The sequence below is a fragment of the Xenopus laevis genome, chromosome 7S, assembly GCF_017654675.1.
Source record: "Xenopus laevis strain J_2021 chromosome 7S, Xenopus_laevis_v10.1, whole genome shotgun sequence".
In the NCBI taxonomy this organism is placed as follows: Eukaryota; Metazoa; Chordata; class Amphibia; order Anura; family Pipidae; genus Xenopus; species Xenopus laevis.
This window is the reverse complement of record NC_054384.1, coordinates 10,127,776-10,197,456: the sequence shown is the minus strand read 5'-3', so window position 1 is coordinate 10,197,456 and position 69,681 is coordinate 10,127,776. Positions and strand designations below refer to the sequence as shown.

The 69,681-nt window shown below is 41.3% G+C and overlaps 4 protein-coding genes across 6 annotated transcripts; all 4 read left to right on the top strand.

Moving 5' to 3' along the window:
* The first annotated feature begins 10,109 nt into the window (after positions 1-10,109).
* On the top strand, positions 10,110-19,271 carry LOC121396373 (deleted in malignant brain tumors 1 protein-like). Its single transcript, XM_041571236.1, has 11 exons — positions 10,110-10,142; positions 10,814-10,852; positions 10,986-11,024; positions 11,513-11,573; positions 13,995-14,033; positions 15,142-15,171; positions 15,528-15,551; positions 17,026-17,340; positions 17,832-17,858; positions 18,050-18,116; positions 19,103-19,271. Exons 1-11 carry the CDS (start codon positions 10,110-10,112, stop codon positions 19,269-19,271), a joined length of 843 nt encoding a protein of 280 aa, XP_041427170.1.
* A 40-nt stretch (positions 19,272-19,311) lies between these two features.
* On the top strand, positions 19,312-30,795 carry LOC121396201 (deleted in malignant brain tumors 1 protein-like). Its single transcript, XM_041570870.1, has 5 exons — positions 19,312-19,624; positions 21,352-21,378; positions 26,890-27,042; positions 27,989-28,142; positions 30,414-30,795. Exons 1-5 carry the CDS (start codon positions 19,315-19,317, stop codon positions 30,790-30,792), a joined length of 1,023 nt encoding a protein of 340 aa, XP_041426804.1. The 5' UTR covers positions 19,312-19,314; the 3' UTR covers positions 30,793-30,795.
* A 1,285-nt stretch (positions 30,796-32,080) lies between these two features.
* cuzd1.2.S (CUB and zona pellucida-like domains 1, gene 2 S homeolog) lies at positions 32,081-34,524 on the top strand. The gene is made up of 2 exons (XM_018227333.2): positions 32,081-32,482; positions 33,768-34,524. The coding sequence occupies exons 1-2, from the start codon at positions 32,263-32,265 to the stop codon at positions 34,031-34,033; spliced, it is 486 nt and encodes a 161-aa protein (XP_018082822.2). The 5' UTR covers positions 32,081-32,262; the 3' UTR covers positions 34,034-34,524.
* Positions 34,525-48,820: 14,296 nt separating this feature from the next.
* Positions 48,821-63,786, top strand: gabarapl1.S (GABA(A) receptor-associated protein like 1 S homeolog). Of its 3 annotated transcripts, NM_001092084.1 has the most exon segments (5): positions 55,100-55,250; positions 60,212-60,290; positions 60,383-60,501; positions 61,257-62,438; positions 62,493-63,786. In NM_001092084.1, coding segments are annotated over 4 exon segments (354 nt in total). In that variant the 5' UTR covers positions 55,100-55,160; the 3' UTR covers positions 61,323-62,438; positions 62,493-63,786.
* The last annotated feature ends 5,895 nt before the right edge of the window (positions 63,787-69,681 follow it).

Below are 69,681 nucleotides of genomic sequence, written 5' to 3'. Positions count from 1 at the left end.
ATATAAATGTCACATGATCTAAGGTAATATTCAGGGTGACTATTGGCCACAACATTTTAAAAGCTTGGGTTGTGGACAGGACCCTACCAATGGGAGTGGGCAGGCAGGACTGCTATAGGGGCCCAGGGAATTTTAGGCATTGGGAGTGATAGAAATGTTATTTTTCTTTTGTAATAGGAGGTGCAGTTTAGATCCCTTCTTCTCCTGGGCAGCTGAAACAATACCTGGGCCCCAGTGGCACTTACTCCCTGGTTACATTAGCAGGGGGACTCATTTAAAAACAACTGCTGTCCTATAGTTCCAGGGATTAAAAAGATATTATAAACAGCCCATAGCATTTATCATGAAAATTCATTTTGGCTAGATTTTTAATAAAATATCAATTGTCTTCTCCTGTTAGTTGGAGTAAATAGTGCAGACCAGGAAACTTAGAAAAATTTTATCTACTTGATCTCACCTTTTAGGTTCATCTGTGGAATAAGGAGAAGGTATTTAGTCGGATTCTGCTCCCCAGCTGAACATGGTACACTTAGGGGCACATTTACTAAGCTCGAGTGAAGGATTCAAAGTAAAAAAACTTTGAATTTCGAAGAAGTTTTTTTTTTGGTTACTTCGACCATCGAATAGGCTACTGCGACCTTCGACTACGACTTTGATTCAAAGTTTCGAACTATAAATCATTCGACTATTTGACCATTCGATAGTTGAAGTACTGTCTCTTTAAAAAAAACTTTGACTACCTACTTCGGTAGTTTAAACCTACCGAGGTACAATGTTAGCCTATGGGGACCTTCCCCATTAGGTTTTTTGATCGAAGGAAAATCCTTCGATCTAAAGATTTTTCCTTCGATTGTTCGATCGTAGGATTTGCGGTAAATCCTACGAATTCGATATTTATTAACCCTCGATATTTGACCCTTAGTAAATGTGCCCTAACTCTTTCCAGTGCAGTGTCCTACAAAGGATTCTCTTTCCTGCTATTTGAAGCCACAGAGATTGGGGGAGGGGCGAGATTTTCATATGGGACTACTGTTATCAAAGATTCATCAGATACAGGACTGGTCCCATTGCCATTTTGGAGTCAGGAAGGAATTTCCCCCCCTCTGAGGCAAATTGGAGAGGCTTAAGATGGGTTTTTTGCCTTCCTCTGGATCAACTAGTAGTTAGGCAGGTTAAAATAGAGTTTAAAGGTTGAACTTGATAGACGTGTGTCTTTTTTCGACCTAACTTACTATGTAGTTATTTATTAATCAATCAATAAGTTTTTGCTACAGGATTACTCACTGATATAACTAGAGCTTTCTGCACCTCTGCAATCCATAAATTCTGGGGTATGTGATCTACTTTGCAAAAATATATGACTTCACTTGGATCACTCTTATCTCTCTACCCTCCAGGGTCTTCCAGAAGCCTTTCAGTCTGGTGTTGGTTCTGTTTTACCATGGCTACACTTTAGATGACACTTCTTCAGAGCTCTGAAGAAGTGCCGTTTGCTCTGGGCACGAAACGCGTAGGCTTAACTGCACTTTGATTGCCACTGTTTGTCACATTGTTTGCTTGAATAAAGCCTTATTTGATGAAGTTCATACGTTCCCTATTTTCTCCGGCTGAGCGCCTGCAGTGATTGAGCTCATCTTGTTCCGTGTGAATTGGGATTGCTTGTGCCCGTGGAGTTCTCTCGGGATGCCGCTGGAGGGGAGACGTGCTTCCTAGACGCCGAGTGGGTGAGCTCCGCTTATTATCCTCATATACCTACTTTGTCCACTTTAGATGAGCAGGACAATGCTGAGTTTGGCAGCAGCTCCCATGGAGGGGTGATTATGTGGGTATCCCTTGGAATCTTACTTTAGGTTGGACATCATTTATAATGCACAAGGTGGGGAGCAATGGGAGTGGAGGGTGTTGAATGCAAAGCTACTTTTGCACCTTGCAGTAAATATGTATTTGGGAGAGGGAGTCTAACAATACAGACCAGTCATAGGTAGATCCAACTATTCAACCTGAAGGCTAGATAACCAGGTTTGTGATAACCAGTGAAGCCTCTGATCCTTATTATATCATCCTCACCAGCAATCTGTAACGCAATCACCAGTCAATGTGGGTTCATATTGGGCCCACGGGGGTTAGCAATAAAGTCTCTGGCAAAAGAGACATTCCCTGCAGTGTTGTAGAACTCAGAATTAACACTAATTCCCTAAATTTATATATTTATCTCTGACCTTTGAAAGCAGAGCCTCTCAAGAACCTTTAGGCGGGCGCCAACAGAAAATGTTACTGGGAGGCACCTATAGTGTAGCCAAACGAATACAATCACAACTTGTATACACCTTTTAATGAATAATAGAAGGCTTAGCATTTTCTCAAGGAATAATATTGTGTGTTATAGAGAAGTTAATAAATCATTGTGTTGGTGCCAGGAGAAAGACTGCTCCAAATTAATCCACTTTGCACCTGAATTGCTTTGCTGTTAAATAAAAACTGCAGCTTTTTATTTGCTCATATTAATCCTTATCAGTGTTGTTTCCAAGTGAGGCATTTATAAATATGATTGTTGTTCATTTACAATCTGAAGGTTCTTCTCTAGTACAGATAACCACATGGTGCCTGTTTTAGAGGGGTTCCTTCTCTATACCCCTATAATGGGGTGTTTGATGTAAGATGAATGAATAGGCACCAGAAACTCACGTGGACATGGAACACTAACTGTAATTGTGTTGAGCATTAATGGGACTCAATGGCAATGAATGAGAAGATCTTTTTCAATCTGGCCAACCAGATAGTAGGTCAGATTGGACTGATTCCCATTATTAGGACCCCCCCCAGACAATACAGTCCATACCTAAGGACTTTCAAACTATACATATAGGCATGATCCCCACCATATATTAGAGAGGAGGTGAAAGTCTTGGCAAATAATCGGTAGAACTAGAAACTGTAATTAGTAGTTGAGTCAGCAGGCAATATAGACTTGTGTATGGTCTATTGACTCCTTCGGGTGAGATACTGACCTTAAAGGAGAACTAAACCCTAAAAATGAATAGGGCTAAAATGGCATGTTTTATATAGTGAACTTATTGCACGAGGCTTAAGTCTCAGCTTGTCAATAGCAGCAATGATCCAGGACTTCAAACTTGTCACAGGGGGTCACCATCTTGGAAAGTGTCTGTGACACTCACATGCTCAGTGGGCTCTGATTGGCTGTTGAGAAGCTAAGCTTAGGGCTCGTCACTAATTATCCAGCAGAAAATGAGCTTCCCTGGCTGTAATATAAGCTGATGCTACAAGTTTGCTGATTATTAAATTCTGATGCTAATTGCACTGGTTTCTGTGCTGCCATGTAGTAATTATCTGTATTAATTACTAATCAGCCTTATATTGTGACATTTCTATTCTATGTGTACTGTATATTGTGAGTGGGTCCCTAAGCTCAGTAAGTGACAGCAGCACAGAGCATGTGCAGTGAATCAGCAGAAAAGAAGATGGGGAGCTACTGGGGCATCTTTGGAGACATGGATCTTTACTGCTAAAGGGCGGTGGTTGTCTTGGGCTGGTACAGAAGCTCAAGACATAGGGGCCCATTCACCAAGCTCGATTGAAGGATTCGAAGTAGAAAAACTTCGAATTTCGAAGTGTTTTTTTGGCTACTTCGACCATCGAATGGGCTACTTCGACCTTCGACTACGACTTCGACTTCGAATCGAAGGATTCAAACTAAAAAATCATTCGACTATTCGACCATTCGATAGTCGAAGTACTGTCTCTTTAAGAAAAAACTTCGACCCCCTAGTTCGCCACCTAAAAGCTACCGAACCCAATGTTAGCCTATGGGGAAGGTCCCCATAGGCTTGCCTAACTTTTTTCGTTCGATTCGAAGGATTTAATCCAAAGATCAAACGATTATTCCTTCGATCATTCAATCGAAGTATTTGCACAAAATCCTTCAACTTCGATATTCGAAGTCGAAGGATTTTCATTCCCAGTCGAATATCGAGGGTTAATTAGCCCTCGATATTCGACCCTTGATGAATTTGCCCCATAATGTACAACATTTCTAGCTACTACTTTAGTTAGGCTTTAGTTCTCCTTTAAGAAGTCTATGAGGCACTGCTGAAAAACCACAGGTTGTACATTTCTATGAAATAGTGCATTTAAAATGAATGTGCCATCCTTATTTAAATATTAGCACCATTGGCACTAAGGTTTTAGAGACATTTTCATGAAACAGACAGTGTCTTATCAGCAGTTGTTCTTGAGGGGCCTTTTACTGCTACATGTTGAGTCTGTGGTCTTGGTTTGGATCTCCTACCACAAAAGCCAATGCATTTTTTGTTGGACAAGAACCTTAACAAAAATCTCAATGCTACACCTTGAGAAAGATCCCACCTCTTTGCCTTTAGAACTGCCAGATGAATTGTAAATATACAGAGTAAAGTAAAGAGTTGGAGACCCTCATCTGCCTCTGCTTTGTGTCTGCTTAGAGATCCGACAAGGAAGAAATGTTATGTAGATGCTTCTAAACCAGGGCACTGGGCAAAGTGATCCCCTCAACCCCCCCATGTAAAATGTCACCCACTTCCGTCCAACAGAGGCAGATTCATTAAGGTTCAATTAGTAAATTCGAATTTTCTTATTTTTTTGGGGGGGTCAAAACTGGCAAATTCAATTTAAAAGCACCAACTCAATTGTGAATTTGAATGTGAAATTTATCACACATCGAAACAGTTTTACTTTGAATATTTGCCGCCTAAAACCTGCTAAATTCGTTTACAAGCCAATGGCAGAGGTCCATTGAATCATTTGAAGATGTTAATAGCCTTTCTGACAGAGTTTGTTTCCTAAAAAAAACTCGAATCGAATTCCATTCTAATTTGTTCTTGAGTTTTTGGTTCAGTAACATTTGTTCGAATTTTAGACGTTCGAGTTTTTTCTTCAATGGGAGAACGTTCGAGTTTTGAGTGCATTTGAGTCTATTAGAGTAAAGAAAAAATTCACATAACTTCGAAATTTGACCTTTGATGAATCTGCCCCTATGTGTAAGGGTCAGGCAACACTCGGCGTTTTGGGGAGATTTGGTCGCCTGGCGACTAATCGCCTAGTTTTTGCGGCGACCAATCTCCCCAAACCCATTCCCTCACTCTGCGCCAACTAAAATGAAAAAAAAACGACGACGCTAGTCAATTCTTTTTCCGAAGTCACCCGAAGATTGGTCGTTGCAAAAACCAGGCGATTAGTCTACAGGCGACCAAATCTCCCCAAAACGCCCAGTGTGGCCTGACCCTAAAGCGTCTCTTTTTCATGAGAGAAGATCTTATCAAATCCTGTTTGCCCAGGCCCCATACAGCGGAGTAACAAACAAGGGCCTCAAGCAAAGAGTGGGCTGGGATCCAATATAAACCAGGTGGTGGACGATGAAGTGTCACACTCAACTCCTCGGACTGAGTGAAGGGGGTATAAAATCAGAACAAGGACCCTTGGTTGGAATGGTCCTCTCTTTCCCTATCCAATGAGTTTCTGGTTCCCAAAAACATACAGCAATGGATGACAGTTTGATTAGAAGGGTTCAGCTCAAAAATATGTGTTTTCACAAGTAAGTGTTTGACTGCTGCACCAATATTTAATGAAACAGTGCTCAGCCCTCATAGACATCTGATCCTTCTTGCAGCAGCTTAATAAAACAACGTCATGCAAATCATATTGCTCATTGGCTGCAAGGTGCCAGCTTCCTGATTCCATGAAGGTTATCAAGGGGAAAGACCTTTATAAAGAGCGAGAGTCCGTTCCAACTTATATTCAAGAGCCAACATGGTGCCAACCAGGATCCAAACCCTCTGTATTCTGATTTTGTTTCTCTCTGAAACAGGTGAGTAGTCCCACTAACTGAACATCTCAACTGCAATTTAACTACTCGCAACATTATAAAATATATCTATCTACTTGGTTCTCATGTAGAGGTTTGAGGAACCCAAACCATTAAACATCAGAAATGCTCTGTAACCCTTGTTATTAAAAGAACCGTGCATAGTCTAAATCAGGCTTCTCCAACAAAGTCCCTCTAGGGAGTTCTAGTACAGGAATGGGACCTGTTATCCAGAATGCTCAGGACCTGGGCTTTTCCAGATAATGGACCTTTCTGTAATTTGGATCTTCATACCTTAAGTCTACTAGAAAATCCTGTAAACATTAAATAAACCCAATAGGCTGGTTTTGCTTCCAATAAAGATTAATTATATCTTAGTTCGGATCAAGTACAAGCTACTGTTTTATTATTACAAAGATAAAGGAAATCATTTTTAAAAATTTGGATTATTTGGATAAAATGGAGTCTTTTTGTTATTCAGAGCTTTCTTGATAATGAGTTTCTGGATAACGAATCCCATGCCTGTACCTCAAGGTCAATATTGTGATGGCAACAGCTACATTTCTATCTATTTAAATGCAGTTATGGAATTTTTATTATAATGTGATGCGTGTTTATTTAATGGAAACTTCTATGACACTGGGCAGGTCATATGAGTCACAAGGAACAGTTACACCAAAAAATGAAAGTGTTTTAAAGGAAAGACAATATAATGTACAAGGACCCTGCACTGACACAACTGGTGTGTTTACTTTAGAAAAACAACTATAGTTTATATAAACAAGTTGCTGTGTAGCCATGGGGGCAGCCATTCAAGCACAGGATACACAGTAGACAACAGATAAGTACTACTATAGTTTATATAAACAAGTTGCTGTGTAGCCATGGGGGCAGCCATTCAAGCACAGGATACACAGTAGATAACAGATAAGTACTACTATAGTTTATATAAACAAGCTGCTGTGTAGCCATGGGGGCAGCCATTCAAGCACAGGATACACAGTAGATAACAGATAAGTACTACTATAGTTTATATAAACAAGCTGCTGTGTAGCCATGGGGGCAGCCATTCAAGCACAGGATACACAGTAGATAACAGATAAGTACTACTATAGTTTATATAAACAAGGTGCTGTGTAGCCATGGGGGCAGCCATTCAAGCACAGGATACACAGTAGATAACAGATAAGTACAGTGGCGGAACTACTGGGGGAGCAGGGGGTGTGAGCGGGCCAGGGCCCGCACCCCCTCAGGGCCCCCCGGCAGTCCGCGCGCCACTTTGTGCCACATATTCCCGGCCAGTTCCGGGTGTACGGAGGGGGGCGGGGGGCCCGGCTGCCCGTCCTGCGCCAGGGCCCGCCCCCCCTCTAGTTACGTTACTGGATAAGTACTACTATAGTTTATATAAACAAGCTGCTGTGTAGCCATGGGGGCAGCCATTCAAGCACAGGATACACAGTAGATAACAGATAAGTACTACTATAGTTTATATAAACAAACTGCTGTGTAGCCATTCAAGCACAGGATACACAGTAGATAACAGACACGTACTACTATAGTTTATATAAACAAGCTGCTGTGTAGCCATGGGAGCAGCCAATCAAGCACAGGATACACAGTAGATAACAGATAAGTACTACTATAGTTTATATAAACAAGCTGCTGTGTAGCCATGGGGATAGCCATTCAAGCACAGGATAAACAGTAGATAACAGATAAGTACTATTATAGTTTATATAAACAAGCTGCTGTGTAGCCATGGGAGCAGCCAATCAAGCACAGGATACACAGTAGATAACAGATAAGTACTACTATAGTTTATATAAACAAGCTGCTGTGTAGCCATGGGAGCAGCCAATCAAGCACAGATAATTTCTGAAGAATCCCATTGTATACTACATAGCTTATCTGTTATCTGCTGTGTATCCTGTGCCTTTTTCTCCCTTTTTAGCTTGAATGGCTGCCCCCATGGCTACACAGCAGTTTGTTTCTCTCCACTTCAGTCTCTTTCTCCCACTAAACCTTGCTCCTCTCCCACCTCTCCACCACTCCCCTTCTTCATTTGCCTTTACTATTCAGTTTGTTTCTCAGTGATTGCTCGCTGAGATAACAGGGCACCCAACACACTAGAACTGATTATTACTTCATGCTTATTTAAAAATTGGATTTAGAAACAAATATTTAATATCTTGAGAACTCCCCCTCCAAACTAGTGACCTTTTATTAATGTACAATTGGCTCATTCTACACTTTCATTAAATCCTCAGATTTCAGGAGGATTGTTGCTGGACAGTTCCCATGGATTAGATTAAGAGCAACCTCCCTCTTGGGGCCCATGCTGGTACTGCACCAAAGCAACGTTGTAACTAGTATCACACACACACAACTAGTATTACACACACACACGCGCATACAACTAGTATTAGTACAAATTCGAAGTTCTGACGCACACCATCCAATGGAGATTCAAAAATAGAAATCACATACCTGGGTGCTACCCTAGAAAAGCTGCATGATCTAGAATCCGTAGAAAAAGGTGCACACCAGGATTTTTCAATAAAACTTCAAATTTATTAAATTAAAAAATATAAAATTATTTAATAAATTTGAAGTTTTATTGAAAAATCCTGGTGTGCACCTTTTTCTACGGATTCTACAACTAGTATTACACACACATACACTTTTTTATCATTCCCCCTACTGTTTCTCCACTACAGCTCACCTAATGTTACATACATAGACAGTCTAGCAGTGTACATTACACATGTAGCCGCCTCGGCTGTGAGATAATAAATCACATTCTGATGACTGCCACAAGTGCTGAATGACCATAAGGTGTTAAAGGGGTTGTCCATCTTTAAATGAACTTAGAATTCTGTAGAGCGTGATATTCCGAGACAGTTTGCATTTGGTTTTCATTTTTTATTATTTGTGGTTTTTGAGTTATTTAGCTTTCTATTCAGCAGCTCTCCAGTTTGCAATGTCAGCAGTCTGGTTGCTGGGGTCCAAATTACCCTAGCAACTAGCTCTGATTAGAATTAGAGACTGGACTACGAATAGGGGAAGGTCTGAATATAAGACGAGTCATACAAAGTAGCAATAACCAGGCCCGGATTTGTGGCGGGGCCACTAAGGCCCGGACCTAGGGCGGCAGAATATTAGGGGCAGCAGAATATTAGGGGTGGCATGCTGCCCAGCCGCTTCTCGGGGAGCACAAATCGCACCGGTGGGGGGTATGCGGATGGGCGCTAGGACTGTGCGGCCGGGTCCACTAAATCCAGCGCTGGCAATAATAATGAATTAATAGCCTTACAGAGCATTTGTTTTTTTAGATGGGGGTCAGTGACCCCCATTTGAAAGCTGGAAAATAATCAGAAAAAGGCATATAACTAAAAAACTATAAAAAGGGAAAAAAAAATATTTTAAAAGGCAAATAATTCAAAAACTATAAAAAAGAAATGCATTAATGTATTAAAAACTCTAATACCTATAAGGGACACTTTCCTTAAAGGAGAACTAAACTCTATAAATTAATATTGCTAAAAACGCCATATTTTATATGCTGAACTTATTGCACCAGCGTAAAGTTTCAGCTTGTCAATAGCAGCAATGATCCAGGACTTCAAACTTGTCACAGGGGGTCACCATCTTGGAAAGTGTCTGTGACACTCACATGCTCAGTGGGCTCTGATTGGCTGTTGAGAAGCTAAGCTTAGGGCTCGTCACTAATTATCCAGCAGAAAATGAGCTTCCCCTGTAATATTAGCTGATGCTACAGGTTTGCTGATTATTAAATTCTGATGCTAATTGCACTGGTTTCTGTGCTGCCATGTAGTAATTATGTGTATTAATTACTAATCAGCCTTATATTGTGACATTTCTATTCTATGTGTACTGTATATTGTGAGTGGGTCCCTAAGCTCAGTAAGTGACAGCAGCACAGAGCATGTGCAGTGAATCAGCAGAAAAGAAGATGGGGAGCTACTGGGGCATCTTTGGAGACACAGATCTTTACTGCAAAAGGGATGTGGTTGCCTTGGGCTGGTCCTGAAGCACAAAACATCATGTACAACATTTCTAGCTACTTCTTTAGTTAAGCTTTAGTTCTCCTTTAAAGGTAGATTCCAAGGGCTCATTTTTAAATGCGTGTAAAATTGCACCATCCAAATACATGCATTATTACACACTACGTACTATAACTGCCCCTTGTATTTAAATGTCGGTTGCATCTGTTTTGTTTTATGGATCAAAAATGGAACGTCTGGAGCAGGGTCAGACTGGGCCGGTGGGACACCGGGAAAAAACATGGTAGGCTCCGCCGGCCTAGACCCGAACCCCACCAGCGCTCCCCTAGGCTGCTGATCTTCCTCCCATGACGCTCTGAAGGTAGGTTTCATTTATGTGCGCTTGGGGGATGGTGGGTAGCCCCTTTAGGGGGGAAGGGGGCACAGTGGGGACCCATTGGGGGTGTGGGGGCCAATGGGGTGGCAGCCCCAGTGGGTCCTTCATCCATCAGTCTGACCCTGGTCTGGAGAGTTTCACACTTGACCATCTCACTTTGCTCTTCACTTAAATGTAATGTCTGGATTGTTTCTCTCCTAGGGCTGACAAGGCACACAAAAGATTCCAATCATCGGGCCTTTGGTTCTGGTAAGGAGATTTCTAAATGTGTCTTTCATATAATGTATCATCAAAACATGCAGGTTATCCAACACCATGAATAGATATTGGGGTGCCTCAGTGCTCTGCACTTACATTTATTGTCTGTATTGTTTCTTTCCTAGGGCACAGAAAGAAATCAAATCATCTGGGTTTTGGTTCTGGTAAGGAGATTTCTAATGTGTCTTTCATATACTTTATCATCAAACAATGCAAGTTTTCCAACACCATGAATAGATATTGGGGTGCCTCAGTGCTCTACACTTAAATTTAATGTCTGTATTGTTTCTGTCCTAGGGCACGGAAAAAAATCGAATCATCCGGGTTTTGGTTCTGGTAAGGAGATTTCTAATGTGTCTTTCATATACTGTATCATCTAAAAATACAAGTTTTCCTACACCATGAATAGATATTGGGGTGCCGCAGTGCTCTGCACTTAAATTTATTGTCTGTATTGTTTCTCTCCTAGGGCACGGAAAAGATTCCAATCATCAGGCTTTTGGTTCTGGTATGAAGAACATGTATCAAAACATGCAGGTTTTCCAACAACAAGAATAGATATCGGGCTGCCTCACTGCTGAAAAATGTAATAAAGTGTCTAGAAAAAGGAAATTGATTAATGTGTTAAAAACTGTCATCCTTATAAGAGGCACATTCCTTAAAGGGAGATTCCAAGGGCTCATTTTTAATTGCAATGTGCATTAAAAAGTTTTAAAGTGGTTGTAAAATTGCACCATCCAAATGCTATTTACATGCATTAATACACACTCCATGTTATACCGACCCCTTGTATTTAAATGTCGTTGAATCTGTTTTGTTGTATGGATCAGACAGGGGCAATGCCTCAATGAAGTGAGATAAGAAACCTGCCTCGGGTGAGTCGCCCCACTGCTGACCAGGGACAACAAAAATGCAGCTACTGGTAACTTTAAAAGCAGAATTTCAGGAAATGTGGCTCTTCTAGTGCAGAGAGTGTAACTGTGTTCTCTCCGCTAGCATCTTGGCCTCCCTCCGGCAGTGTTGTGGACCCCCCTCTACCCCCACCATCGCAAAAAAGGTGAGCGCATGGGGTATGGGGGCGACAGAAGGGCCAGGATCACCCCTGGGATCGGAAATGGAATGTCTGAAGAGTTTCACAATCATCGGCGGATTTTCATTAAGGCTTGGAGAGGCTAAGCCTCCCAAAAGCTGTTTGCCTGAAGAATTAAAAGAAAAAAAAAGCACGGTTAAAATCCTCTGTGTCACCAATGTGTCTATTTGATCTTGTCTGGGGAAGGGGCAGAAGGTGCTGCTGACTAGTTAGGGAGTAGGTAAGACTGAGCTTGTTTGTTCTGGGGATCAGGGACAAGAGACAAAGCAACAGCTAATCCTCCATTTGCCTGTCTGGTACATGTAACTTACATTGCATCTGATCTCTGAACATCTGAAATCCTGGATAAATGGTTTTGGAAGGAATTATTGCAAGTGGTTGACTATGAAGATTTTCATTCATCCAGGTCATGGTATATCTAGTATAGGTAAATCTGCCTACAGCTGCCTATCTACAGCTGGATTTGCTGAGTAATCATTAGATTGACCTATACTAGATATTGCAAGGGGTTATTGGCACAAAACATAATGGTCAATGGCAGTTCCGTGGAACTATTCAGGTTGGTGTTGGCTGAAACTGAAAAAAGTGGGAAGGTGAGATGCAGTCGTTATGGTACAATTGTATCAGATGACACTTTCACACCTCTGTGAGTTTCAGCCAACACCTACCCAAGTAGTTCAATGGAACTATTGTGATTGGATATTGATTAAAGGGGTTAAAGGCCTTGTATCATTAGCTGCCTAGAAAATAAACAGTGGCGGAACTACCGTGGGAGCAGGGGGTGCGAGCGGGCCAGGCCCCCCCCCCGGCAGCCCGTGCGCAACTGAAAATGCTGCCGTACGGAGGGGGCAGGGCCCGGCTGCGTGTCACACACCAGGGCCCGCCCCCCCTCTAGTGACACTACTGAAAATAAATATGTAATTTCTTCTTACTGGAGTGCTGCCTTCATTTGTATCACAGCTTAAACTGCAGCACAAATGCCTTTAATGTATTATCACCTTCCTCTGGGTCAGCTAGCAGATCAGTTAGGCTACTTTCACTTAGACACAATTTTTTTGGTTGATGGTTGTTGAAAGTTTTTTTTTCCATCTCATCTACTAGCAAAAGCGCGCACTATGTTTTTTGGGCAGCCGGCGTGCGCTCGTGCACTTGCCCAGTCCGACCCTGGTCAAGCTGGAACATTAAAATGGTTAGAGGAGGACAAGGTGCTCCAGAATTAGTGGTAAAGTAACTCACCAAACAGTGAAAGTGTTTTGGGTGCACCAGCCCCAGACCCCCAGCTTTAGGGAGCGGTACAGCAGAAGACAAGGAAGCAGGCTGACCGGCACTCGAACGGATTCACAAGACCAGAGATATTCAGTTAAAAAACAAATTTATTGGTAGAAAAGTTAAAAATGTAGCTTCATCTCCATCCACCCTACGCGTTTCACACCCCTCAAGGTGCTTAGTCGTGGGCTCCATGAGTTCGAGTGCCAGCTCTGCTTCTTTATCTTCAAGTGGAACATTACTTAGTACTTAATCAGACAGCCGATGAGTCTATCAGTTAGTAGCTTTTAAGTCGGCCCATGTATGGGACAGATTTCAGATTCTAGTGCATTTTCAGACAAAAAAAATCCTCCCAATGTGGAGCTGAATCAGCTCCGCCAGTTGAAAATTGCTGGTGAAAAAACTGGTGAAGTAACATTAGACGTAGGGGCACATTTACTATGGGTCGAATATCGAGGGTTAATTAACCCTCAATATTCGACCATCTAAGTTAAATCCTTCTACTTCGAATATCGAAGTCAAAGGATTTACCGCAATTCGTTCGATCGAACGATCGAAGGAAAAATCGTTCGATCGAACTATTAAATCCTTCGAAACGATTTTAATCCTTCTATCAAACGATTTTTCTTCGACCAGAAATTGCTAGGAAAGCCTATGGGGACCCTCTCCATAGGCTAACATTGGTGCTCGGTAGGGTTTAGGTGGCGAAGTAGGTCGTCAAATTTTTTTTTAAAGAGACAGTACTTCGACTATCGAATGGTCGAATAATCGAACGATTTTTAGTTCAAATCGTTCGATTCGAAGTCAAAGTCGTAGTCGATGGTCAAAGTAGCCAAACAAAAAAACTTCGAAATTCAAAGTATTTTTCATTCTAATCCTTCACTCGAGCTAAGTAAATGTGCCCCTTAGTGTACCCAAACAAAAAAATCCCTCTCCGTCCATGTTCACAATTGACCATCTCACTTTGCTCTGCACTTACACTCCGTACCTGCCTCTTGTATTTAAATGTTGGTTGCATCTGTTTTGTTGTTTGGATTGGAACTGGAATGCTGGATAGTTTTACACTTGACCCTTTCAATTTGTTCTGCACTTAAATTTAATTCTGGATTGTTTCTCTCCTAGGGCTCACCAAAATTTCTAATCATCAGGCTTTTGGTTCTGGTAAGTAGATTTCTAAATGTGTCTTTCATATACTGTATCATCAAAACAAGCAGGTTATCCAACAACATGATATTGGGGTGCCTCAGTGCTGAAGAATATAATGAAGTGTCCAGTCAGATCCATTTGGACCTAACCAATCAGAGTATCAAATAAATGTAATGGCGGATGTATTCCCCAAATGCATCTACCTGGCAATGTAAGGAGATCCATGATTTCCCATGTGCAATTCAATGAGATGACCCAATGCCCATTGTGTTATTCAGTAAGGCAAATAATGGCTTAACTAGATATATCCTTGAACGAAAGCTTAGAGATGGGCCCAACACCTTAAAGGGATACTGTCGCGGGAAAAAACTTTTTTTTTCAAAATGAATCAGTTAATAGTGCTGCTCCAGCAGAATTCTGCACTGAAATCAATTTCTCAAAAGAGCAAACAGATTTTTTTATATTCAATTTTGAAATCTGAGATGGGGCTAGACATATTGTCAATTTCCCAGCTGCCCCAAGTCATGTGACTTGTGCTCTGATTAACTTCAATCACTCTTTACTGCTGTACTGCAAGTTCGAGTGATATCACCCCCTCTCTCCCCCCCCCCAGCAGCCAAAAAAAAGAACAATGGGAAGGTAACCAGATAACAGCTCCCTAACACAAGATAACAGCTGCCTGGTAGATCTAAGAACAACACTCAATAGTAAAATCCCATGTCTCACTGAGACACATTCAGTTACATTGAGAAGGAAAAACAGCAGCCTGCCAGAAAGCATTTCTCTCCTAAAGGGCAGGCACAAGTCACATGACCAGGGGCAGCTGGGAAATTGACAAAATGTCTAGCCCCATGTCAGATTTCAAAATTGAATATAAAAAAATCTGTTTGCTCTTTTGAGAAATGGATTTCAGCGCAGAATTCTGCTGGAGCAGCACTATTAACTGATTCATTTTGAAAAAAACATGTTTTCCCATGACAGGATCCCTTAAAATAGTACATGGTCTCCAATGTGCCCCTCTACTCTGTTTATTAGCTATAGGCAAAAGGAAAGTGCCCTTACCTTTCTTTCTAATGCTCTGTAATGATATCATAATAACACTCTCTATTCGTTCTTTCTTCAGCTGCTTATCAGAGAACAACAGTATCATCAGGTAACTGTAGTTTTCAAGCTAAAATAACAAAAATGAATATAAAATTGCTCAGGGTGCTCTTCTAAGAACTTTTGCAATTAACAATAATAATTTTTTATTGAGCTGTTTGCTAATATAATGACTTTTGTCACAACAGCCCCACCTGCTGGTCAGGAGAAAGATACATTCAGAGGAAAACAGAGAACTGTTCTCATGTTACTGTGCTTGGGAAAGAGAGAAACCTCAGAATACCTTTCTCATGTCTTCCCTGCGCAATGCAATATAATATATAATTAAATCATTTCTAATGAATAGATAATTCAAGATATATTCTGTTTGGGTGTTAAACTGATCTATATATGACGTTTATTTTTTAGATGCTTACTGGACAACACCAACAGGTAACCGATGAAGAACCTTAAAAAGACTATTAACCATGTTGTTTTTTCCATGATGTGAAACTAACCATTTTAAAACACTGGCTGTTGAAATAATGGTGAAATCATGAGCCATTTATATGATGATATGGGATTGGACTTACTTTCTAATAAAGACAAGGTAGTGAGGAGTGATACATTCAGAAGGAAAAACTGTTCTGATGTTGCTCTGCTTAGAAAAAAGCTCAGAAGACCTTGCTCATGTCTTTACTGAGCAGAGGAACATCGAGGGTTTACTGCTCCTTTGATAAAAAATGTTTTTACTTCCACATTGTCAGTTGCATTTAATGTGGCCTTAAATGGACCAGCCTTAAAAAATATATGTAGGAAACCTTATTAAAATTGCTATTGATGTGTTACTAATCTCTTTATTTGAGCAACACAATGGGGCAAATTCACTAAGATTCGAAGTTGCGCTAGTGTTGATTCGCTATGTAAAGCGAAGTTACGCTAGCGAAGGCTAACTTGCATACGGCGCCAAATTCAAATTTCAAATAAAAATTTTATTTTGCCCTACACATGTGCCCACTGTCTAGGTAAGTTGCCATGAGTCAGGAAATGTAGGGGGGAAGGAGGGGAGCCCCAAAAATTTTTTCGATCTTTTTCAGCCTATCACCCATAATGTAGAAAACACGCCAGCGTTTTTTGGGACTTAGAAAAATTTTTGACTTTTTTTGAAGCAATCCCTATCTACTCTATTGCGCTTCGCCTGGTCTGAGGTGGCGAAGGAAGTCTAGCGTAAAAGGTAGCGTTCAGTACACTGCGCAAGTTAGTGAATTTGCGTAGTTACGTCGCTAGCGAAAATTCGCCTGGCGTAAGGGTGCGAAGTAACACTAGCGAAACTACGTCAGCATTCGTTAGTGAATTTGCGCAGTAACGAAAATGCCAAACGCTAGCTTTCGGCGCTTCGGCGCTTAGTGAATTTGCCCCAATGACTTATAGGTACTCAGCACAGGGTAGGGTGTAAAGTAGAAAAATAATTGCACTTTTCACCCTGCCATTCCATGAAGTCCTGTGTTTAAGTGGCTTGATTATATGGTCACTGATAAGACAGAGGTCCCTTGCCAGTAGAATGGGGAAGGGAAAATGGAGTGGAACTTGGGATGGGACACTTCCAAGAGCAGATCCCTACCCTTCAGTGGCTCTAGGGTTGAGAGGTTAATCATAAAACTGACTACTGCCTTTTCATTGACTCCCCTATTGATCAGAGTTTGTGGGATCATGTAAATAGTGAATATAAACTGACGCAGTATGTGCATCTATAGAGAATAATACGTTCTTCTCATCTCTATGGAAAGAGAAAGATGCTGGTCCAAATAAGAAAACAATGCTCCTCAAGAACAGAACATGTACTAGGTCTGAGTTAAGAACCCAAACTGCAGCATGAGGCATCTTTGCCTAAACCTCAGCTCATGTTGTTATTCTTTCTCTGTTACAGGTCCCACGTCTATGAGACTTGTCAATGGAAGGAACAGATGTGAGGGACGTGTTGAAATATTCTATGATGGAACCTGGGGAACGGTGTGCGGTGACCTCTGGGATATGAGTGATGCTCAGGTGGTGTGCAGGCAACTGGGCTGTGGTTTTGCCAGATCAGCCCTTGCAGGAGCAACTTTTGGCCAAGGGAGTGGACCCATAGTGTTGGATGATGTGCAGTGCAGAGGCCACGAGTCTTTTCTATGGGAATGTCCTCACAATGGACTGAAACGTCACAACTGTGGACATAGTCAGGATGTTGCAGTCGTTTGTTTAGGTACAAAGTGATTCAAGAAAATATAGTTTTAGTTCATAAATTTGTTATATGCATGGATTGCCTAAAGTCCACCCACTCATCGGTTCTTCAACTGTTCTAGATGGCCTGATTGGCTCAGCATGGTGCAACATGGCACAGACTTTCTCCTTTTGGAAATGAATAAAGAAAATGTAGCTCCCTGTTGAATCATAATTCGCTAGTAAGACCCCTTCCCAGCTGCCCCATACTGCGTCACTGTCTATACCTGCTATTTGGATTTGATCCATTGGCTGGGCAGGGGTCGGGCATTACCTCAATGCATCATAGAGTGCGTCTAAAAAAACAAATTCAGCTTTTAATATTTTGTATTTCTCCAGCAGGACAATTTCTTTTATTGCAACCCTCTCTTTACTGTCTACTTCTTCAGCCTTTAGTAGCGTAAGGATATTAGTAAGTGTAACCCCCACTAACACATGCAATGTTTCTGACATAGTTTCATTCTGTATTTGCAGAGCATCACCAGCTGTTCTCAGCGATAGGTAAATATGTATTTTCGTTTGGCATGTTTTCTGTGCTGTTCTGCGTCACTATGATGTTCTATTAACGTTCCCTTTATTAAAACTGCAATGTGTTCCGCATATGTCTCCCTAATGTTTTTGATTCATTATGATGGTAATTTAAAAATGCTTGTTACCTGGCCATGGCATTAATATGGTATTTTACTTTATAGGCTCCACTGTCCAGACCCCGGCCTTCTCCACTTTGTACAGAAATGGTATGTGCTTGATAGAGGTGTTGTGAGTTTCTGAGGCAAACATGCTGCTCAAAAAGTGCCACTGAAAAATTGCTTAGACCCAGTAAAGTATTTAAAGGCCCATTGACACACAGTATCAAACAAAACGGTGCCCTTCAACATTAAATGGCACAGTGACTCCCAGCATTAGATGGTACAGTTAGCCCAGCAGTGACTAGAACCTAGACTCTTAAAATGAAATGGCACAGTGACTCCCAGCATCAAATAGAACCATAACTCTTATCATTAAATGGCACAGTTAACCCCAGCATCGAATGGAACCATGACTCTTAAAATGAAATGGCACAATTACCCCCAGCATCAAATGGAACCACAACTCTTAACATTAGACGAACACTTACCCCCAGCTTTGAATAAAGCCATGGCTCATAGCATTAAATGGCACAGTTACCCCCAGCATCGAATAGAACCATGACCCTTAACATTAAATGGCACGATTAGCCCAGCATTGACTAGAACCAAGACTCTTAAAATTAAATGGCACAGTGACTCCCAGCATCGAATGGAACTATAACTCTTAACATTAGATGGCACAATTACCCCAGCATCGAATAGAACCGTAACTCTTCACCTTAAATGGCACAGTTGCCCCCAGCATCAAATTGAACCATAACTATTAACATTAAATGGCACATCAAATAGAACCAAAACTCGTAAAATTAAATGACACAGTTACCCCCAGCATTAAAGGACACCATTAACCCAGTTTAGACATCAAAGTCAATATCCGAATCAAACAATACAGTGACTGCCCAGATTAAAGGGCACAATGACCCACAGCTTTCGTGCAATGACACAGTGGTAGTGCAACCCTACTGTCATCTGTGAGACCTCTGATTTCAACTCTCCTTTTTAAAATGGAACACTTACTACTTCTGTTTCCAAACTATAGTGTGATAGGACACAGCGGGGCATGCTAGTGGAAAGTTAAAATTTCTATCGCACATGAACTATTTTGTCCTTTCAAAGTGCAGATTACAGACATGGTTACTGCTCAAACGCTGCCTGTTTTCACCTCTACCCCATCAAGGAGCTGATCCAGGACACTGTATCCCGTGATGAGATACAGGGCTCTTTCTCATTGGTTCTGACCCTGCTCCTGGGAAATACATATTTCAGGGGATGCGCATTTAGATGACTCTTTGATATTTCTGTTTTCTGTCATTATAGAACTCGCATTTATGGCCTTGAGACTTGCCAATGGGAGAAACAGATGTGAGGGGCGTGTGGAAGTTTTTTATAATGGAACCTGGGGAACCGTGTGTGATAACTCCTGGGATATAAGTGACGCTCAGGTGCTGTGTAGGGAGCTGCGCTGTGGCAATGCCATTTCTGCTCCTGTTGGTGCTTTCTTTGGCCAGGGCAGTGGGCCCATAACTCTGGATGTGATGAACTGCTTAGGATACGAGTCCTCTCTATGGCAATGCCCTCACAATGGCTGGATTTCACAGAACTGTATCCATGGAAAGGACGCTGGCGTAATGTGTTCAGGTATTCGTACACCATCATTCAGCTAATAGATAATCATATGTCAGTGTCGCTTTAAGTACTTCAAATTCAAATGTTTCAGAATGAAGGCAAACTGTAGAAATATAACTTCATGCTTGATCCCCCCCAAAATGAGAACCATATGCTGTAGCTTCATTATTCGTGTATTATTGTCTGTATACTTATTTAACTACAGGTTTGGACTGAGACATTAAACCTCAGCCAATGACAATTTTCTTTTTTTCCTTTTTAATGCTAATACAACCTACTTTCATGTCGGTCTGGGACCACAGGGGCCCACCCAAAAACCTTAGACCAGGGGCCCACTCTCAATACTTTTATAATTCCTCTCCTCACTCGACCTCTATTCTCCTAGTCTATTTTATTTACATACTATAATCTATTATTCCATCTATTTAGCCTATTTGTTCTTATAGAAATAGGGAATGACCAAAAAAATAGGCCAAATGTTTATCAGCATGTGCCACCAACACCTGGGCCCACCGGGAGTTTCCCTTGTATCCCTAAGCAGCCCAGACCACACTGAGCATGTGCACAGTCTTAGTCTTGCAAAGATGTATAACAAAGTTACAAGATGGTGCACCCAAGTTCCCACCCAGCCTCCTCTGATGAATTAGACAAAAATCGCAGACAATAAACTGGACCTGGACCTTCAAGTAATTCCAGGGATCCCTTACAAGTCAAAAGCCACAGTTGACTTGAGGCGAGTGAATCTGAAGTAAAGGCAATTATTTACATGATCCAATTCCAACGCATAAACCAGAGGAAATAATGTGCACCACAAACCTACGCACAAGTTACTAAAACAGATGGACAGTTGGTGACCATATTTGTGTATCTTGCTCAAGTTGCAGTGGACACAATTTATCAGGCCCCCACAATTATACAGGAATTCCGTTGAAAGAAATCTGGGTAGAAAACATGGCAATTTGCTTTAAAAAACGGCACTTTACACAATGCGTTGTGTTCTTAAAAGAGAGTAATGATAAAATCACTTTAATTTGTCTGAGTGATCACCAGTATTGCAAGTGTGTAATCTCCATGCATTAGAGTGTTATTCTGGGTTAGATTAATTAACAGAAATAGATAAACTTGGATTTATTTACCTCTTTGTAGCACATATCTACAACATACAGTATATCAGGGATGCTATTTCGAGACAGCACCACTGCCATAAACTCGACTAAAACTTTAAAGGGCATGTAAAGTCTAAAATAGAATAAGGCTAGAAATGCTGTATTTTGTATACTAAATATAAACATGAATTTACTGCACCACAAGCCTAATCAAACAAATAATTTATGCTTTCAAAGTTGGCTACAGTGGGTCACCATCTTGTAACTTTGCAAGACTAAGACTGTGCACATGCTCAGTGTGGTCTGGGCTGCTTAGGGATCGTCATAAACAAAGCTGCTTGAGTTCTGCATGGCTGGGAAGTAAGGCGGGGGCTCCCCCTGCTGTTCATAAATATGATTGTTTCCCTGCAGAGCAGTTAGGGATCGTCTGACAATTCATATCCACAGCAGTAAATGAAGGGAGAATTTCACTACATACAGTCAGGTTTCTTATAAAAACGGTACACATGTTTTAATTAAAGTATATTGGATATAGGTTTCTTTTTCATTAAAGAAAGTGAAAATGGGATTTTATTTTTTTGCCTTTACGTGCCCTTTAAATGCTAATATGTATTTTTTATATGGAATTTACAGGACATGACCAGCAAACCACACAGCCAGGTAATTATATCCTTTGCTAATATTTATTGGTGTCATCATTTGTCTCTTTAGCGTTTCCTTCTGTTCTGTATATTATTCAGTGGACAATTTAGTGGACCAGGTCTGGATTGGGAGGCAAAGTAGACCCTGGCATTTCAAGCACACAGAGGCCCAAGCAACTCCCATCAGTTTACTAAATAGGGATTATCTGTGGCAGGGCCGGGCCAAGGTATTTTGGCACCCTAGGCAAGGGCTTCAATCAGTGCCCCCCCACCTGGCCCTACATTATCATTTTCCACCTTACCATTCATACTGCCCCCTGTACCTGTGCCAGCAGCTATAATGTTGCCCCATGTACCTGTGCCAGGGCCTATCATAGGGGTACTATTTGTACCTGTGCCAATGGCAGTCAATCACTCAGATTACCCCCAAGCCCCCCATCTGTACCTGTGCCAGCATAAGACAAAACATCCATCATAGTGTTACCCCCAGTCTGTAATTATGCCAGCAGCAACCAAAAAAATCCATCATATTGCCCCTAATTTGTACCTGTGCCAGCAGAAGCCAAAAATACATTATAATGCCCCAAACATCTGTGTACCATTGCCAGAAGCTATCATATTACCCCCATTTGTACGTGTGCCATCAGCAGCCAATCCCTCATATTGCCCCCAATCTGTACCTGTGCCAGCAAGATCCAAAAATCCATCATATTGCCCACAAATATGTAGCTGTGCCAGCAGCAGCCAAGAGGGAAGTGGGGAGTGCCCACAGTACAAATCACGGGCAAGAGGGGGTTGCAATAGGCGGTATATAAAATTAAAAAACTATTAAAGGCCAATCAAACCAGGGTTTAAAAAAAAGAAAACAAAATCCCCCTAAAAGTGCACCCCCATCATGATTGCGCCCTAGGCGGCCACCTACTCTGCCTACCCCTAGTTCCGGCCCTGGTCTGTGGCATCTTACAGCAGCCCATCTGGCATTTGCCAGAACCCACAGCTTGCCAGTCCTGGCCTGGTTTGGACCAGATGCCATGTGATATCCATCCTCGCCTGTCATTTATGCTCTTTATAAATATTTTCTGCTTTCTATAATATAAGAATATAATTGATGGGAAAACTATATGATAATCAGTGGATGCCTGGGTCAGTGTAAAGTGTTATTCAGTTGATGAACCACCAGTGGAACCGCAGCAGTGTTGCTCATACAACAAATGCATGTAACTTGCCCATCAATAGGTGCAACCAAGCTGTATAAAATCCAGTTTAGGGATGAGGTTAGGGATGATGTTAAAAAATGTTAGTGATCACAGAGCTTCAAGGGGTGGTTCACCTTTAAGTTAACTTTTAAAATGTTATAGAATGGCTGATTCTGTGCAACTTTTCAATTCATCTTTAATATATTTTTTCTATTTTATTTTTTTAATTATTTGCCATCTTCTTCTGACTCTTTCCAACTTTCAGATGGGGGTCACTGATCCCTTCTAAAAAACAAATACCCTGTAAGGCTACACATGTCTTGGTATTGCTACTTTTTATTACTCATCTTTCTATCCAGGCCTCTCCTATTCATATTCCAGTCTCGAATTTGAAAAGACTGGAATTTAAATCAGTGCTGCTGAAACTGCAAACTGGTGAGCTGCCGAATAAAAAGCGAAATAACTCAAACGCCACAAATAATAAAAGATGAAAACCAGAATATCACTCTCTAAATAAAGATCCGTGTAACAAATCTGAATGCTGAAAGGTACTGTGTTGGTTTTGCACACAGGACTAATGCAACACCTTAAAGGGATCCTGTCATCGGAAAATATGTTTTTTTCAAAACGCATCAGTTAATAGTGCTACTCCAGCAGAATTCTGCACTGAAATCCATTTCTCAAAAGAGCAAACAGATTTTTTTATATTCAATTTTGAAATCTGACATGGGGCTAGACATATTGTCAATTTCCCAGCTGCCCCTGGTCATGTGACTTGTGCCTGCACTTTAGGAGAGAAATGCTTTCTGGCAGGCTGCTGTTTTTTCTTCTCAATGTAACTGAATGTGTCTCAGTGGGACATGGGTTTTTACTATTGAGTGTTGTTCTTAGATCTACCAGGCGGCTGTTATCTTGTGTTAGGGAGCTGTTATCTGGTTACCTTCCCATTGTTCTGTTGTTTGGCTGCTGGGGGGGGGGAGAAAGGGAGGGGGTGATATCACTCCAACTTGCAGTACAGCAGTAAAGAGTGGCTGAAGTTTATCAGAGCACAAGACACATGACTTGGGGCAGCTGGGAAATTGACAATATGTCTAGCCCCATGTCAGATTTCAAAATTGAATATAAAAAAATCTGTTTGCTCTTTTGAGAAATGGATTTCAGTGTAGAATTCTGCTGGAGCAGCACTATTAACTGATTCATTTTGAAAAAAAATTTTTTCCCATGACAGTATCCCTTTAAGTGTTTATTGCGGAGTGCGGTGCAATGTTTCGGGGCAGACTCCTTTGTCAAGCATATACTGGAAACATTTTTTATACTGAAGAATTTTATATTTTCTTCTCATTGAGACATTTTTCATTGACTTTTAAGGTGATTAAGCACCTAAATTGAAGGTGTTTCCCCTGTGAGTTTTGCTCTTGGTTGGAGGATGATTTGTGGGTGGTCTAATTGGTTAATTATTGCTTGTCTATTTATATGCACCACATTTATGTTCCGTATGCTTGACAAAGGGATCTGCCCTAAAACGTTGCATCGCATTCTGCAATAAACACTTAAATAAAATTCGAGTTTTTTTTATAATATTGGACTTTTAAAAAATCACAAACTTTCAGAATTTATTAAACCCCAGAGAATGGAAAAGTCAGAATCTGAAAATCCGGCTTCTCAGACCTGTTGAGGTTGCATATAAGTCAATGGGAGAAGTCCCAATGATTTTTCAATGGATATTGGGTTTCGTGCAATACCCCCAAAGTATTTGGGTGAAAATTTCTGAAAAAATCGTGAAAATCGGATGGAAAAATTCAAAAAAATCGTGAAAATCAGATCCCGCAAAGCAAATTTTTGGGAAAATGTAATAATAAATGAACGCAAAAAACCCAGAGCGGATTTGATTGGAGTTTGTAGCAGAAAATATTGAGATCAATTCGGACTCTGATAAATAACCCCCTTAAGGTGTTGCATTAGTTCTGTGTTCCATTGGATTCTATCATTTGTAAACTGAAAAACAGGCCGATCCTCATGGGAAATAAATATTTTCATTCTGAGACATATTTAACTCATCATTTACCGCTATTCCTGTAATATTCACAACTACATATAACTTGTTTGTTAAAAAGGTATCCAGCCCATTGTGAAGTATTATTATTATATTATTATAATACAGAAAAGCCATGAATATCTTGTGAATTATATCCTTATAAACGGTGAGTTCTGATGTCATTTCTGTCACATGACTCACTGAAACTTGAGTATTATAATAAATAAAGTACCTCTTGTTGCAAAATATGAGGATATTAGAAGTTACCTCGGAGTTCCATGACCTGTATAAAAACACTCGGCCTTTGGCCTCATACTTTCATATGGTCATGAAACTCCTCTGTAACTTATATTATCCTTATATATCCTTATATTTTACAAGAGGGGGTACTTTATTCACTATGTATAACAGATCCCTTCCCATTCTGAATTGATCCCTTGAATAGACGACAGTGTAGAATATTACTGTAATGAGATGGCGCCTATATCTGAATGAGCAGCAGGACAGAAAACTGGAATTATGCACTTAGGGGCTGATTCACTAAGGGTCGAATATCGAGGGTTAATTAACCCTCGATATTCGACTGGGAATTGAAATCCTTCGACTTCGAATATCGAAGTCGAAGGATTTAGCGCAAATAGTGCGATCGTACGATCGAAGGATAATTCCTTCGATCGAACGATTAAATCCTTCGAATCGAACGATTCGAAGGATTTAAATCCAACGATCGAAGGAATATCCTTCGATCAAAAAAAGTTAGGCAAGCCTATGGGGACCTTCCCCATAGGCTAACATTGACTTCGGTAGCTTTTAGGCGGCGAACTAGGGGGTGGAAGTTTTTTCTTAAAGAGACAGTACTTCGACTATCGAATGGTCGAATAGTCGAACGATTTTTACTTCGAATCCTTCGATTCGAAGTCGTAGTCGTAGGTCGAAGTAGCCCATTCGATGGTCGAATTAGCCCAAAAAAACTTCGAAATTCAAAGTTTTTTTACTTCGAATCCTTCACTCGAAGTTAGTGAATCGGCCCCTTAATGTTAGTTTGTCTGAAATAACAGGATTGGATGGAGAACCAGAAGATCTCCTAGTGGGTTTCGGACAAGGACAATTACCAGCAGTCATATTTTTATTCCTACCAAAAGCCTGTATGACACCTACAGCATTTTGTACTCTCTATATTTTGGGAGACTGGGCCAAAAATGTCAGGTTCTCTGGTGGCCGTAGGAAGCATTGTACTGTATATCATGCTTTCTATTAACAATGTCTGCCTTGTTGGCCACACACACGCTTCAAATCTAGGACTTACACGAATCCCTATTTTTGGTTGTACAGAGCACTGAATTCATGTCCTGACTCACTAAGGGGCTGTTGGGAAGTCCCAGTCTTGTTCTGGGTCCTCCTTAGCAATCAGGTGTTAGAAGTGAAAAAATAAAGCTCCAGATGGGTTTTTAAAAAGGGTCCATATACTGTGTAAAGGGCATAATATAAAACATTCGGCAAAGTCAAGTGCAAAGTGGAAGCAAACTTACAGAAAGCATGGGGACATATAATTAAAGGGACTGTTCACCTTTCAAAACTTTTTTTCAGTCCAGTTTTCTGCTTTTTTCTTCTGTTTTACATTTTATATTATTTTACTGTACCAAAATGGAAGTTTACTGTTCCTCCCAGGGCTGTATTTAGGTCCAAAGCCAACCAAGGCATCGGACCTAAACACGCCCCTATGTCGTGTGCGCTGACGTTACTTCCGCAGTCTTCCTCGGACCCCCTACCCCTCACTCCCTCATCGCATTTCCTATGGAAATCCTTGGCGGAGAGTGGGGAGGGTTTAAAAAAAAATTAAAAAACAAACAAAAAACAAACAAACAAAAATAATTATATATAAATACGGCCCTGGTTCCTCCCTCCGGTGTTGGAGTCTGGAGCTCAATGATCCAGGTGCAGCTTCTGAATTGCCAACATTTGCTCCATTAGTTGATTCTCCATTCGTTTATACTCGGGTTTACCCATGGGTCGGGTGGGTTCGGCCGACCTCACACCCCTATTCGCTCTCCCCGCCACCTTTCACTGCCGGCTTCTTCTTTTATAGACGCACGCTTGCTTGCCTCACCCCTTTTGTTACATCATGGCCGGGTCCGGCGCTGGTCTATAAAAGGAAGCCGGAAGGCGGGTGCGGGCGGGCGCGAGTGGAGGGTGGGCAGGTTTCAGGCGGGTGCATAAAAACTCGCACATCCCTACTCAACAGTATCTGTGGAATATTAGCAACTGTTGTATCAATCGAAAAATTGTTTTTATTTTTTAGCAGAATTTTCGGCTCCCACATTCCCGAGGTTCCCACAGTCCAATGGATCAGCTGACACATTTCTGAGATTCCAAAAACTCAATGGATCAGCTCACACATTCCCACAATTCAATGGATCAGCTTCCACATTCCAGCTATTCCCACAATTCAATGGTAAGTGTGAAGTTTTTCCTTTATGGCATTTTACTTCCCTATTCCTTTCCCTCCTAATATTCTGGATCCTTTCCCAAGGGACTGATGATCAGCAGAGCTGGGCGATGGCACCTTCCTATAAATGAAGAGATGACGTTATTTAACCCCATCACTGGCAAGAACAGTAGCTAGTGATGGGCGTATTTATTCGCCAGGCGCGAATTTGCGCGATTCGCCGCCAGCGAATAAATTCGCGAAACGCCCGCGAAAATTCTTGGCAAAAAATCAAAAACGGGCGCCGGCGTCAAAAACAGGCGCTGGCGTAAAAAAACCAGGTGCCGGCGTCAAAAACGAGACGCCGGCGCCGTTTCACAAATTTTTCGCCGTTTTGCGAAATTCGCAAAATTTTTCGGCGAAGCGAAACGGCGCAAATTCACCCATCAATAACAGTAGCTTAAAGCTAAAAAAATGCACACATATAGCATTTTAGGGGTATAAATATCAAAGGGAGGAACAGATTTAGGTGCATTTTGACTCTTTAAAACAGGCCAATTAAAAACATTTATAATTACACAGAGATCTGTGCATTTTTTTCTCTGCTGATCTACAATGAACTCTTTGATAAATGGATTCTTTTTAATCAGAGAATACACAGAACCTTTTTATTTGGCTCAGGGAGAACAATATTGTACATTGCCCCTTTAAATATCTACAGAAGTCTACCCCAAACCATTTGTCTTTTCATTCTTTTATTTAAGACGGGGGTGAAAAGGCACCTGGCAGGTATAGGGGTTACTATAGCCTAGTTGCTATAGTAAATGGTGTCATAGCAACAAGATAAGAGAGCTTCAAAGCACAAAAATGGAACAAATAGAAAACACCAACAACAATAAAGAGAATACCACTTCTTACACCATACTTAAATAATGTGACTGCACCCACCACCTCTTTTTTCTCCTAATTTCAGGAACCCGTTTTCAGTGTGGAGATATATTGACTCTGCCTGCCGGTATGATATCAAGTCCCTTCTATCCTCACTATAATGTGCCCAATGCTTTTTGTTCGTGGAAAATAATCACGGCACCAAATATGCAGGTGAAACTGCATTTACTTGATCTAAAGTAAGTAATTTATCATTGTAAGGCTTTTGTTACAGGCGAAATCCTCTGAAGGAACAAAAGGTGTAGCACCTTAAAATGCTTGAACCCACATAAAACATGGCACTATATTTCTGAATGGATGTTCCACAAGTATCAACAATTAAACTGAAAAAAGTTGGTCAAAATGGGCCATGGTCACAGTTCAAATAATGAAAACTTTACAGTAAACCCTGCCCCTTGTTGAGAATGTGCCATCTATGGGGTGAAGGCTGTGGCTTACTAGATTTGGGTTGAGTTTGGACTTTTTATTACCTTCACATATTAAAGGGATCCTGTCATTGGAAAACATGTTGTTTTTCAAAACACATCAGTTAATAGTGCTGCTCCAGCAGAATTCTGCACTGAAATCCATTTCTCAAAAGAGCAAACAGATTTTTTTATATTCAATTTTGAAATCTGACATGGGGCTAGACATTTTGTCAATTTCCCAGCTGCCCAAAGTCATGTGACTTGTGCCTGCACTTTAGGAGAGAAATGCTTTCTGGCAGGCTGCTGTTTTTCCTTCTCAATGTAAAGGTCCCCATACATGGATAGATCCGCTCGTTTGGCGATGTCGCCAAACGAGCGGATCTCCCTCCGATATGCCCACCTTGAGGTGGGCAATATCGGGCAGATCCGATCGTGGGCCCTAGGGCCCAACGATCGGATCCTAGCATTCTCAAACGGGCGGTCGGATCGCTGGACCGCATCAACGAACAGATGCGGCCGCGATCCGACGGGATTTTTAAACCCATCCGATCGAGATCTGGCCGACTTTCGGCCAGATCTCGATCGGGGAAGCCCGTCGGGGGCCCCCATACACGGGCCAATAAGCTGCCGACACAGTCTGTCGGCAGCTTTTATCGGCCCGTGTATGGCCACCTTAACTGAATGTGTCTCAGTGAGACATGGGTTTTTACTATTGAGTGTTGTTCTTAGATCTACCAGGCAGCTGTTATCTTGTGTTAGGGAGCTGCTATCTGGTTACCTTCCCATTGTTCTTTTGTTTGGCTGCTGGGGGGGGGGGAGGGGGTGATATCACTCCAACTTGCAGTACAGCAGTAAAGAGTGATTGAAGTTTATCAGAGCACAAGTCACATGACTGGGGGCAGCTGGGAAATTAACAATATGTCTAGCCCCATGTCTGATTTCAAAATTGGATATAAAAAAATCTGTTTGCTCTTTTGAGAAATGGATTTCAGTGCAGAATTCTGCTGGAGCAGCACTATTAACTGATTCATTTTGAATTTTTTTTTCCCATGACAGTATCCCTTTAATAAGGAACATTGCACTTTTTACATATGGCCTAGTGCAGTAACAGCTGTACAAAACAGACACAACAGTGGTGGTTAATTAAAACTGGATGGTGATTTTAAATTAAAACTGGAGTCAATAAGGTACCCAAAATCACAATAAATGAGAACACACATTGCATAAATGTTAATCAATGTCAGTTGGTCGCTCACATTTATATAAATACACCAGCCCCTTCCATACAGCATTTATCAGTTTCTAATTCGCAATGATATTTGTGAGATATTAGGGTCTCCAAGTACAGAGTTATACTCACAAAAAGGAAGTGGCCCAAGTGCACCACCCTGAGCCCTCAGCACAGGGAGTGGTTAAACCGAAAAACCTTTTAGAGCAGGCACTCAATGAACGGAAACTTCCACCAAGCAAATAGTTCAAAGTGAAGAGAGTTTATTGTGTCCACAGCCTCACTCGTTTTGTGTCATATGATTAAGTGTTTATGACACGAAACGCGTAAGGCTGTGGACACAATAAACTCTTTTCACTTTGAACTATTTGTCTGATGGAAGTTTGCCTTCATTGAGTGCCTGCTCCAAAAGATTTGTCAGTTTCTAATTTACATCAGGTCCTATTCAGTACATTTATTTCCATATTAGTGTGTGAATAGCATTGCCTGTAGGTATTAGCCAATAGTGATGTTATGTAGAGCAGCTCTAATTGATAGAATGATTAGAAGATAAAAGATATAATGGAGCACGATGGAAGCAATAGGACAATATGTTGGCGGTAGAGCAGCAAATTAACAATGATACATGTTGTATACTCATTGCATACCCATGTTGACTTTCAGCCCCTATATACAATGTTGTATGCTAGACACTGGGTTTGCTGCCATTGATCAGGTATAAAGGCCAGCACGCACTCTTTTGTTTTGCAGTTACGAAATCTCAATTTTGACCAGTGGATGAATTATTTAAGTATATCTTTGTCTTTCAATAACAGTCTGAAATACTCCAGCAACTGTTCCTCTGACTCAGTGACGGTACATGATGGATTTCCCGAGAACTCCCCTGTTCTGGGAAAGCTGTGTGGACAGAATAGAAGTCAGATTTTCTACTCTTCCTCTAACATCATGGGAGTTGTGTTCAGAAGCAGCAATGTCACTCAGCAAGGTGGCTTCATTGCCCATTATGCAACTACGCCAAAAAGCAACGACATGCTAGGTACAGTAGAACATAATCCATCAGTCCCGGGCCCAAAGCAGCACAGCCTGAAATATAAGTTGAATGAGATACTGAAAAAGTTCTCAAATGCTAATGAATGCTGCAATTTAATTGGTCAGTTAGGTAGCCGGTCCATACCCAGTACTGCTGGCAAATAGACTGCATTACAAATTCAGCTGCCTTGAAGGCCCCAAAGTATATGGTTTCTCCTTTGCAACAAATGTGATGTGGAGTAGTCTTCCACTACAATGGAATGTCGCAACCTGATTGGTCAGATGGGAGGTGTACTATTTTGACTCATAGGTTCATGATTTGTTGCATTTGGTCTAAACCTATGGAATGCTGAAATCTGATCAGAGAGAACAAACAATGAATTATGGTGAAAAATATCATCATACAGTATTCATAGTATACAATCCGACTTGAGGAATTGCTATAATAACGGCATGTCACTTTAAACCTGTGCATATTTAATTAATTCTGTCTATAAGCAACCAATTAAATGCCATCTTTAACAATGATCTAACACGGTGAAACAAAAAAAAAAAAAAAGGACCAATCCTGTGCCAATAAAGTGGTTCTTTGAAGTGTAATATATGAATTCCCATAGGGAGGAAGCACACCAGACACTTCGGCATTGCCTTTTAGAACATTTATTCCAGCAGAGTTGGCACAAGCTTTGGGGGTCAACCCCTTCTTCAGGTGCAGCATGACCCCGAAAGCTTGTGCCAACTCTGCTGGAATAAAGGTTCTAAAAGGCAATGCAAAGTGTCAGGTGTGCTTCCTCCCTATGGGAATTTGTGTACGAGAAATTGGCCTGGAAGTAGTCTGAGGAGTTGAATGCACCCTACGGAAAGAAAGTAAGTGGTGTGCCCAAGAAAAGTGTGCTTTCTTATGTGTAATATATGAAATCATGGTGGGACACGGACTGAAGTGCATGAACCTGACCATTTAATTCTAAAGCCCTACAAGATTTTTAACAGATTTAATAAAGCAAAGAATTCAATATAGGTCTGGATTGTGGAGGATTTATGACCAATAAAGCAGGAGTCATTGGCTATCCTCTCAACCGCGCTTCAAATCAATCTGCTTACTGTGTCTGGTACATCAATGTCTTCAACAACCACAAAATAAACCTCTTTTTTGGAGAATTTAGGTGAGTATTAAAATGCTTCTTCAAGTTCATTGTAAATGAACATGAAATCAACGATTCAGTAAGTTGAAATCTTATTTAGCTATATAGAATAAACTGATCGATGTGATATCAACAACCGATGTGAAAGGGTCACACGCTTGACAATAAACACTGCTAGATGGGCCTTCTAGGCGGTCTATCAGAAATATCCATCCATGTTTTTAGGAAGGAGGAGAGATGATGATGAGTGAATGATTGGTTGAACTTTCAAGTTGGGGAGGTCAGGACCTCTGTATTGATGATTGGTTGAAAATGCATTGATGATTATGTCAGGCAGGGGATAGGCAACCAGCAGTCATTCAGATGTTATTGAACCACAACTTCCATAGCTAATATCCTGTCTGGGCCATGATGGGGGTTATATTTCAACAACATTCATGTAAGTCTTTGTTTAAGATTATTTACATTTATTCTTGTGTGATATATCTCTAGGATGTCAGATCCATCACTCTGCAACTCTTCCTACGTGTCTGTGTATGATGGAACACCACTTGGTTCTCGCTTGCTTGGAAACCTTTGTGAGACTCCTGAAAGGAACTTCATTTCCTCCTCAAATGCCCTGAGCATCGTTTATTCTGGTGGTGGCATTGGAAGTGGCAAAGAAGTGGTGTTCACTGCATCCTACCAGACCGAATACAACCCTAAACAAAATGGTACAAAGCTTCTAAAACATTTAATAGCCACTTGTCTATTATTGAGAAATATACCTCATGTTAACAGTTCCCAAACTGTGTGGTTGACCCATGGGAAGGCAGAGCATTGGCAGGGGGACCAGTGTGAAGGCCAGTTAGGGCTAGACTTAGGGGCAAATTTACTTACCTTCGAAGTTGCGCCAGCATTGGCTTTGCCGCACTTCGCCAGGCGAAGTTTTGCCAGGGCGCCGCTAATTCACTAAAATCCGAAGTTGCACTCAGTAAGGCGAAAGGTAGCAAAGTTGCGTTATCGTTAATTCGTCAAGCAAATCGAAGTTACGCTAGCGATGCCTAATTTGCATACGGCGCCAAGTTAAAGTACAATGGACGTATGTGTAGCAGCTAATACATTACACTACACAAGCCTGGGAAAGCTTCATCAAATAAAATAAAATAGAGTTGTTATTTTGCCCTACACATGTGCCCACTGTATAGTTTAGGTGCCATATGTTAGGAAATGTAGGGGGGAAGGAGGGTACCCAAAAAATTTATGATCTTTTTCAGCCTATCACCCTTAAAAAAGTAGAAGACGCCAGCGTTTTTTGGGACTTTTTTTGAAACAAGCCCTATCTAATCTATTGCACTTCGCCTGGTCTGAGGTGACGAAGGCAAGTCTGGCGCAAGAGGTAACGTTCAGTAAAATCCGCAAGTTAGTGAATTAGCGTAGTTACGTCCCTTCGCCATAGTACAACTTCGCCTGGCGTAAGGGTGTGAAGTAGCGCTAGATTAGGTCCACTTCACTTGCGAATTTACGCCAGCACAGCGAAGTAATGAAATGACGTCACACTGGCGATTTTGTGCTAGCGTTCACTAGCTGCTTCGTGCTTTAGTGAATTTGCCCCTTAGAGAGAATTCCTACTTGTTATCATAGAGTCTCCTGAAACCCAACCTGTAGACCAAAAATAGTAAGATTTCATGTGAACAGGAGTCCCTACAGTAAATCATCCAACCAGGCATTTTATATGTCTTTGTAGATCTATCAATATGTGTTAGGTAAAGTGTGTATTGTTTTTCAATAGCTGGATTGCCACAATGGGATTTATGTAAATATTAGGAATCTTTAGGCATATTGTTCAGACCGAGGACTCCTGTATGGCAGGCCCATGAATGCACTGTTACGGCCACATCAACAACGCTGCACCTTGCACTTGAATTCTGCACCTGCATTGACAAATCCAACACACGTAATTATACCGGAATTCTGCACTGCTACTTACTGACACGCATTTACCTCTTCTCTTTCTAGTGACACTTGCGTGCTCCTCTGATCACATGGTAGCTCTAGTGTCTCTTTCGTATCTGCGATCGCTGGGTCACTCTGAAAACGATGTCTTCCTCAATGACCCAACATGCCGTCCTCGTACCTTGAATAAGTGGCTGGCATTTAACATTCCCTACAAGGGATGTCAGACAGTGCAACTGGTAGGAACATGGACATCTTGGCAATATAAGACAGACAGAAGAAGACAGGGAGGGTCATTATTAAGCATGGAACAATGGGATTTAAAATAAAAAAAAAAAGTCAATTCTCCACAAAGTCCCATTTTTTAAAGAAAATATTGCAGATGATTTCCTTTTCAGATACTGTAGTTCAAGCAGGGTTGCAGTTTGGAAGCTGAAGGACACTTGACATGTGTGGGCAGGTAGAGGGCTGAAATTCCTTTGGAGAAAACCCAAGGGGAAAATGGGATAAAAATTTAACTATTGGCAGGGATAGAAAAAAAAAGTGAAGTGAAAAGAAGAAGAATGATCTAAGAAATCAGGGCAGGAATCATATAAAATTAAATGGACAAGAAACAAGTCTAGACAAGAGATATGAGATGTTACAGATCCTACAAAGAAGTGCTCTTTGCATGAGAATTAAGGGGACGCCGCCTAGTGCTATTTCACTTCCGCCAGGGGTTGTTGTAAAGGACCACTAGTTTTTTACTGGACCTTAGATTAACAGAATCCATTTTCTAGTAGACTTAAAGGGATACTGTCATGGGAAAAAAAATGTTTTTCAAAATGAATCAGTTAATAGTGCTGCTGCTGATTTTTTTATATTCAATTTTGAAATCTGACATGGGGCTAGACATATTGTCAATTTCCCAGCTTCCCCAAATCATGTGACTTGTGCTCTGATAAACTTCAATCACTCTTTACTGCTGTACTGCAAGTTGGAGTGATATCACCCCCTCCCTTCCCCCCCCCCCAGCAGCCAAACAAAAGAACAATGGGAAGGTAACCAGATAGCAGCTCCCTAACACAAGATAACAGCTGCCTGGTAGATCTGAGAACAACACTCAATAGTAAAAACCCATGTCCCACTGAGACACATTCAGTTACATTGAGAAGGAAAAACAGCAGCCTGCCAGAAAGCATTTCTCTCCTAAAGTGCAGGCACAAGTCACATGACCAGGGGCAGCTGGGAAATTGACAAAATGTCTAGCCCCATGTCAGATTTCAAAATTGAATATAAATAAATCTGTTTGCTCTTTTGAGAAATGGATTTCAGTGCAGAATTCTGCTTAAGTAGCACTATTAACTGATGCGTTTTGAAAAAAACATGTTTTCCGATGACAGTATCCCTTTAAGGTATGAAGATCCAAATTACAAGAGTAGTGGTTGAGGGGCTGAGGCCGTGGATTTAATGGGTAATGGGTGAAAATGCCCCTGATGGTCCATCACAAAACATGAAGTCTCACATGATCCCTAGTACTGTCTACAGTGAATCACACAGACCAAAAATACCAATGCTACGACATAGAGCCCACAGTGCCCTGTACAGCACAACATGTTTGACTTTCTGAATTTGGTTCCAGAGACACACAGGCCAGTCACCTATTGTACTGGTCATACACTTATATCTGGCATATTCTCCTGGCATATCTTTTTATCTGACTCTCTTAAGTGAGGATGCCTCAATGTAACCAACCCTCGGGATGATTCTCAGAAGTTGTCCAAGACTCTGCAGAACTGATAATTTCCACAAAAAGTGTCCAAAAACTGTAGTTCATATTTCAATGCTTATTTCTCAAATACTTTTGCTTCATTTGCAGGTAGAAAGGGACACGATCAGTTACACTAACAGCCTGTTTGCTCACTCAACCAAAGGAGCAGTGATCACGCACAGAAAAAAAATGAACCTGTCTCTGAAATGCCAAATGTACCAAAACACCATGGCGAGTCTAATGTACCAATCAAATGATACGATAGGGAATACTCTAACTCAGTATGGCTTCTTCCGTGCCTCTCTGGTCTTCCATCAGTCTCCTACTTTTACAGATCCAGTGCACCATTTACCATATATTGTGAAGCTCAATCAGGACTTGTATCTTCAAGCCAAGCTGGAGACCACGGACCAGACTCTTGTGTTATTCGTTGAATCGTGTGTGGCTTCTGCAAACCCATTTGACTTCACAGGAACCGTCTACTATATAATAAACAACGGGTAAATGCAACACTACTCACTTGCTTTCTGCTGACACTTCCGAGCTTTTACAGTCTGCCCTATAGAGCCTTGAAGTCTGTCGCCTCACTCAAAGCATCTATTATATTCAAAAGGGCATCCATAACAGGAATCCAAGCTTAAGTAGGCACTCCATGGTTGGTTTTAGGGTAGGTTGTCTTCTTAAATATATCTTGCCTTCTGCACCAGACACAGGAGGAAGCAGTTTGCACTATTTATCTGTGCCACTGTCAAGTATCCAATGCAATTGCTGTATATTTTATGGGTTCATCTTCTTCTTCTTTCAGTATAAAGGGAAGGTAATGGGTTTATTGTGCAGATGAAGGATGAAAATAAGTATTGTGGAGGCACATACACAAGCACAATAAAGCAATGCCACACTTATCCAACATGTAACTCTTTCCCTTGTAAATTCCAACTAGTATTAGGCTTTTCATTCCTACAACACATGACATTGTAAACCGTCTTACCTTAATATTAACTGTTCCATGACTAAGCTGCCTTCTCTCTCATTGCAGGTGCAGCAGAGTCAGAGGATACCAAACGTACCCATCTCCTTCTGCAAACATTGTTCGTTTTGGGTTCAAAGCGTTCAGCTTTCTCGACAAATCTTCCGCCGTCTTCCTGAAATGTAAATTAGTTGTGTGTCCGCCCAATGTGTTCCCGTCCCGCTGCTCTCAAGGCTGCAGGACGAGGAACAAGAGAGCGGCTAACGCAGCCCACAAGGAGCTTGAAGTTGTAGCAGGGCCACTGAAACTGGCTTAACAAATCAAAATCAAATGCAGATCCTAAAATTCACCTGTCTTTAGTTTTAGTCTTTAGTTTTAAATAGCTAAAAGCTATGGTGAATTTAATGCATCCCTACTACTTTCCCATACTAACATGCATAGTCAGCTATTCAGCCTATTATATGTTCCAATTATTAGTATATAGACTGCACCTGTGACAATCCTGTTCCTTTGCCAAGCGAGACCTTATGCTGCTGCCTGAGCCTAATGTTTGTACTAAGCACATTAAATGAAAGAGACCAACACTACAGTCTTACCATTTTTAATTTAGGATGGACTGAAGCACATTTAAAGTTAAAAGGCAAAGTCATCATGGTCCATTTGGCTTATACAGTTGTAGAGACAAGGGACAAATGATTTCTTTAGCAGCCTGCCTCAGTCACCATGCATTTGTGGGGTGGTGGAAGCCATGTTTGCATGCTGTAGATTTTGGAATATCTAATAGTAAGCTAATGGGCATTCTACAAACAGCTGTAATCAATGGGAGAATAATAATAAAATAGTTAATAACAGCACTAATGCATTTATTAATTCTTACAATCATTGCTATAACGCTTTTCACAATTCATAGACACCATTTTAATGGTGTCACTTTCAGCACATGGCGTTTGTCACGAACCGCACATCACTACACTGCAGTAATGGAACCCTGGAATTACGGACATTCCCAAACTGGTTGTAGTTCCAGGATTCCCTAGCATCTGCTTACGTGCATGCTATTCATCAGAGCTTGTGATGAGCGAATAAATTCGCCAGACACAAATTTGCGGCAAATTTCCGTGTTTTCCCACAAGCAAATTAATTCCCAAAACATGCGGTGACAATTCGTCCGGTGAAAAATCCACTGCATCAAAAAACAATTGGTGCGCGTCAGAATTGGCATCAAAATGATTTTGACGCCCATTGACTTCAATGCGTTTTGCGAGTTTTTCACTGTTTTGCGAATTTCGTCGTAAATTTTCCGGCGAAGCGACTCTGCACAGATTCAACGATCACGAGTCAGAGCAGAATGGGCCGAGGGATTGGGGGACCGTTCGTGCCTTGCAAACTTCAGCCAGGCTGGGCCCCTGAAGATGTTTTTGGTGGGGGTCATTAGCAAACCCCATGAGTAGCTGCAAATTACTAGCAGCATGTGTGGGAGCTGAGCAACTACCTTTTGTAAACAGAGTTAATGCCTGTTAAAATCTTGTGTCCATTTGTGCTCTTAACAATCTGTCCATGAGCTTGGAAACGATCATTCATTCCTTTGGGAAACTGTTTTTGTATTGAATTCTAAATATGGACTTTATTATTCTAAAACGCAAGGCAAAATGTAAAACATCTTAAAAATAGAATACAGAATCATATCATTATAAACACGCTGCTCTAATAGACACACCTCTGATTTTTTAAATTGACATGCCCTGTTCTTTCTATTAGATTAGACCAATGCCGTTGGAAACAGCATAAGATAAAAAATAAAGATATTTACTTCCATAATAAGCTAAAGGGAAGATGTTGTCCAAAAATATCTTTCCATGTTTATTTCAAGGACTTCTGGTTTGCAGTAAATTGGGATTAATATGCAGATGACAAGAACAGGGGTTGAGGGGCTGAGGCCATGGATTTAATGGGGTGTCTGGGTCAGTGGTGTAACTACAATCAACCAGACCCCCACCAAAAAATCTTCAGGGGCCCAGACTGGCTAAAGTTTGCAAGGCATGGACAGTCCCAACTCCCTCGGCCCATTTATTACCTGCTAACACCCTGCCTCTTGTTTTAGGTAAAGTTTAAGGTAGGAGAGGTTCTGGAGAGTAAAAAACAGCAGACCCTGTGCTCTATATCCCCCTGTTGCCTGGGCCCCCCAGAGGGGTCTGTTGTATATGTAGACCCCATTTTTGTGGAGTCAGCTGTAATTGCTGCACTAGTCTGGATAATAGATCCCATACCTGTATCTTCTCAGAGCAATAATTTCCCAAGACAGAGCAGAATCATATTTATCTGACAGTCACATTACAATTCACTACACAGAAAACCCTAGCACAAAGGAAAATACATAAATACGTGAATTCTCAACATCTACAGGGACAGAAAATAAAATCTAAAATGTATGGAATTATGAAAAAGTGGTAAATAGGAGGCAAGAGTGTCCCTTTTACTATTTACAGGCAATAAAAGAGACTACTACATCTTGGACTAGAGTAAGCACAGGATTTCAGGGAGGGTCAGTAATTGTCTGGTTCTTTGGGAAACAGGAGCATCGGATCTTCTGCAGAAAACTGGCCAAGGGTTTGATGGAGCTTGGTGTTCTGGAGAACAAGTAAAACTGAATGCGTAGATGAGTAGGATCCAATCAACATTGTACAAAAGCAGCCAATCCAGTTGTTTAAAGTGGCAATTCCAGATATGAACAGATTAAGGGGCCGATTCACTAACTTCGAGTGAAGGATTTGAAGGTAAAAAATTTCGAAGTTTTTTTTTGGGCTACTTCGACCATCGAATGGGCTACTTCGACCTTCGACTACGACTACGACTTTGAATCGAAGGATTCGAAGTAAAAATCGTTCGACTATTCGACCATTCGATAGTCGAAGTACTGTCTCTTTAAAAAAAAACTTCGACCCCCTAGTTCGCCATCTAAAAGCTACCGAAGTCAATGTTAGCCTATGGGGAAGGTCCCCATAGGCTTGGCTAACTTTTTTTGATCGAAGGATATTCCTTCGATCGTTGGATTAAAATCCTTCGAATCGTTCGATTCGAAGGATTTAATCGTTCGATCGAAGGAATTATCCTTCGATCGTTCGATCGAACTATCTGCGCTAAATCCTTCGACTTCGATATTCGAAGTCGAAGGATTTTAATTCCTAGTCGAATATCGAGGGTTAATTAACCCTCGATATTCGACCCTTAGTGAATCGGCCCCTAAAAGACACAATGTAGAAAGAATAAAACAGGAAAAATTGGCCCAATGCCTTCACTGCACCATAGTAAGGTTGCATTGATGGTTCCTTAAAGCCTGTCCTCTCTTGTCTCTTCATCTTCAGCACATGCCTCCAGAGGAACACAACCACCACCATAGCTGCTCTGCAGAAAAGAAGGAATGGCAGAACACTTCCCAGGAATGAAACTGTCACAAAGGACGGGATATTGGCTCTGACAAACAGAAATGGTGAAGAAGACCCCACGATGCTTCAGTTGCCCGTCTTGTGGAACATATGGATTTAATGGGGTGTCTGGGTCAGTGGTGTAATTACAATCAACCAGACCCCCACCAAAAAATCTTCAGGGGCCCAGCCTGGCTGAAGTTTGCAAGGCATGGACAGTCCCCACTCCCTCGGCCCATTTATTACCTGCTAACACCCTGCCTCTTGTTTTAGGTAAAGTTTAAGGTCGGAGAGGTTCTGGGGAGTACAAAACAGCAGACCCTGTGCTCTATATCTCCCTGATGCCTGGGCCCCCCAGAGGGGTCTGCTGTATATTTAGACCTCATTTTTGTGGAGTCAGCTGTAATTGCTGCACTAGTCTGGATAATAGATCCCAAACCTGTATCTTCTCAGAGCAATAATTTCCCAAGACAGAGCAGAATAATATTCATCTGACAGCCACATTACAATTCACTACACCGCAAACCCTAGCACAAATGAAAATACATAAATACGTGAATTCTTTTTGTTATTCCTTCTGTTTTTAAAATATTGGGAGGTATGCATTCTCTCATAAATCAGTATTTAAGTAATCATTTCCATGGAACAGAATGCTAACAATGCTTTTATGGATGTAGATCATAATGGGACAATATCACTAAATGTATGGGCACTCCTGATAGGGTAATGGCACATCTAGGGGCAGATTTATCAAGGGTCAAATTTCGAGGGTTAAAAAACCCTCGAATTCGACCCTCAAAGTAAAATACTTTGAATTCGAATATCGAATTCGAAGGATTTTAGCGCAAAAGGTTTGATCGAACGATTCAAACGATTTTAAACGATCGATCGAATGATTTTTATTTGATCATAAAACGTGCCCAAAACCTATCTACAATGTCCCCATAGGCTAACATTCAATTCAGTAGCTTTTATTTGGCGAAAGTATTGAGTCGAAGGATTTTTTAAAGAGACAGTACTTCGATTGTCGAATGGTCGAACGATTTTTACTTCGAATCGTTCGAATCATTCGATTCGATTGAATTAGATCGAATTTGACAGATTCGATGGTCGAAGAAAAAATTACTTCTCGAATATTTTCGGATTCGATCTATTCACTCGAGCTTAGTAAATCTGCCCCCTAGTATTTCTCCCCCTGATGTTGTTTATCTGAATACCCTTCTGTTATTTATAGTAATGGAAACCATTCCCATCTCTGTGGATAACAAGCAGAAAAAACATTATGGGTCCCAGTACGCTTCATGGTCCTACTCCCTGAAATTGCGGAACAACTTGAAGCAATTTCACTTAATATAATTCAATCAATCAGGTCTCACTGGGGCGTTTCTGTGTTGTTGGTTTTTTTTATTAGTCCTAACAGTTGGTATATATGTAGATAACACTGATGCGGATACAGGTTTACCTTCCTTCATTGTATTATTTCTTATATTATTTCTTGGATGATTCTTAGCCTATGAAGCACAAAGGAGATCTTGGCTTGAAACAGTTACTGCAAGTTCCTTGGATCCTCCGATTACTGAATGTTCCTCTAATATATTGACTGTTACAGAATCAGATCCCTTCAGGACACAGTGTGCAGCATAGAACTATTCAGAGGGCCCTCAATAAAAACAAGAAACACTAAAATACTGTAAAGGATATGAGACCTGCAATATACAACATATCCACTAGATGTCAGTGCAGTGAAAAAGTAAAACGAAAAGCCTTGACTTGCTTATTTCAAGGTAATGTAATATTTATGGCTCTCTACACAACTGCAAGGTGAAGGTTTTTTTTTTATAGAAACCTTTCTGCCAATTAATATTTTATTTGCATATTTTATAAATAACAATTAATCTGCTGTGCACTGTACAGCTAAAGCTAAGTAGAAACCATCGAAACAGTTTGACAAATTGTGTCAGGGGCCCCTGGTGAGTCGGACTGTGCCGAGGGATTGGCTAATTAATCTCAGTCTGGGTCGCATCTAAAATAAGATCTGGTTTAATGACTCGTGCTGTATTTGTGGCATTAACACTGCCACTAACAGAACAATTTATATAAAATATATAAGAAACAAATGGATGAACTTATTGTTGCCTATGCCGAGCAGACTTAAGATGGCCATACACGGGCAGATTTAAGATGCCGCTTCAGGCCAAATAAAAAGCTTATTTACCATTAAATGGGCCATTCTTAATTGGTAAAGGAGAATTTTTCTTAGAGGGAAAGGAAGAAAAGTACCCGCCTAAAACTAGTTGGCTCCTCTATAGTTACCAGGCCAAACAATCAGCCAGGTATCTATTAAGCATTTTTAAAAATCCTGTTGACTGAGGACCTCTGCATTCATGCTGTCCTCTCCTGACAGGCCTGCAAAGCCTATTAGGATCCAATTAATCAAAATCCAAGGGCCAAATGATCAGATCAGCCCAGTGTCGGACTGGCCCAGAATAACAGGTATCGGGGGGCTTCTTGATTATTTCATGGTCATTCCTTATTTCTTTATGGGGGGAAAAATGCGTAATAATTAGGGATGCACCGCATACAGGATTCGGTTTTGGATTCGGCCTTTTTCAGCAGGATTCGGATTTGGCCAAATCCTTCTGCCCAGCCAACCGAATCCGGATTTGCATATGCAAATTAGGGGTAGGGGAAATCGCGTGACTTTTTGGCACAAAACAAAGAAGTAAAAAATGTTTTCCCCTTCCCACCGCTAATTTGCATATGCCAATTAGGATTTGGATTCGGTTTGGTATTTGGCCGAATCTTTCGCAAAGGGGGTTCGGCCGAATCCAAAATAGTGGATTTGGTGCATCCCTAGTAACAATGGAAGAATAGATTAACTAGATATAAAAGACTAGGAGAATTAAGAGGTTGAGTGAGGTGAGAAGCAATAATAGTTTGGAAAATGGGCCCACGGTCTAAGGTTTTCTAGTGGGCCCCTGGCTTCCCAGTCTGACACTGGATCAGCCCAATTTTGGCCCAACATATTGGTGACAGAATTGGGCAAAGATCAGCTGATTTTGGTGATCTGAGAGAAGCCTAATCAGTGGTGTTACTATAGACGAAGCAGACCCCATGCACAAAAAGTCTACCGGCACCCGACACTAACCAAAGCCCTTCAGCACCCAACCCGTCTCTAAACTGGTGGGATTCCCTATTTATAGACCCGCGGCCACCCAGCTCTGATGTCACCAAAGGGGCAGGACACGCAGGCATGAATGTTTAAAAAGCAGAGTAAAGAGGCAGAAGCAGGGCACTGTAAGGTCGCAGGGTGGACCAGGGTAACGTTCAGGCTGAACCCACCCACGGGCCATGAACATTGTGCAGAAGTCGGCCCGAACCCACCCGCACATCACTAGTATGGGCAGCTGGTGAAAGACACACAAGGAGCATGGCTATACACAGTTCTTCCTTCCTACCCTTCAACTACTAAAGCCTGTTACTGATTAATCCCTTACTGGAAATAGAACATTTCTGAGCTATTAAAGTGCACTAGAAGGTACAGGGCAAACTGGAACTAAAATGCATTTACCCCACCAGCTCATGTGAATAGTGATGGGCGAATTTGTCCCGTTTCACGAATTTCCCATGAAATTTGCGAAACAGCAAAAAAATTCTAAAATGCAATGAAGTCAATGGCATCAAATTTTTTTTTTGGACGGCCAGGACAATTTTTAGACATGCGCCTATTTTGTCCAAATGCATTAAAGTCAATGGGTGTCCGAATAATTTTGACGCACGACAATTTTTAAGCTCGCCGCCTATTCTGAAATGCGGCCAAATTATTTAAACGTGGCAGATTTTTGCCCAGCAAATTTTCTTGACAGTTTTGCAAATTTATTCGCCGGCGCCAAAACGTGGAATTTCACCGCAAATTCGCGCCTGGCGAATTTATTTGCCCATCGCTACATGTGAATTGATCACACACCCCTCTTATCTGCAGGGGCATCGAACCCACAAGCCATAACATAAACGGGTTATCATGAGATGATACAAATCCAGGTCTCGGTGGTTCCCTTCCTTTTCATTATTATTTATGATAACGCTTCTGATTCCTGATGCAATTACAACATTATCAAGATGTGGTTTATTAAGAACAAGATTTCTTTAATGGAAAGTATCACATCACAATTACAATAATTAAAGGCGGAATATATCAATATATTTGTCTTTTGAAATCTTAGCCCTCCTTAACATGAGTGATCTGAAAATGTCCAATACAATAGGAAGTAGACAAAGATGTTGGGGGGCTGTTATAAAAGGGAGTTGGTTCACCTTTAAGTTAACTTTTAGTATGTCATAGGGTCAGGCCACAGATTCTGGGAAATTAGTCGCCCCAGCGACAAATCTCCTCTTCTTTGGGGCGACAATCTCCCCGAACTGCCTTCCCCCTGCCTGCTAAAATGAAAATCGCCTGGGGGAAGGTGGTGCTTCGTTTTCCGAAGTCGCCCGAAGTTGCTTCACGAGAAACGAGGCAGTTTTCATTTTAGCCGGCGGAGGGCAGGGGGAAGGCAGTTTGGGGAGATTAGTCGCCCCAAAGAAAAGGAGATTTGTCGCTGAGGCGACTAATCTCCCCGTGTGACCAGACCCATAGAATAGCTAATTCTAAGCAACTTTTAAATTGGTCTTCATTATTTATTTTTTATCGTTTTTGAATGATTTGCCTTCTTCTTCTGACGCCTTCCGGCTGTCAAATGGGGGTCAGTGACCCCATCTAAAAAAACAAATGCTCTGTAAGGCTACAAATGTATTTTCATTGTCATTTTTTATTACTCATCTTTCTACTCAGGTCCTCTCCTATTCATATTACAGTCTCTTGTTTAAAGGAGAAGGAACAGCTAAAATTAAGTAAGCTTTATCAGAAAGGTCTATATAAATACACCAGTAAACCCTCAAAGTAATGCTGCTCTGAGTCCTCTGTCAAAAAAAACACCTCATTTCTTTCCTTCTATTGTGTACTCATGGGCTTCTGTATCAGACTTCCTGTTTTCAGCTTAAACCTCCTTGCCCCGGGCTTGAGCATGCTCAGTTTGCTCCTCTCCTTCTTTGCTGTAATCTGAGCCCAGAGCTATAAGTGAGCAGGGAGAGACGAGAGACTCAGGCAGGAAGTGATGTCACACCAAGCAATATGGCAGCTGCTGTCCTAAACAAACAGAGAGCTTCTAGAGCTTTTTACTCAGGTTTGGTAAAACATTCGACAGAATAAATATAGCATTTTAGCTTGCACTATTGCAGCTAATCTATTGGCAATAAAATGCCTCTGTAGCTTTCCTTCTCCTTTAAATGAATACATGGTTGTTAAACTACAACTACAAACTACAGCAATAAAATGCCTCTGTAGCTTTCCTTCTCCTTTAAATGAATACATGGTTGTTAAACTACAACTCCCAGAATCCACTGGCAGTGAGAGAGAGAGAGGTTTATAGCTGAACTTTAGCAGAGAGGCTGCAGGTACTTAGCTAAGTAGCTTTGTCTGTGTAAATAAATAGGAGCTGTCACGCTGTTTTGAATAGACTAATCCCTCCTAAAAATGGTTGTTGCTGAGAAAGGAATCCTTATTGTTGCTGACAGGGGGCAGAAGGGAAAAGCTTTCAGCAAAGCAGTGGTTGTGGGGTCAGTGTGAGTCAGCAGAAGTGATGGGCGAATTAATTCTCCAGCTACGAATTCAATGCGAATTTCCACGTTTCGGCAAAAGAGAAAATTGAGCACGTGCCAGAATAGTCACATACATAAAATTATTGCTCGTCAAAATTATTTGTACGCCCATTGACTTCAATGCATTTGGACAAAATAGTTGCGCGTATAAAAATCGTCGATCTCGTAAAAATTGTCAGGCATCAAAATGATTATGACGCCCATTAACTTCAATGAGTTTCGCAATTTTTTTGCCCATCACTAGTCAGCAGGGTCGGCCGGGCACTAGCACAGCTCTGTATATCTGATGCCTCCCTCCTGCTGCTGCCTCAGGCCTTCCCTATATATTCTTCTCACATGATTCCAGCTCACAGGAGGAGACTGAACTCTTTCCACCTTTTCCATTTCTAAATCATTAAACAGAAATAAATCTCTTTTCTTATCATATTATGCCTGCAAAGTGGGTGATTCACCTTTAAGTTAACTTTTATTATGCCTAATTCTAAGCAACTTTTCAATTGACTTTTTTTTTCTTTCTTTTTTTGAATAATTTGCCTTCAACTTCTGCCTCTTTCGAAATGGGGGTCACTGACCCTACCTAGAAAAACAAATACTCTATAGAGCAACACATGCATTGTTATTGCTACTTCATATGCAAATTCGGATTCGGTTCGGCCAGGCAGAACGATTCAGCCAAATCCTACTAAAAAAGGCTGAATCTTGGCCGAATCTAACCAAATTCTGGATTGGGTGCATCCCTAGCATGAAGTAGCAATAACAATGCATTTGCATATGCAAATTAGGGTGAAGGGAAATCACAGGACTTTTTGTCACAAAACAAGGAAGTTAAAAATGTTTTCTTCGGATTCGGTTTGGTATTCGGCCGAATCTTTTGCGAAGGATTCAGGGGTTCAGCAGATTCGGTGCATCGCTATTTCATACCTCCCAACATTTTGGAAATTGCGGTGATATTTTTTTGCCCTAACCCATTTCTGTGCCAACACCCCCTAATTACCGTGTTCATTTTAAAAAATTTGCCAGGTTATGAAAACACATTTCTGGGGTTTTTATGTGTTATTTCACTTTTGCTAATGAAGATGAATTGCCCTTTAAACTGCAAGTGTGTATCTTGACAGCGCTATATAAATAAATGATGATGATGATGATGCAAGTAACAGTTTCCCCCAGAGACCTGCTTATCTTAAATTGTTACAAAAGTACCACGGCTCTCTGCCAAAAGCCAATTAAGTTTTAGAAACTTTGTATCTTTTTCTGGCTGTTCAGTGCAGGAGATCAAAGAGAAAGTCAGGACATTTCAGTAACAATCCGGGACTGCAGACTGAGCTATCAAAATCGGGACTGTCCCATGAAAAACAGGACAGTTGGGAGGTATGCTACTTTTTATTGTTCATCTTTATATTTAGGATTCTCCTATTCATAATCCAGTCTCTCATTCAAAGCAATTAATTATCAGTGTTGAAACTGCAACTATATATGGCTGCACCCCACGCGCATCCAATCCCTGCAGAGCCAGACACACAATTCTGCCCTAGGCCTTGCACTCTATTGTGTGGCTCAATAATTCTGCCCAGAGCGACACAATAATATTTTGCTGTGCTGATGTGTCAGGGGATTCCTTGTGACTCCATGAAAACAAAAGTCGGGAGATTCAGAGAGTACACGGGATCAGGTGTATATGTTTGGGATTATGGTGCAACTACCAACGATTTGTACCAGTGCTGTTACTTAAAGGGATACTGTCGTGATTTTATGGTGCAGTTTTTATTTATAAATTGTTTATACTGCAAATAATTCACTCTGACAAAATGTCTGACGAAAGGGCTTGCCCAGGCAGGGTTGGGGGCCACCAGGGCTGCTGTCCAGGGCCCCCTCTGCCCAACCCTGCTAAGCCACTGCCTCACATGTGCACACGCACACTAGGTTTTGCCACGACCTAGTCGTGTCGGCAGCGAGAATCCAGCGGATCTGGGTGCGGATCTGGGCTGGCAGAGCCCACAAGAGCCAGGGGCCCACCGGGTTTTTTCCCAGTGTCACGCCAGCCCAGTCCAACCCTGTGCCCAGGGCTTGTACCAGGGAGCTGTTATCTGGTTACCTTGCCATTGTTCTCTTGTAGGGTTGCCACCTGTCCAGACTTCATCCCAACAACCCGGTATTTGGAAGGGCTGTCCGAGTGAAACCTTCCTGTCCGGATTTCCAAATTAGGTAATCCTGATTGACATGGAGATCAGCCAATCACTGATTGCCACGTCATCAGTCCTGCCCCCGACATCACAGCCCCAACATCATTGCCCTTGCACTGCCTCCAATGTCATCCGCCCCCCTGCCTGTTTTCCAGCCCCAGCCACCCTATTCTCTTGTTCGGCTGCTGGGGGGGAGAGGGAGGGGTGATATCACTCCAACTTGCAGTACAGCAGTAAAGAGTGACTGAAGCTTATCAGAGCACAAGTCACATGACTGGGGGCAGCTGGGAAACTGTCAATATGTCTAGCGCCGTGTCAGATTTCAAAATTAAATATAAAAATATCTGAAAATCTGCTCTTTTGAATAACAGATTTCAGTTCAGATTTCTACTGGAGCAGCACTATTAACTGATGTGTTTTTAAAAAAAACATGTTTTCCTATGACAGATTCCATTTAACCTTATCTGCATTTACCCTATGCTCCTCTTCTGAATGGCACTTCTACAAACCAAAAAATTTACTCTTAACCCATTAAGGCAATATATCCTTTACATTTCATTCTATAGTAAGACAAGAGTGTGATGATGATGATGATGATGATGATAATAAAGAGGAGGAAGATGCATGGTTTGGCCAATCAGGAACCAGAGCAGAGCTGGCTAATACCTACATAATAATAATAATGTAATAAATATATTCATGTAGACTCACCTTGGGAGACACTGGGCAAGTTTTGGGGGCCAAATAAATCCCTCGAAGGCCTGTATCCAGCTATGGTGTTTTTTGTATTTTAGGCAGTTATTAATATCACATATTGCTCTGAACTCGGCCAGATAGTTCTGTCTTGTTCTAATCTGGCATCAAAACCTTTTCTACATCGCTGATCTACCCGCATGCTCCAAATCAGTAATGGCTCATTATTATTATTATTCTTTATTTCTAAAGCATCAACATTTTCTAAACTCAAGGCCAAAATAATTGATGGTTTGCTTACAGTTGAATTTCAGCCCAGCAAACATAGAGTTAATGTCAGCATTCCCTTTGCTGGGATAAGATGGTACTTCCCGAGGGGGCGTGTCCTCAGATATCACAGTGCTTTTGCTGGGAACACTGTAACAAAGGCTGCTATTGGGGTTTAAAGTGCCGGCGCCTGCTGATCAGTAGACACTGAGAGACAACAGCTGACTGATAGATACTCTCTCTACTGGGGCAACAATGAAATTCCAGTATAAGGAGGATCATCCTTTCGAATACAGGAAGAAGGAGGGCGAGAAGATCAGAAAGAAATACCCGGATAGGGTCCCTGTAAGTAGCAACAGCCGGTGGCGTTTTCAATGGGCCCCATAGAAAATTAATGTCTAATTATTAATGTCTAGAGGTTGATCTGTTTTACCAATATTTATTGAAATTGTGTATGAATTAGGGCCTCGTGGGGCCCCTACACTTCCTGGGCCCCTGCAGCCAAAGGGTCTGCTTCCTGTGTAGTTACACCCCTGGGAACAACACTATTGATCCCACTCTCATTCCCTCCATCCCTTGTATCTGGGTTGTTATTAATTGTCTGTATTTCCCTATAACTACTAGGCCTCTTATTGTCACCAGCCTCTTCTTCTGCTACTTCTCCTCTATTCCTCTACCAGCAGAGATAGTTTTATGGTCGGGTAGAAAAGGATCACACACAGCAATGTCGGGGCCTTTGGAGGCAATAACGTTATTATGCCATAAGGCAAGGTGAGAACTTTGCCTCAGTCTGCAGGGAGCGGCCAGTTACAAGGGGTGGCAAAAAGGCGCTGAACTTTAAGAGCTGAATTTCCAGGTTTTAACCCGGAAATTGTCTCTGCTAGTGCAGAGAGGGCTGAACTTGAGGGGCCGGAACTTGGGGTAGGCAGAAGAGGCACCTATCTAGGGTGCAACAATGTGGGGGCGCTGGAAGGTGCCTGTTCAAGATTCTTCTGCCTACCCCTAGTTCAGATTAACTCCCGTCTGCAGCTCTCACCTACCCCTGTCACTCATCCTTCTGTCCCTCCCCTCTCCTCTCCCCCTCCATCTCTCCCTCCCCGGCCTCTGTACTGGCTGCCCCCATGGCTACACAGCAGGTTGTTTATATAAACTATAGTAGTACTTATCTGTTATTTACTGTATATCCTGTGCTTGAATGACTGCCCCCATGGCTACACAGCAGCTTGTTTATATAAACTATAGTAGTACTTATCTGTTATCTACTGTGTATCCTGTGTTTGAATGGCTGCCCCCATGGCTACACAGCAGGTTGTTTATATAAACTATAGTAGTACTTATCTGTTATCTACTGTGTATCCTGTGTTTGAATAGCTGCCCCCATGGCTACACAGCAGCTTGTTTATATAAACTATAGTAGTACTTATCTGTTATCTACTGTGTATCCTGTGCTTGAATGGCTGCCCCCATGGCTACACAGCAGCTTGTTTATATAAACTATAGTAGTACTTATCTGTTATCTACTGTGTATCCTGTGTTTGAATAGCTGCCCCCATGGCTACACAGCAGCTTGTTTATATAAACTATAGTAGTACTTATCTGTTATCTACTGTGTATCCTGTGCTTGAATGGCTGCCCCCATGGCTACACAGCAGCTGGGCCCAACATAGGATGTCACATGCTCCTATTAGAAATCCACTGGGGGCAAGTAACCTCTTTAGGCCCAGAGACCTTATTTTCTGTCAGCTTTAACACTTGTCTTCCCCAGCTCTGTCAGTTCTTTAATGCACAGGGCCCCTGATATATATAAAAATATAAAATAACAGTAACACTCAGACAGAACAAAAACCTTTACCTTAAATGGCCTTCACGTTGGACCAGGGCCAACCTTCAAAAGCTTTAGGCCTCAATGTTTGGGAACTGCTGCTTTACAGTATCGTTTATCTTGGCTACGGAGCCTTGTAGACTCTTACTATTTACAGTAGAACTGCTGAGCTATCACATGCGTGTTTGCACTCTGTCTTCTATTGGACTCATGCATCCCTCCCAACATTTGGAGAAACGGAAAGAGGGACAAAACATTTTGTCCAAGCCCCTCATAAATGCCACATCCATTTCACAAAATTTGGCTACCCATCCCACCTCTGACCTATCCATGTCCCACCTCTCTCCACCCAGACTCCACCCACTCCCACCAGACTCCGCCCAATCTCATCCGACTCACGTCCTCCGTCCTCACCGAAGATAAGAGAGCAGCTGGGGAGGAGGGTTTTTTTTATTAGCTATAGAGGAAACAGACCCCACAGTCCAGGCGCCCCTCTTCCCAGGGCCCCCCTGCGATAGGGCCATATTTTATGTGTTATTTCAATTTTGCTAATGAAGATGAAATTCGTATTTAAGCAGCGAGTCTCAGTTCCCCCAAAAGACCTGCTTGTCTTAGTTACAATTGTATCAAAATGCAGGTGCTGAGTGTTCTGGGCTCTCTTCAAAAATTGCAAAAAAAAAAAGCCTCCTTTTTATTTAAGCTTCAGAAACGTTGAATCTTTCTCTGGAGTCTGGGAAGGAGATCAAAGAAAAACTCAGGACATTTTTATAAAAATCTGGGACTGCGGGCTATGGAGTGTCCCGCACAAATCGGGTCAGTTGGGAGGTATGCCTCATGTTTCCTGCAACTCTTAGTAATCCTTACTTTTACAAGTATTAAGGGCAATGGCACACAGGGCGAATATGGGTGTCTTCAATATTTAGCGGCTCAAGATGCTACATGTAGTGATGAGTGAATGTATTCGCCAGGCATGGATTCGCTGTGAAATTCCGCATTTCGCCAGCTGCAAATTTTTTCGTGAAACTGTGAAAAAAATTTCACCGCAACAAAAAAGTTGCGGAATATCACTTGGAGCGCTTTGTTTTCCAAAGTCGCCCGAAGTTGCCTCAGAGGAAACTTTGGGCGACTTCGGAAAGCTGAAGTGAACCGAGTGCCAGCCCGCCGACAATTTACATTCTAGCCAATGAGAAGGCAGTTCGGGGAGATTAGTCACCCTAGCGAAATAGCAGCGTGTATCTCTGCCCTTACAGTTTCCCCAAAAGACCTGCTTATCTTAAATAGTTACAATTGCTTCTTTGATTTTAAATTGTTACAAAATTATGTAAGTGCAGCTGTCACATATTCTGGGCTTCCTGCCAAAAGCCAATAGAGTTTTAGAAACATTGTATCTTTTTCTGGCTGTTCAGTGCAGAGGATCAAAGAGACATTTCAATGATAATCCAGGACTGCGGGTTAAGCTGTCAAAATCAGGACTGTCCCATGAAAAACGGGACAGTTGGGAGGTATGCGAGTTGCAAAAAATTCCTTGACACTGCAAATTTTCTTTGAATAAAAATGCCTTTATTTGGAACATTGGCAGGACCTGGATAAGCGACATTTCAGGCTACACAGAGCCTTTTTTCTAGCTTTTTTCTGCTTCAGCTCGCGTTGAAATATAATTTCCAGAAATGACTGACAGCCAAAGGTTATATACCCCTGATCATTCACTGTCCAATACATAGTCCTATTGGGGGTAGAATGTTTGCAAGGAAACCCCCAGCGAATAAAGGCACAGAAGACCTGGCAGATGGGGATATTTGTCTGTTTCCTATTTTCTCCTCTGTATATTTGTATTCCCAACCTGCATCTCTGGGGCCCTTGTTAGTAAATAGACGAGGCCTTTGCTCCACCCCTGCCTGAACTGCAATGAGAGGGGAGTGGCTCCCTTTATTGTTGTGCTGATGTTAACTGTTTCAGTCCAAGGCATTTATTTTACCAACAATGAATAGCCCTGTGACACCAGACAAACCCGATTCACATACACCCACATCAGCCAGCCACAGGGCTAGGTCTGCTTGTTTAAGGGACTTCTTTTCTGCTTGTTGTCTATGATTGGTGGTCCAGGGGGTTGCCATGCCGCTTGCACTATAGTCACATTGCTGGCAGTCTAATGGTTATTTTCAAGCTGAAAGGATAAGACAGTTCCTTAGTATAAATGCATTGTTTTGTGACACTGTTGGAAATGTACCTCTATAACAAGAGTGTTTGTTGGGACATCCTGTAGATGTTTCTGGACTGCAACTCCCAGAATCCAATTCGAATTTAAAGGTGGTTCACCTTAGTGGCATAACTAGATGTTACTGGGCCCCACAGAAAATTAATTTTAGGACCCCAAACATATCCAGAGGTTGTCCTGTTTTACCAATAGATATTAAAATTGCTCATTATTTGGGCCTCACGGGGCCCCCTAAACCTCCGGGGCCAAACTGCAACCGCAGGGTCTGCTTCCTTTGTAGTTACACCCCTGGTTCACCTTTCGTATGTTATGGAAAAGTTAATTCTAAGCAACCTTTCAATTGACTGTTATTTATATATATTTTTTATATTTTTGTATTATTTGCCTTTTTCTTCTGACTCTTTCCAGTTTTGAAATGGGGGTCACTGACCCCATCTAAAAATTAAATGTCCTTTAAGGCTAAAAATGTATTGTTATTGCTACTTTTTATTAGTCGCCTTTCTATTCAGTCCATTTCCTATTCATATTCCAGTCTCCTATGCAAACTATTGCATTGTTGCTAAGTTAACTAGGCCCCTAGTGATCAGCAAACCGAAGAGCTGCTGAATAAAAAGTTAAAAACTCAAAAGCCACATATAATTAAAAATGAAAACCAATTGCAAATTATCTCAGAATATCACTCTCTACATCATACTAAAAGTTAATTTAAAGGAAAACAACCACTTTAAGGCTAGTTGGAAATACTGAAATTCGGCAACAGCTGGAGGGCTGCAGGTTTGATATCACTGTTCTGGATTAACCAATCTACAGGGATCATTTTTACAAAAGAAATGCAAATATTACAGTATAGCTGCACCCACTTCTATTAGGCACACCCTTCAACTGCATGTGATTCAACTGGCAACATGCAAAGGATGCCATTTACTTACCAGATAGAAAGGCAGTGCCCTATACCTGGTAAACTGGCACTTTATACATTGGCACAAGTAGGCAAGGGCATGTTGAAAAGGATGTGCATATTTGCTCCCAGTTCAATGCATAGCAATCCTTAAAGGATAACTAACCCCAAAAATGAATAGGGATAAAAATGCCATATTTTATATAATTAACTTATTGCACCAGCCTAAAGCTTCAGCTTTTCAATAGAAGCAATGATCCAGGACTTCAAACTTGTCACAGGGGGTCACCATCTTGGAAAGTGTCTGTGACACTCACATGCTCAGTGGGCTCTGATTGGCTGTTGAGAAGCTATTTAGCTCGTCACTAATTATCCAGCAGAAAATGAGGTTCCCCTGTAATATAAGATGATGCTACAGGTTTGCTGATTATTCAATTCTGATGCTAATTGCACTGGTTTCTGTGCTGCCATGTAGTGATTATGTGTATTAATTACTAATCAGCCTTATATTGTGACATTTCTATTCTATGTGTACTGTATATTGTGAGTGGGTCCCTAAGCTCAGTAAGTGACAGCAGCACAGAGCATGTGCAGTGAATCAGCAGAAAAGAAGATGGGGAGCTACTGGGGCATCTTTGGAGACACAGATCTTTACTGCTAAAGGGCTGTGGTTGCCCTGGGCTGGTACAGAAGCACAAAACATAATGTGCAACATTTCTAGCTACTTCTTTAGCTAATCTTTAGTTCTCCTTTAAGCGAAGTTAAAGCGAGAGGAAGTAAAAGGGGATTTCTACCCCTAAATGTTTGAAACTGCAACTTTCCAGTGTACTTTCAGTGGATTTCCAGCTATTCGTCAATGTAACTGCAGTTGAAAGTTATTTGTTTATCCCTTGTTGTTCCCAGGTTTTGACTCTTGAAACAACATAACAGGAGTCAGTTCTCCTCTGGGTCTGCTAATCAGCCGACTTCTGCTACATTGTTGACGGAGTCAGAACCAGTAGCTCAGAGAATGAGTGAAAGGGGATCGGCGGCAGGGAATAAGTTATTAATAGCAGAAAGTGATTATAAAGGGACTTTGTCCAGTCTCCGACGCAGGTTATGTGGCGCATCGCAGGTTAAACGCGGTGTGTTCCGCAGTGCTGTTGTGTCACCTTGTCTTGTGACTCTGGGTTTCACGTGACTCCGTAGAGAATAACAGGTGACTCAGACAAACAGGTTTGCGTGCCAGTCACTTGCTGCTGCCAATACACTACACCCCACCTTACCTACACCCCTGCCCTTACTCCCCAAAAGCCTGGCCTATGATTTGAGTGCCTGGGAGCTATAGGGCTCTTTTTCATCTGTCCAGTCGGGCAGGGATAGAGTTAATTTCAGCATCCCCTTTGTTTTGCTCTGTTGGTACTGCCCAGAGGCTGTCCTTAGTGATGTCACATTGCCCTTGCTCAGTACACTGTCACACAGCTTGTTATTGGGGTTTAAAGGAACGGCATCTGCTGATCAGTAAACACTGAGAGACAACTGCTGACTGATAAATACACTAACTCAGCCATGAAATTCCAGTATAAGGAGGATCATCCTTTCGAATACAGGAAGAAAGAGGGAGAGAAGATCAGAAAGAAATACCCGGATCGGGTGCCTGTAAGTAGGGACGGCGGAGTCGTTTCATTTCGATTTTGATCCCACTCTCCCATCCCTGTATCCCTTGCCCTAAGCACAGAACATCCGTACAGAACCCAGGCCCACGTCTGGGGATCTCCACCTAAAAACTGATCATTGCACCACGAAAGACAATGTAATTCCAAGCAACTTTCCAATATACATTCATTACAGGTTTTCAATGTTCTTAAATTTAATTGTAAACGCAGAAGCTCTGTCTGTTATTATTCTCTGCGTTCCTCCTGGAACAATGTAACAATGCAGCAGGGGGGGAAGAGACTTCTGCTACATTGTTTCCACTCTCAGAATAGAAAGGAAAGACAAATACTGCTTTCAACTGCAATTATGTGTCCAAAACCGTTGGAATTGTGCACTAAGTGTATATGTAACGGAAAGTTGATTAGAATGCCATTGAAACAATTTTCGGGGTGGAGCTTCCCTTTTGTGCCTAGGCCTTGTGTTGTGTCTGACAGCAGCAGAGTTTTGTAGTTCGGCTAGTTTCTTTGCTAGGGAGCTAGCCCATATTGTTTCTATTGTTAGGGTAAGGGCACACGGGCAGATTTAGGGAGATAAGTCGCCCCTACCTTCCCGCCGGCTATCACTAGGAAACTTCGGGCAAATTCGGAAAGTAAAGCTGGCGATTTTTTATTATAGCCGGGGGGAGGTAGGGGAAGGAAGTTCGGGGATATTGTCGCCCTAAATCTGCCCTTGTGCCCTTACCCTTAGTGATATTTTAAAGAAAGCCACTCATTGTCACCTGGCCCTCCTCCGATTCCTGGTCTGTCACCTTCTGCTGTGAGACATGCACTGTCTCTTGTCATGGACTTTCACTGCTCCCACTGCAGAGCCACTGACTGTCACCTGCTGCCTTTCCCTTGGTCCATACAGTGTCACCTCCCCCATTATAGATCCGTAGCCTTATACTCCCCCCCTCCTCTGGTGGCCACCTTTTCTGGAAAAAAATACAGGCCTTCCTATATATTTATCTTTTTTCCCTATTAATAACATTAGGATCAGCCATCATTTTTACTGGCCAGGCCGGTAAAATACCAGCCAGGCCGGTAAAAATACTGGCCAGGTGGCAACCCTACCCCCTCCCCACAGCTACAGAGTCTCATTATATCAGCTCCAGCAGTTGGAGTCCTGTAGGTCACGTTCCCTTGATGCAGAGCCTTGTCCTGACTTGTTACTTATTGATTATCACTTTTCTTAACTGCAGGGCCTCGTAATACCAAGTGTCAGTTGCAGAACCACGAACTGAAAATAAAAACGAGCCCCTGATCACACTGGGCCCCTAGGTTATAGCAATTGGGGAGTCTGTGCATTAATCTGCCCCTAGGTGCAAGTGCAAGACAGTCAAATAGAAGTAGGATTTATCTCAATGTGTATGTGTGTGTGGGGGGTAATCATCCTTTCTGCAATGCTCATGTTCCCTCTTCTCCTCCAGGACATTTATATTTCGCGTCGTACTGGGACACCAGGGAACCACCCAAAAACCTTTGACTAGGGTCCCACTAATTAATCTTAGACCAGGGGCCCACTCTTAGTACTATTATTCTTCCTCTCCTCACTCAACTACATTGTCCTAGTCTCTTTCTTTTACATACTATAATCTATTATTCCATCTATTTAGCCTCTTTGTTCTCATAGAATTTGGGAATAGCCATGAAATATGACAAATGTCTATCAGTGACGGCCCACTGACACCTTGGCCCACCGGGACTTTTCCTGGTATCCCGGTGGGCCAGTCCGACATTGTTTATATTAGCACTACTAGTCATCAGGGACAGAACGTCTCCTTTTCCCTCCCTTTAAATAAATATTTTATTGCCCTAATTCCTGGTCATATGCTGTTTTTTTTTTGTTTTTATACAAGAGCTGCAAATATCCTATATAATATATTTATTCAGTAATAATCTGTATGATGTAATTTGTGTCACTGGAACCTGCATATTATAAAAAAAATAAACCCCCTTGTAAATGTAATAACTTGGAGTTCCATAAAAGCACTCGGCCTGCACCCTTATGCCTTTATATGGTCAAGGATTTGTTGGTGACTTTTAATAAAAGGCAAGAGCCATGAATATCTTGTAAAGTATATCCTTACAAATTATTTTCAATGATTACTCAGCAAGTCTAGTTGTTTTAGATTTACCTATAGTAGATGTACCATGACATGGATGAATGAAAATCTTCATGGTCATACTTACAAATGATGCTTAGTGCTTTTAATAAAAGGCAAGAGCCATGAATATCTTGTAAATTACATCCTTACAACTTGTGCTTAGTGATGCCTTCGGCCTTATGTCTTTATATGGTCATGGAACGCCTTGGTGACTTATAATATCCTTACCTTTTGCAACAGGGGGTTCATTATTCAATATATATTTTAGAACAATATACATTACTCCAAGACCTTTCATAGAATGTGCATATATTTATATTTATTTATGCTGGTATACTTAGCAATCCACATACAGTTGTGTTTGGCTGTTAAGGGCCACTAATCTCTGTACAAGCAAAGAGCTGCTGTTTTGCACTCCTGTGTGTACACTGACATAGAGTATGCTGTATTCTTCTCTCCCACGTCTCATCCTTTTGTGTTCGGCTTTCAGCAGCGTATTGAAGGTGCCCAGTAGACATGTCGGAGTGTCAGTGTGACAGATGGAGATTGTAGTGGGCATAGTTGTATGGTGTATGTGTGTGTTATTGGTAACCGGTGCTACTGGAGAGTTGAGGCCTTTCCTTCCTCCCCTGCCTGCACTGCAATGAGAGGGGAGGAGTTTGTGTGTACTGAGGTTAACCCTTTCAGTACTAGCTTGCTGCAGTTCAGAGACTTGTTATGCTACTAATGGCAGACACTGTGAATACTGCCAAAACCCTCATCCCTCCTGCATGTATATGTAACCCTTTCGACACCCCTTTGTGGGTGTTACATGGTCCCATGGCCAAACCTGAGCCACTCCGCAGTGGTATTGAGAGAGACTGGGTACCTGGTATTTACTAGCGCAGTGCCTCCACCTAGTGGCATTCGGGAATGTACTATGGGTGGCCCCTTTAGGAATACAGTAATAAAACACACACAGTATTTGTTAAATGGAATAACTGTTTATCTAAAATAAAATGGCCAACAAGTACACATAGCCCTCCTAAACAGGGGGGGAGTAAGGGCCTCACCATCTAACTTGCTTGCACTAACTATCTACCATCTAAAGAAGGCAAAGTCCTTTAAAGGAACAGTTCAGTGTGAAAATAAAAGCTGTGTAAATAATTAGGCTGTGCAAAATAAAAGATGTTTCTAATATAGTTAGTTAGCCAAAAATGTAATGTATAAAGGCTGGAGTGACTGGATGTGTAACATAATAGCCAGAACACTACTTCCTGCCAGGGGCGATCCTGGCCCCTCCGCCGCCTGAGGCAGCAGCAGTTGCTGCTGCCCCCCCTCCCCCGGAAATTCGCTCTTAAAGTACCAGGAACAGCATTTTTGCTGCCCCTGGTAACTAGTGGGGTGCTGCCGCCTGAGACGACAGCCTCAACTCGCCTCATTGGTGAAGCACCCCTGCTTTTCAGCTCTCTAACTCTGAGTTAGTCAGTGACTATAAGGGAGGCCACATGGGACATAACTGTTAAGTGAGTTTGCAATTGATTCAAAAGCAATAGATATGACCCATGTGCCCCCTCCCCCTGCTGAAAAGCAGGAAGTAGTGTTCTGGCTATTATGTTACACATCCAGTCACTCCAGCATTTATACATTACATTTTTGGCTAACTATCAGTCTATCTATTTACTGAGTTTTTATTTTTACACTGAACAATTCCTTTAATGTCCTTCTACAAAACAGTCTCTGTATCGTCAAGCGCTTCTTTAGGGTACTGTCCCTTTAAACAGGACACTCACTCCAAATCCTCTTCGGATGCTTTACAGAGCTCTCTTCAGGCGAGTCCAGCACATTCAGACATACAGTAAGACTAGCAGCCCCTTTGGATGCTCAAATAGGAATCTCCGGCTGGATTTTCCTCCAGTCTGGATTCGTTTCACACTCTCTGTCTCTCCAGGCACAGTATGTGGCTTCCCAACCTGATCCAAATGTCTGCATTTGGTGAAGCCTCTCAGCTCTCTGGCCTCTTTCTCTGTTCACCATGCGGCTCTCTATGCCAGGCTCTCTACTTTTGCCAGTATCCATGACTTCCTCTTCCTGCCAGCCACTCACTAGCTGCTGTGTCACTTCCTGCTGCACTGAGATCATTGAACAGTTGGTTGCTAGGTAACGGCATACAGCACTCCACTTTTAAAGTTCGTGTATAGTCTCCAAAAAGAACCCGCAACATCGGCATTTTCGTAAAAATAGAAAAATGAGACCTTGTAAAAGGTCCCAATCGGGTCCCAAACGTTATGTTGGCTATACATGCTTTTTACTAAATAAATTTTTATTATGAATATCTCATTATTGCTGGTTCTTTTTGGAGATTATATTCTGTATAATATATAATAGGAGTCACCCAGGCTTTATTATAATAAATGATATATGCATATATATGCAGGTATGGGATCCATTATCCAGAAATCCATTATCCAGAAAGCTCCAAAATACAGAAATGCTGTCTCTTATAGACTCCTTTTTATTCAAATAATCCAAGCAATGATTTCTTTTTATCTGTAATAATAAAACAGTAGCTTGTACTTGACCCCAACTAAGAAATAATTAATCCTTATTGGAAGCAAAACCAGCCTATTGGGTTTATTTAATGTTTACATGATTTTCTAGTAGATGTAAAAATATAAAGATCCAAATTATGGAAAGATCCTTTATCTGGAAAACCTCAGGTCCCGAGCTTTCTGGACAACAGGTCCCATACCTGTATTACAGTATATTATAAGAGATGCACCATGTTTCTTCAACTGTTTCTGAAGTGAAGCTACATTGTTATTATCGGTCATTTCAGGTTATTGTAGAAAAAGCGCCTAAGGCCAGAGTTCCAGACCTGGACAAGAGGAAATACCTGGTACCCTCAGATCTAACAGGTACAGCCCCTGGAAATCTAATCAATCTAATATTTGTATTCGTTTCTAATCTGAATTTATGTTCAATTGTTTTTTCTATACATTTTGTGCAGTTGGGCAATTTTACTTCCTCATCAGGAAGAGGATTCACCTTCGCCCTGAGGATGCCCTCTTCTTCTTCGTCAACAATACCATTCCTCCCACCAGCGCAACTATGGGGCAGCTGTATGAGGTGAGGGTCATTACTTAGACAAAGAATAAAAGCTCCTCTCAAATTTTCTACCAGTTTCATGCCTTTTTATAGCCATGTTTAAGAAAACATACCAGCTCCCACTGTCTTAATATTGCCTATGTGATGTCATATCATTGCCCATGGGATGTCATATTATTGCTCTTGCAATGTCATATCATTACCCATGTAAAGTAATCTCCTTGCCCATGTGATATCATATTATTGCTCTTGCAATGTCATGTCATTACCAATGTGATGTCATATTATTGCCCATGTGATGTCATATCATTGCCCATGTGATGTCATAAATAAATACTCATGATATATTATTGCCCTTGAAATGTCATAGCATTGCCCATGGGATGTCCTATTACTGCTCGTTCAATGCCATATCATTACCCATGTAAAGTAATCTCATTGCCCATGTGGTCATATTATTGCTCTTGCAATGTCATATTATTACCGATGTGATGTTATATTATTGCCCATGTGATGCCATAATATTGCTCTTGCAATGTCATATCGTTACCCATGTTATGTCATATCATTGCCCATGTGATGTCATATTATTGCTCTTGCAATGTCACGTCAATAACCATGTGATGTCATATCATTGCCCATGTAAAGTCATATCATTGCCCGTCATGGGTAATTTATACGATTCCCATAGGCGCTCAAATTTTGATGCAATATTTTGAGTTTTGTCTAATTTTGCAAAGGGCAAATGTCTCACAATGATTTTTGCTGCCTTGCAGGATAACCACGAGGAGGACTACTTCCTGTATGTGGCCTACAGTGATGAGAGCGTGTATGGAAAGTGATGGCACGGACGACACAACCCACCAAAACCAACACCATCACCTCCCATGACCAACCATTTCAACGAATACCTGACCTCTAGGACTGCACAGCACATGGAACCTACCAGCTCTGGATCTTGATGTCTGTGGAAGGTGTAAGGGGAGTGGGAGGGAATAGACTTGCCAACCTCAGCAGATGGATAGCTCAACATAAGAAGACATGCCTGTCAGCAAATATGCCTGAATGCCTGGTGGCCTCGATTTGTGCATATTTAGATTTGAGCCTCCATCCAGCACTCTCTGGCTTGGCACAACATGAAAACTGGTAGGGCAATGGGGTTCCACGGTGCTGAGCTGGCCACCTTTAGGCTTGGGCTGAGCCATTCGTTTATTAGTTGATTAGTGCAACACAAGCATTCCCATTAGTGCGCACCCTACCACGTTTCCTATTGGTCCAGACTAAGTCTTGTCTTCTCTCACCAGGTTCCCTCTGCTATGTGGCGAAAGCAAACAGTCCATATTATTTTATATAATCCAGAGAGTTGAAGGCCTATGGCTGACAATGAATGTTTCACCTGTGCCAGGGCTGTGATTGGCGGATAACAATTATTCAGTCTTTTTTTAATTTATCCTCTTTTATTTTGGTTTAGAAAATCCGATCTGTGCTGCCCGGTGGTGGGGCTGTTGATTAAGCATCCCTACAACCATTTTTCTTCATCATACCAGTTTAATGGATCATCAGAATGATAATTTCATCTTCCATTTCATATAAATCAAGTATTTTAATAACCGGTGCCAAGTTTGCTTCAGCTCCACTAACCCAATGCATCCAATCAGCAGGCTGTTACAACTCAACCACTGATTGGTTGCTATGGTTTTAATAGACAAGGAGCAAACATTACACAGGTTATTATATGCCCCGCTCATTTTCTGGGAATCAAATGCACATAAAGTAAATTATAAGCCAAATTACTATTTTTTGGAACGAAAACAACGATGACATTTCTGCATGAAAGTGCGTGTGCATGGCCTCAAAGAGATGTATGGTTGTTAGGTAGGGGGTTATTATACCCTAGATGGCTGAGCCTACTGTTTAGGTCAGTGCACTTGGCATTAATCTAAATCACAGGTGTCCAAATATACACACACACACACACACACACACACACATACATATATATACATATATACATATACATATATATATATATATATACACATATATATATATATATATATATATATATATATATATATATATATATACACATATACATATACATATATATATATATATCGAATAAGAAAAGGCACACGTATCTATAGACACACAGTACACACAACCCAGCACTTCTTTCTGAAACACCGACAACAATATAACTATACACATAAACAAACACAGTTTTATATAATATAAAAGCCTGATACTGTTGAAACTGGGAAAGTGTTCTCTCTTTAGGAGGAAGATATAGTACAGTACTGTAACATGTCCTTGCTTTGTGTCCTGGATAAACCTGGATAAAACATAATGTGTGTTAATTCTATAAATATTACACTAGGCCTGTCTTGCTAGGGAAATTAAACAGGATTTAACATGGTGAAGGGGAAGTTCAGTAATGAAAACAGCAAGTAAAATCCTAAGAAGATGTGCAGTTTGGCCTTTAAGCTGCCCTGCTGTTACTATGGTCACTGATCCCAGAAACCAGGCAGTGGGTTGGACAAAAGATTGTAAAATAAAAAGGAGAAGGACTAACCTTAACACCAGTAAGCAGTAGCCGGGAGAAAGGGAATAAATTCTAAAACACAAACGGTGACAATGGAGTATTTACTTCTGTTACTTCCAAAATGATTTTAAGGTGAACGTTCCCCTTTAGTTTTGTTAAATGTTTTGAAAGTGCACATTACTGGAATGTATTTATGGTGTTGATATTTTAAACTGGAAAAGGGGACAAATGGCATTTCTGTGTATCAGTTCAAATGAACAGTAGCAAGAATTTTGGGTGTAATACTGCATGTGTCCTATGGGTGTCAGTGCAGTATGAAAGGCGATTTCTGTTGTGTTAATGATTAAATACTGCAAAGCCCAGTATTTTAGAATTGTTGGGCTGTAGATTAATTTTGTTGCATTGTCATACAAGGTTGTCAGACTCACACCATTAGAGACCTTGTGATGCACAACTCCCAGACTCCCATCGCTTCATAGGATACAGGGAGTAAGAGCTCACAGCATCTCAAGGGCTGCAAAGATAACTGGTAACCCTTAAATGTAAAATATGAAGGGTGAAACTTTTTAATGTTATAATAAATGTTAGTTTTGCTTAATAGAACAAGTGGCTAAAGTCTTTATCAATAGTAACAGCATATCAGAATCGAAAGCGTTGCGAATCCTCCCTGTTCTCCGAATACGCTCATCTGCAACCATTCCTTTTAGATAACACTACAGCACTGCTATTGTCTTTGTTAAATAAATCTGTTTTTCATGCAACCGTATTGCCTTTCCTTCATTACTTGCCTTCAGAATAGAATGCTTATCCAGATAGTTCTTAAAGATGTTCCACCTTTAAATTAACTTTAATATGATGCACAGAGTGATATTCTGAGACAATTTGCAAATGGTTTTCATTTTTTATTATTTGTGTTTTTTTGTGTTGTTTAGCTTTTTATTCAGCGGCTCTCCAGTTTGGCATTTTAGCAGTCTGGTTGCTAAGATTGAAATTACTCTAGCAACCATGCACTGATTTGAATAAGAGAGTGGAATCAGGGCCGGATTTACATAGTGGGCGCCCCTAGGCCCACTGTCGTTTGTCGCCCCTGTCCCCTCCAGGGGGACAGGAGCAATGGGGATTGGCGCATGGGAAATTTTAAAAATTATTTTATCACCAGCGCATCCCCAGTGTTTTGAACCAATGTGGGTGTGGTTGGGCAGCATGCCGCCCCCCTAAAATCCTGCCGCCCTAGGCCCGGGCCTAGGTGGCCTTTCCACAAATCCGGGCCTGAGTGGAATGTGAATAGGAGAGGCCTGAATAGAAAGATGAGAAATAAAAAGTAAAAGTAACAATACATTTGTAGCCTTACAGAGCATTTGTTTTTCAGATGGGGTCAGTGACCCCCATTTGAAAGCTGGAAAGAGTTGGAAGAAGAACAATTAAGTTGATTAGAACATGTCATTCTATTTATATATATATATATATATATATATATATATACATATATATATATATATATATATATATATATATATATATATATATATACATACATATATATATATATATATATATATATATATATATATATATATATATATATATATATATGGGCAACCTTAATGGATATGTTATAACATTTCCCTGGTTCAGTAACCAACCAGCCGTTAGCTCTAGTACAGTGCTGAAAGCCAATATTTGGTTGTTTCATACAGGTTACAATCCCGTATTTTACCCATATAAAGGTACATCCTGTATAAAGGTGCATCCAATCATCTGGCAGTGGGGTTGCCACCTTTTTAAAATACTTCGAAATTCGAATTTTTTTTCATTCGAATTCTTCACTCGAATTTTGTAAATCTGCCCCTAAGGGTTGAATTCTCCTTTAAAGAAGTAGAAGGGATGGTGATGATGAAGCAGGGTGCGAGACTATGACATCATAGATGGTTTAGGGAGAAATGGGGAAGAGAAATGAAAGGGGAAGGGTTTCGGGGGTTTGTGAAAACTAAGTGGGTAGGCCAGGGGCTGAACAATACATTTACAATACGAAGGTTAAAGTCACAATTTTCTAGCCATATTATCACAGAGTGGTGCATTTACAGGAAGCTGATGCAGTTTTATAGCTGGGACTGAATAGAGCTGCCGCTAGAGAAACACAGAAATCTCATCACAAATCATTGTATCACATACCTCCCAACTATCCCGTTTTATGCCGGGACATTCCTGATTTTGACAGCTCGGCCCACAGTTCCAGGTTTCTTACTGAAATGTCCCATTACCTGCACTGACGCCAGAAAAAGATACAAAGTTTTGGATTCCTGATTAAAATAAGAGGCTTTTTGGCAGAGAGCCCAGAACACTGAGCAGCTGCAGTTAGATACATTTGTAATAATTTACAATAAGCAAAGTACTATTTAAGATAAGCAGGTCACTTGGGGAATCTGACTCACAGCTTAAGGCGACTTCAACTTCATTAGAAAAACTGTTATAACTCATAAAACATGACCCTAAAATTGTGTGTTCATAACCTGCCAAATTTTGTAAAATGGACATAGGGAGTGTGGCCATAAAACGGGCATGGTCAAAATGTTGCTGCTCAACATGCTCATGATGTTTATGACCCTCTTTAGATTTTTCAAATGTTGGGAGGAATGGTATAATAATAATATTAAAAAGCAGGAAACGTTTCAAAGATGGGCATTTGTCTTGGGCTTTCTACCACTTGTGTGGGTCTTCTCAGGAAGAAAATGTCCCTGGTAAAATAATAAATATAGCTGTTGGGTTTGCATTCTGGGAGTTGCAGTTCAATCCCTGTTTAGGATTATTTTTCAGGTTGGGTCCATAATCCTTCCTGCATTGCCTGGGCCCCTTTCTCTTACTCACGCTTCTTTTTCCCTACATTTCAGCTGCGTAGTGTTTCCTATTGCAGGCGAAAAGTAAAAAAAACAAACAAATACAAAAAGTATTGTAGAAGTGATACCTATATTGGCTAACAATAAAAATACATTGCAAGCTTTCGGAGCACCAAGGCCCCTTCATCAGGCAAAATACAAATAAAAAAGTTAGAAAGGCACAGCATATATACTGTTAGATCAGTGAAAGATATACAGGTATGGGGTTTTCTGGATGATGGATCTTTTCATAATTTCGATTTTTATACCTTAACTCTACTATAAAATCATGTAAACATTAAATAAACCCAATAGGCTGATTTTGCCTACAATAAGGATTAATTATATCTTAGTTTAGATCAAGTTCAAGGTACTGTTTTATTATTACAGAGAAAAAGGAAATATTTTTTCAAAATTGGATTAATTGATTAGAATGGAGTTTATGGGAGACGCCCTTTCCGTAATTTGAAGCTTTCTGGATAATGGTTTTCCTGATAATGGATTCCATACCTGTACAAACAAAATCTAGGTTCTGGAAGATCAGTTTAAGAAGGGGCTGTTCATTATTTATTATCTTATATCTCAGACAGAAATCTCTGTTCCAGCCCGAGGCCCCTACAGCCCTTTAGCAGGGAAGATCTGTGCCTTCAAAGATTTCCCCAATACAATTTTCTTCTCTGCTGATTCATATCACTTGCTATCTGCGCTTACTATAAATAGAATATATACAATATAAAATTCATGGTGCAAGGCTGATTAATAATTCATTCAGATCAAATTCATATGGCAGGTTAAAAGCCAGTGCATTGTACATCAGCAATGAGGACTGATCTATGAAGAGTTGTAACCTTCTCCTTCTGCTAAAGTATTTATGATTTTCAACAGCCCTCGAAGCTTAGTTTCCCAACAACATTTCAGAGCACACTGAGCATGTGCAGTGCCACTGACACTAAAATGGTGGCCTAACAAGATCCAAGATGGGGAGTTGCTGTGGACAACTTTAAAGGTCTGGATTATTAAGGCTATTGGGCTACTGGACCTCTGGGCTGGTACAGTTGGTGTATGGATTGTGATGGAGTTAACCTTCCTCTACTGTTTTAAATGGGACTTGCTCCTATTGCCCCAGGTGGGCAATCCTTGCTTTTCAAAGGGTAGTGTGAATTCCCTTAGGAGACCTCCATTGAAGGTCCTGATATACTATGGCTGAGACCTTGGGGGTGAAATGAAATCACTGGAATAAGAGACCAATAAAATGAATGCAAAAATGATATAGCTATGAAGGCATTGTGGCCAAGACATGTGAATGGCCCAGTGTTTAAATATACCTGAAACCTTTAAAAGGTGTTGACCAATATATTTCCATCTCATGGCCAGCCAAGGGTACCAGCAATACTAAGAAGCAGCTATATTGCACTTCTGCTTATGAGCACTCACCACTCATGACGTAGAGCAGGCCGAGAAGCAGGTGATTTTGGCTTTTGTGTTATCAGATCCTCCAATCTTGGTGCAAGAGCAAAAATGGAACCAAAGAATCCAAAACTGACAGCGGCTATCAATAATCCTCGACAGACCTGTATATGCCCTGGAACCCATGGAAAGAAATGGTGAATACACAGTTAAAGGAGAACTAAACCATAAACCCTTAAAATGCCATATTTTGTATACTGAACTTATTGCATCAGCCTAAAGTTTCAGCATCTCAATAGCAGCAATGATCCAGGACTAAAGACTAAGACTAAGACACAGGAGATCACCTGTGCAGTGAATCAGCAGAAAAGAAGATGGGGAGCTACTGGGGCATCTTTGGAGACACAGATCTTTACTGCTAAAGGGCTGTGGTTGCCTTGGGCTGGTACAGAAGCACAGAACATTTCTAGCTACTTCTTTAGTTACACTTTAGTTCTCTCTTCTCAACACCAGCTTAGAGCACATTGAGCATGTGCAGTGCCACTGACACACACACAAGATGGCCTAACAAGAGTCAATATGGCAAGCTCCTATAAATACAAGAAGACATGTATCATTACTGTTATAGTGCTGCCAATCCCGTAGGCTTTTACAGTAATTTATTGTATTATATGACCCCATGGGTGACTGGTTTTGGACCAAAGAATTATATACTTGACCCCGACTGACTGAGCTCTGAGTAGCAGCTCCTTTATCTAACTTATAGTTAATGATTTAACAAGACTACTGTATATGCCACTACAGATATTTTAGTTTTCAAACTTTTTGTGTTACCCATTCACTTTACTGCTGCCATATTCTACAATAAAATACGTACTTCTGATATCATAACAATAATATCTCCAGTCCAGTCAATTCGCTTGTCAATTTTTGTATAACCAGTTTGCGAGTGACTAATGTTAGTGAAACAAAATGCCAGACTTGGCATGACAGAACTGGATTGCTAGGTCTATAAAAAAGGTAAATACCAGAGTACCTGGAGGAATGCCAAGTAAAAATGGGTAGAACCTAAACACTCAGAGTCCTACTTGTGCATTGTTCTATGTGTATGGGGCCGATTCACTAACTTCGAGTGAAGGAGTCGAAGTATAAAAACTTCGAATTTTTGTGCTCCTCGACTATCGAATTGGCGTAAATTCGCCTGAGTAGAATGATTCGAATAGATTGAGCGCAAAAACGCTGCGACTATTTGCCATTCGATAGTCGAAGTACTGGATCGAGCGCAAAAACGCTGCGACTATTCGCCCATTCGATAGTCGAAGTACTGTCTCTTTTAAAAATACTTTGACTGCCTACTTCGCCACCTAAAACCTACCGAATTGGTTTAAAAGCCTATGGGAAAGTCCCATAGGCTTGTTTTTCAAGTTTTTGATTGAATAAAAAGGCATTCGGTCGAATGAAAATCCTTCGAGCGAATATTCGATCGAGCGCCTATTCGCCTGTCGAATATTCGCCAATTCGACTATTCGCCAGCGCGTAAATTCGCCCGAATTGCCTATTCGATTCTATTCGAATCTATTCCCCAGTCGAATTTCGAGGGATTTAACCCCTCGAAATTCGACCCTTGATGAATTTGCCCCTATGTGTGGTACAGTATGTGTTATGTACTGGGTTGGACTGGTTTAGTAACATAAGTGTTTCAGCTATTGAACCAGTGCAAAGATTTCTAAATAACATATTAAAAGGCTAAAAAAACACTGAAAAAAACCGAAATTTGTAATTCAGCTTCGCTCTTGGGAACACTTGGAAAGGGGTGGTTATCATATTCCCATGAGCATAGATAGATTTGCCATTAGTTCAAGTTCATATATCCTCATCATTATTTGTTTTTATATAGTGCCAACAACTTTCGCAGTGCTTTACATTTGTTTGTAACCAACAGGGAATAGATGGTGGATAACAAACAGGGGTTACAGAGTACAGTAACATTAGAGGGCCCTACAAATTAGAGTTTACAAACTAAAGGTTAGGGTACAATAGAGACATTAGGATTTTAGAAACAATTTCGTGATTTATTATTGATTGATAAAGGTAAATTGAATACGATCTTTAAACAGGTGGGTCTTTAAAGGAGAAGTAATCCCCTTATTAAAAAAACCCTATCCCCTACCCTACATAGACCCCCCTCCCTCCCCCTCAGCCTAGCTGCTACCCCGGGAAAATGCCCCTAACTTTTTACTTACTCCTTAGTGCAGATTCACGGCATCAGAGTTCACGGAAGCCATCTTCTTCTTCTTCGTTCTTCATCTGGTCTTCTTCTGGCGCTTCAGCAATTTTTGTTACTTAGGTACATGCAGGGCCGCCATCAGAAATCGC

Excerpts from the sequence above, each read along its gene's own strand:
- LOC121396373 (XM_041571236.1), top strand. The coding sequence starts at position 10,110 with ATGGAACGTCTGGAGCAGGGTCAGACTGGGCCG. Across the intron at positions 17,859-18,049 it reads CCAGCTGTTCTCAGCGATAG|GCTCCACTGTCCAGACCCCG; the intron begins GTAAATATGTAT and ends TTTACTTTATAG. Across the intron at positions 18,117-19,102 it reads ATGTGCTTGATAGAGGTGTT|TGCAGATTACAGACATGGTT; the intron begins GTGAGTTTCTGA and ends GTCCTTTCAAAG.
- LOC121396201 (XM_041570870.1), top strand. The coding sequence starts at position 19,315 with ATGGCCTTGAGACTTGCCAATGGGAGAAACAGATGTGAGGGGCGTGTG. Across the intron at positions 21,379-26,889 it reads CCAGCAAACCACACAGCCAG|CAGAATTTTCGGCTCCCACA; the intron begins GTAATTATATCC and ends TTTATTTTTTAG. Across the intron at positions 28,143-30,413 it reads CTGCATTTACTTGATCTAAA|TCTGAAATACTCCAGCAACT; the intron begins GTAAGTAATTTA and ends TTTCAATAACAG.
- cuzd1.2.S (XM_018227333.2), top strand. The coding sequence starts at position 32,263 with ATGTCAGATCCATCACTCTGCAACTCTTCCTACGTGTCTGTGTATGAT. Across the intron at positions 32,483-33,767 it reads ATACAACCCTAAACAAAATG|TGACACTTGCGTGCTCCTCT; the intron begins GTACAAAGCTTC and ends TTCTCTTTCTAG.
- gabarapl1.S (XM_041570478.1), top strand. The coding sequence starts at position 48,933 with ATGAAATTCCAGTATAAGGAGGATCATCCTTTCGAATACAGGAAGAAG. Across the intron at positions 49,023-60,211 it reads AATACCCGGATAGGGTCCCT|GTTATTGTAGAAAAAGCGCC; the intron begins GTAAGTAGCAAC and ends CGGTCATTTCAG. Across the intron at positions 60,291-60,382 it reads GGTACCCTCAGATCTAACAG|TTGGGCAATTTTACTTCCTC; the intron begins GTACAGCCCCTG and ends CATTTTGTGCAG.